This window comes from Plecotus auritus, assembly GCF_963455305.1.
Source record: "Plecotus auritus genome assembly, chromosome: 5".
NCBI lineage: Eukaryota > Metazoa > Chordata > Mammalia > Chiroptera > Vespertilionidae > Plecotus > Plecotus auritus.
The window spans coordinates 14,295,004-14,366,807 of NC_137776.1; the positions used below are offsets into that span (position 1 = coordinate 14,295,004).

The following is a 71,804-nucleotide window of genomic DNA, read 5'->3' on the forward strand; positions in this document are numbered from 1 at the left end:
CTACCACCATGGCTTTGTCCGGAAGTCGGACGTCCAGAAGATGACCAGTTGAGCTGGTCTAATTAGCATATTACCCTTTTACTAGTATAGATAAATTATATAGGATAGGATTGCTTAAATGGGGGAGGGAGTCTTTTTCAGCAGGAGGAGATGCTCTTGGCAGACAAAAATACATAACCCCTATATCTGGACTGATAGCCAGCCATATGCACTGTACTGTCAAACTGGTTACTGAAAAATTGAACTGCTTTCTTTTTTTTTTTTTTTTTTAATATATTGATTTTTCACAGAGAGGAAGAGAGAGGGATAGAGAGCCAGAAACATCGATGAGAGAGAAACATCGATCAGCTGCCTCCTGCACACCCCCCACTGGGGATGCGCCCGCAACCAAGGCACATGCCCTTGACCGGAATCAAACCTGTGACCTCTCAGTCTGCAGGCTGACGCTCTATCCACTGAGCCAAACCGGTCAGGGCTGAACTGCTTTCTTACACCTTACACCAAACAGCTGTTGCCCTTGAAACCCCTCCCTAGCCCCCACCTTAGGTTCTGCCTTCGCAGTTCACCCAGATTAGGTTCTGATTGGTCGGTCTCTATGCCAGTGAGAGTCAAAAGCTCCGCCTCCTAGGCAGCCATTGGATCCTCTGGGAAACCCAGAATGGCCCCGCCTTCACGTCGGCACCAGCCCTTCAGTCACGCCCCAGTCCACTACCGGGTGTATCTCTGGCCACTCTGATAAGCACCACCTCAGGTCTGTGCTGGTGGCAATTTTGAATTCTCATCCCTGACCTAACCTTCTTACAGTGCGAGCTCCGTGAAGGCAATCATTTGTCTTGTTCATTCTTAGTTCACTCATAGACTTTACCTGTGTCTATGCATCTATGCTAGAACTGCGTGACCAAACAGTCATTTTGGTCATCATGGTCACTGCCTATATATATATATATATATATATATATACATATATATATATATATATATACACATACACACACACACACATATAGAGGCCTGGTGCATGAAAATTCATGCACTAGAGGGGGGGTCCCTCAGCCCGGCCTGCCCCCTCTCACAGTCCAGGAGCCCTCAGGGGTGGAAGGTGACCGGCGATCAGGGGAGGCGATGCCCCATCCCACCTCTGCTGCTGCCACTGCAGGCAGCACAAGCCTTGGCCGGCCCTGGGCAGCTGGGCAGCCGACATCTGAGGTTTGCCTGCACCTCAGGCCAGCCCTGCGCAGCTGGGGGGGCTGAGGGGACTGCGGGACTCCGGAGGCAGGTGTGTGCCTGCTGCCCCAGTGGGGCTGAGGGGACTGGGTGCCGCCACCTTGTGGCTGTGGGTGCCGCCATCTTTGAGGGTGTGACAGTCAATTAGCATATTCCCTCCTTATTGGCTGTGGGCACCGCCATCTTTGCAGTGGCATGAGGGTCAATTAGCATATTCCCTCTTTATTAGATAGGATGAAGCAGGTGTTAACTATCATCATCATCCCCATTTCAATAGGTAACACTAATAGAGATGATATAGTTCAGGGGTCCTCAAACATGCGGCCCGCTGAGGACATTTATCCGGCCCACCGGGTGCCACTGCCTGTCCTGCTTAGCAGCCGACTCGTCCCGGGCCTGCAGCGCGCATAGGAATTTGTTCATAGTTTTTTTTTTTTAAACTATAGTCCGGCCCTCCAACGGTCCGAGGGACAGTGAACTGGCGCCCTGTTTAAAAAGTTTGAGGACCCCTGATATAGCTGGTAAGTGGTAGTTAGGTTATGTCTGGAGAACTGATTCCAGAGCTTTCTCCCTTAACACACAAATCAGTGTGTACAATGTCACACAGTGTTGACACTCAGTAAATAGCTGGATATAATGATTTCCCCAAATCGTTCATAACTTGATCATTTTTCCCAACTTTGGAATATAGCTGAAAACTACAGTCTCAATGGATTGATACCGTGAACAGAACTTTTACAAACAGCCTAAATACTGCACAGATTAGTAAATAAACGTCTTTTTTAAAAAAATTCTCACCCAAGGATACGTTTTTTTTTTTTTTTTTAAATATATTTTTTTTATTTTTTACAGAGAGGAAGGGAGAGGGATAGAGAGTTAGAAACATCAATGAGAGAGAACCATCCATCAGCTGCCTCCTGCACACCCCCTACTGGGGATGTGCCCGCAACCAAGGTACATGCCCTTGACCGGAATCGAATCCGGGACCCTTCAGTCCGCAGGCCAACGCTCTATCCACTGAGCCAAACCGGTTTCGGCCAAGGATACGTTTTTAATGATTTTCTTTTTTAGAGAGAGGAAGGGAGATAATGAGAAACATCTATGTGAGAAACATCCATCGGTTGCCTTCCATATGCACCTTAACTGGAGATCAAACCTGCAACCTAGGTATGTGCCCTGACAGGGAATTTAAAAAATATATGATCCTGCAACCCTATGGTGTACAGGACAACACTCCAATCATCTGAGCCATCCAGCCAAGGTTCAAAGTCCTTTTGATTGCACATACATTAACTAGAGCCCACGACATTGCAGACTCAAGTTCACCATTGCCATTAGTGAAATCATCTCTTTAATTCTGATGGCACAACTTGGGGAATGTAGCTCTCAGCACAATTATTCAGGACAAGGTTGAACTATTCTACTAGCATCTGTTTTGCCATGGACAATTATTTTCCCAAAATTGAGGACTGCTGTCAATTACATATTTGCTGTGATTTGAAAGTTTGTGTCCTGTCAAAATTCATACATGTAAGTCCTAATGTCCATTGTAATTGTATTAGGAGGTGGTGTTTCTGGGAGGTGCTTAAGTCATAAGGGTGGAGCTGTCATGAATGGAATTAGTGTTTTTTTTTTGTTTTTGTTTTTTTATGGGATTAGTGTTTTTATGAAAGAGATCCTACAGAGATCCCTGGTCCTTCCACCAGGAGAAGACACAGCAAAAGATGACCATCTACAATCCAGAAGAGGGCCTTCACCAGGACTGGACTATGCTGGCACCACGATCTTGAAACCCCGTAACTGTGAAAAATAAATTTCTGCAGTTTATAAGCCACCTGGCATTTTGTTATAGCAGCCCAAACAGACTAAAACGGTATTATTTTTCCAGTTCTTAGAAAAATTCTGGAAGGAAACTCTTGGGTAAATAAATTCAGGCTGCCTAGTGACAAATTCTTGAAAATATATTTAGTCATAACTAATCACAAAAAATGTTTTTTATGTTTGCTTTATTTGTACATTTGAGTGCTTACATGTTTCATATAAATAAGTTGCCAAGCCGGTGTTGCTCAGTGGTACCAATGAACCAGGAGATCACGGTTTGATTCCCGGTCCAGGCACATGCTCGGATTGCGGGCTCGATCCATAGTAGGGGGCATGCAGGAGGCAGCCAATCGATGATTCTCTCTCATCTTTGAAGCTTCCATCTCTCTCTCTCCCTTCCTCTCTGAAATCAATAAAAAAAATATTTTTAAAAAAAGGAAAAGTATCGATTCCGGTCAAGGGCATGTAACTTGGTTGCAGGCACATCCCCAGTAGGAGGTGTGCAAGAGGCAGCTGATCGATGTTTCTAACTCTCTATCCCTCTTCCTTCCTCTCTGTAAAAAATCAATAACATATATTTAAAAAAAAAAGGAAAAGTAACTTTTTCTATTCCAAGACATCCAAGTCTAAGTTATTTTCATGTTTGAAGTTTATAGATATTTCTCAATGCCGTTTAAAAAATATATGAATCTAGCCGAAACCGGTTTGGCTCAGTGGATAGAGCGTCTGCCTGCGGACTGAGGGGTCCCGGATTCGATTCCGGTCAAGGGCATGTACCTTGGTTGCGGGCACATCCCCAGTGGGAGGTGTGCAGGAGGCAGCTGATCAATGTTTCTCTCTCATCGATGTTTCTAGCTCTCTGTCCCTCTCCCTTCCTCTCTATAAAATACCAATAAAATATATTTTAGAAAAAATAATATATGAATCTAGATAAGTTAGAAAGAGGAAAAATGAATTCAATTTATGTCCACATTTGTACAAGTCTGAAATATGGATACACTCAACAAGAAGGAACATTATTCAAGGTAATTGAAAGTTGGGGATAAAATAGAAATGTGATTTATATAGTCCAATAAAATACAAGTATATTCAAAATAAGTTTATATTATAATTTGAAAGTTTTGTCAGCACACAAATGACTACATGTGACTGATTTCTACTGAATTGTTAATCACTTAGAAATGATTTTCATAAATAAGGCTGTTTATCAATAACTTTAAAGAATAGGAGATAGTGCCAAAACCGGTTTGGCTTAGTAGATAGAGCATCAGCCTGCGGAAAGGTCCCAGGTTCGATTCCGGTCAAGGGCATGTAACTTGGTTGCGGGCACATCCCCAGTAGGGGGTGTGCAAGAGGCAGCTGATCGATGTTTCTCTCTCATCAATGTTTCTGACTATCACTCTTCCTTCCTCTCTGTAAAAAATCAATAAAATATATTAAAAAAAAAAAAAGAATAGGAGATAGTGTTCTGAATCACCAATAAATCATACAGGGTTTGGCAAAAGTAGGTTTACAGTTATGAATATGGAAAACAGTTAATAAAACTATTATAATAATCAAACCTGCATGACTTTTTCTAAATGAACAACTGTAAACCTACTTTTGCCAACCCCCTATAGCATTAGAAAAGGTTTTCTAGTCAATAAATAGTTTATTTTTCTACATTTCTGTATTTTCCAAATTTATAGGGAAGCAGTTACTCAACATTTGACCAACTAAATAACCTTAGATTCTTTGCTCTGGATGATTTGGTTATTAACTTGTCTGAGATCAAATTTTAAGACCTTTAAACTATGGTATAAACATAGTTCTAAGGAAGATACAGTAATAAATATCCTATATAATAAAAGGCTAATATGCAAATAGACCGAATGGCGGAACAACCAGTCGCTATGATGTGCACTGACCACCAGGGGGCGTGTGCGGAACATGGCAGGTGTTGGCCGCGGTGGGATGGTGGAGCAGGTGAGCAGGGGTGCCAGACCAAGGCAGGGTGCTGGTCGCTGTCATCAGGGTGAACCTCTGGTGGTTACTGAAAATTCTTTGCTCCCACGTGCTGTGGTCCTGCCCGGCACTCACACCTGCTGGCCCCGATCGCCCCTGAGGGCTTCTCCACCTCTCCGTGCTCCTGAGGGGTGATTGAGGTAGCAGCCGCCACTAGCACTCGCTGATAGGGCCGGTCCCGCTCACACCTGCTGCTGGCACTGACCCCAATTGCTCCGCGTTGTCAGCGGGTGGGAGCGGCAGCAGTGGGAACAGGGCTGCTGGCAGGCAGGGGACTAGGGGCTGCAGCAGGAGGTGCCAGGTGGGGGCACGGAGGATGGGCAAAGACCCACCCCTGTGCCCACTGCAGCCTTGCAGCTCACAGTTCCTTTCAAGGTGCATGAATTCATGCACTAGGCCCCTTGTATAAATACTTAGGGGCAAGACAAAATGCTAAAAATTATTTTCCTTTTTTCAGAGCGGACAATAGTCTTAGCTTTATAAAATTAATGAGTGGCCTTGAAAACTTTGTTCATTAATTTATTCATAAAATATTATAATGAGCCTACCTGCTGAAAGTGTACTAAGACTAGAGAGAGAGAGAGAGGAAGAGAAACATTGATGAGAGAAACATTGATTGGTTGCCTCCTGTACACACCCCAACTGGAAATCAAACCCACAACCTGGGCATGCGCCCTGACCAATAATTGAACCTACAACTTTTCGGTGCATGGAGTAACACTCAACCAACTGAGCCACACCAGCCAGGGCCATATATGTATTCTTAATGAAATATATGAATAATGTATATACATTCATATTTGTGCCTATAAAGCCACTGGTGGTAAATCAAGTGGATAATATTTAATGTCTGCACTTTGCAGATGAAAAAAAAAAAGCCCCAATCATTTAAATCAACCACTGGACTATCATGACCCAGGTCCCTTTTGCTTCCAGTTTACCTGTCTACTCCTAATCAAATAACAGAAATGACATGAGGAAAGGGCACTTGGATAATTATTCACCTGGTAAAGGACTAAGATGGTTTTCTAGTAGTTTTGCTAGTAAAATTTTAAATATATCAAAAGGATAGTTTGTTGCCTCTGATAAAGTGCTACCTCCTCAAAACAAATGATAAATTTGAAGAAACTTTTCTGTTCCAAGAAAAATGTGCTGCTCTCTGACCCTACAATGTCATTTCAAGGAATTTGCCCTTACAGATATACTCAGAAAAGTATGCAAATATTTATGTACAAGGATATTTATTATTGCATTATCTATAAGAGTAAAAAAAAAAAAATCTAGAGAAGGCCCTAAATATCCCACCAATAGGGAAGCAGTACAGCACATGGTTAAGAATTGCCCGGATTAAAATTCCACCTCCACAGTTCACTAGATGTGTGATTATGGACAAATTATCTCACTGTGCTTTTAGTTACCCATCTGTAAAGTGGAGCTAAAAACAGGGTCTACATCATTGGCTTGTGATCATATTTTGAACAGTGCCTAATCTATTGTATATGCGCAATACATTTTAGTAATTATTATTTTTAAGGGGGATAGGATACCTTTTGGTAGAGGCACACAATAGAATACTAGGCAACTATTTTGAAAAGAGAGCTCTGTGTACTCTACTTAACCGGATGCCACCTCAGTTTGTCTCCCTCCAATGCCCAAGAAAAAAACTTAGCTAGAGAGGAGCTAAATTTAAATTTAAATACACACACCTTTTTTTGAGCTCTGGAGCAACATGAACTGTGAGGAGAGAAAAAGAGTAGCCAATACTTTTGATGTATGTTTGGTGGTGGGTTCAGGGGAGAAAAGGGACCAGGGAAAGAATTATGGGCCCGATAGGAAATTGAGGTTTGGCATCTTTTTGGTCACTAACTGCATAGATATGCCTTACTACACCAGAAACTCTAGCAGAGACAATAATTTCTCCACCGTTTATTGTGTGTAATCATGCTGAGTCAGAGGGTGAGTCAGCCCTGCTCTCTGGGAGGGAGGCGCTCATGCGGGAAAAGGAATGACCTCTTCCTGGGCAGTCAGGCCAATTTAGGAAAATTCCTTGCCCAGTGCCCTAATCAGTAGCTTGGTGCCTGAGAAAAATTAACTGTTATTCCCAGAGGTGAGCAGTTGGCTTGTCTACTCAACCTTGAGAATCAGGCCTAATTCCAGTTAACATCAGAATGTTAAAATTTAAGAGCACGTTGGGCAAAGCATTAAGGAAAATAACAGGTCACTGTATTAGAAGCATAGACGCTCCTAATAGTCTGTTTGGTGGCTCACTTAGCATCAAGTTTTCTGCCCCCCTTTAGGGCAGTTTTTCATTTTCCTTCTGAAAATTGCTTTTCTTGCACAGGGACTTAATGAATTAAACCACAAAACATGAACAGAAGAAACAATTCCAACAAAAAAGATCACAGTGGAATAAGATGGATTCTCAAGACTCAAATATTAAAAATGATTAGGTATCTTTTCTGGCAATCAATAGATTTCTACAGGGTACCACACTTTCCTAAAATTACTCCCTTTCAAGTTATTTGTCCTAATATTCTAGATTTGGATGAAAATCACTCCAGTTTTATCAAAGGGCAATATATTTTATAAACTGAGTCACAATGAAGGAAAGGTGCAGAATACATGAGATGACAATGACAAACTTGAACCTGTTGAAAATATACCTTATGTATACACTGTGGCCCGGTGCATGAAATTCGTGCACATTAAAAGGGAATTAGAGGAAATATTTTAATATTGCTATTTGCCCTTTCTCTATAATAGAAGTGTCAGAGATGAAAGAAAATTAGTAAAATGTATATGAAAATCTCCCTCCTGTCAAAGTCTGGGGCATGCCTCAGGACCCAGAGTCAAGTCCCCACCCACTCATGTATGCCTTGAAATCGCACAAAACCCAGATCTGGCCAGCCCCACCCCCATCAAGCCCTGTATGGTGGGGGGCGCAGCCTCAGGTCCCCTGGAGCCGGGGTGGGGGGCGTGGCCTCAGGTCCCCAAGTCCCGGCACGAGGGCATGACGACCATTTGCATATTAGCTCTTTATTATATAGGATGGGAATGATGTGAAAGGAAAATGACAGAACATTAGAGGCAAACCATAGAAATATAGAGCGAAAGGAGTAAGGAACACATCCCATCAAAAGGAACAAAAGGTTTGAAGACAGATAGACACACACAGGTAGCTAGTAAAGTGTAGGATAAACAAGGAGAGGTCAGAGGTCAGAGTATGGGTACACACAGGAGTTTTGCGAATATTCTAATTTCCCAAGGGAATGCTGTGCCCCAGGGATATACCTCCTCACTCTCTCCAGGTTTGCAGGTACAAAACAAGCCCCATCCCATGAAAGGGTGTAGCTGTTTGGTTCCTTCTACTAAGCAAACAGTAAACATCCACTTCATGCTTTATGGGAATTAAAGTTTGGGTTTTGGGAACTATGGGGAAGCATATATTCTATTATTAACTTTATACCTGCAATGCTACACCTCAGATAAAAACCTGGTTGCGCCCTAGCCAGTTTGGCTCAGTAGACAGAGCATGGGCCTGCAGACCAAAGGGTCCCGGGTTCGATTCTGGTCAAGGGCATGTACCTCGGTTGCAGGATCCTGGTCAGGGCAAATGCAGGAGGCAACCAATCGATGTGTTTCTCTCACACTGATATTTCTGTCTGTCTTTCCCTCTCTCTTCCACTCTCTGAAAATCAATGAAAAAATAGGTGAGGATTAAAAAAATAACAATAATAAAAATAAAAAAACCTGGTTGCTTCCAGTCTTAGAAGAAAAAAAACAGGCAAAAAAATTTTGGCCTTTATTCCTCTTGGCAGGGAAAGTTGAGGTTAATGGAATTTAGTCATGCTTAACTGCTCCTTTTAGACTTCCAAAGTTATCCCAGGATTTCCCAGCAGCAAAGTAAATGCTTCTGTTCTAGAACAATATGCCAAGGTCACCTTACCCCTAGGAACATGAGGAAAATCCAAGAATCGTGGAAGAATGTAAAGACCTCAATAGGTTCAGTTTCCTGTCCTACTTTGATCTTGTGACTTATCACATTTTTTTTTAATTTAGAAAATAATTTATATTAATAATGTATAGTATACTATCTGGCAGGGAGGTTACTTGTCCTGCTGAAGAAGATGGTAAATCCTGTAAAGTGAAAGTGGAATAGAAGACATTGGGCTTCACTACTGTAATCAAACTGTGATACTAAATATGTTACATGAAGACGACTACTTCATTTGGACCTAGTACTTACCCACCTATAGCAACCCAAGATGGATAATCTATAAGCAACCTAACAAAGACTAATTTAATTTCCTCCTATAAATAGCCTTACTCCCACGAAGAGCATTTCAGTTCCAATGTGCCAAGTCCTTGAGCTATATTTAGAAGCTTAAAGAATTTGAGACAAAGGGAAGGGCCTCAAAGCTTTTTTTTTTTTTAGGAGAGAGAAACATCAATTTGTTGTTCCACTTATTTATGCATATTCATTGGTTGATTTTTGTATTAGCCCTGACTGGGGATTGAATCCATAACCTTGGTGTATCAGACGATGGTCTAACTGAGCTACCTAGCCAGGGCCTAGCTCTATCTATATATGATAGGGGAGTTAACCAATTCTATATTGGATATAAAAGCAAGAGAGTTGGGTTATGTGGTAAGTAATCAGAAAATAGTTATAGATTAACTATTAATTTTATAGTTATGGTCTATTTTATTTTCTCTGTATCTTCCTCTTCATTACTGCAGTACATATCACAGAGGGCCTCTAGCAGGAAGTAATTGTCCCCCAATATCTACCCTTGTGAAGGTTTAATTCTTTGACCCTCCTCCCATCAAAAGGTGGGATGTGTGTTTCCTCCCCTTGAATATGGGTGGGCTCTGAGATTGGCTTGACCAATGAAGTACAGAGGAAGTGGTGCTATTTATGTCACTTCCAAGGTTCAGTCATAAAAAGCCTTTAGCATCCTCCTAGGTCTCTAGGAATCTTTTCTTTTTTAATATATATTTTATTGATTTTTTACAGAGAGGAAGGGAGAGGGATAGAGAGTTAGAAACATCGATGAGAGAGAAACATCAATCATCTGCCTCCTGCACACCCCCTACTGGGGATGTGCCCGCAACCAAGGTACATGCCCTTGACCGGAATTGAACCTGGGACCCTTGAGTCCGCAGGCTGATGCTCTATCCACTGAGCCAAACTGGTTAGGGCTCTAGGAATCTCTTGTTCCTGAAGCCCTAAACTACCCAGTCAATACAACTGTCCTGAGACTGTTATACTGAATAGGCCACAAGTAAATGGTCTGGAAGATAATTCCATCTGAACCTGTCTTCCCAACATTCCGGCTCAGGAACCAAACATGTGAGCGAAGATGCTATCTGGAGACAGAGTCCTCCACCCATAGTTGCTCCGGTCCTCAGCTATTACTCATCCCCAAACATCTCTGCTGTGCTTTCTGTATTTTGAACCCGTGGAACCTCATGAATAAAACGGTTGTTGTTTTACACCACTAAGTTTTGGGGTTGTTTGTTACACAACAAAAGATAACTATAAAACACCTTCTTTTAGAATCTGTGTGTTTTAGGTAGATGGCTGGCTAGTTAGAGGCTATATTTCCTAGCCTCCTCTCTTGCAGGGGAATAAGTCTTGCCTGTGGGATGTGAGTGGAAATGATGCAATTTCCAAGTCAAGTCAATAAAACATTAAGTGGTACACTTCCTCTCCCTCTCCCACTTCTTTCGGCCGAGACAGTGACAACTGGAGCAGCTACCTAGGATCCACAGACATTGCATTTGGCTGTCACAGATTAGGTTCCCCAGGCAGCAGACTCAGCAGAGTTTAGAGTTCAGAATATTTAAAAGGAGTTTCCCAGGGATCAACACCTAAAGGGAGGGGAAGAAAGCAGGAGTGGCCAAGGGGAAAGCTGGCTTGTAACGCAGACCCAATGACAGCCTCAGCCAACCCCACAGAGAACTCAGGAGCTAAAACAGCCCTTTAGAACTGTTCCCCATTGGGTCTCAATGGCCTTTATCCTCCCACATGTAGCAGTCATTGGATATGGGTCATCCTGTCCTATGCTTTTGTTATAATTACAACATATTAGTTGTCTATTAGTGAATAACCCAAAACGTAGCGGCTAAAACCAACATTTATCATCTTACAGCTTCTGTGTGTGAAGAATTCAGAAATGGACAGGCTTGCAGGTAAGCTGCTGGCCGAGGCTTCAGTCATCTCAACTCACGGGATCTGTTCACTCACTTCGCTGCTGACAGGGCTCTTCCTTACCACAGGACCTTCCTCCTCAGGCTGCCTAAGTGTCCTCACAACATGGCAGTTGGTGATCTGAGAGGAGAGAATCAGAGTCCGAGACAGAAGCCACAGTCTTTTTAAAACCTAATTTCAGCAGGAACATCCCTAAATGAAATCAGTAAGACCAGCTCACACTCAAGAAGGGTTACTAAGGATGGAATCCCAGCCAGCAGGGACATGGGGGCAGGCTTAGAGGCTGCCTACCACGCATAGCATGCACACAATTTTGTATCCTGCCTTTTTCAGTTTTGTTTTGCTACATGGTCTTCATTTAAAAGTTTTTAAAAATTATGAAAGCAATATTTTTTTAATTCCCCCCCCACGTGCCCTCACCCCCCTACTGTGTCAATGAGTTATGCTTATGTGCATGCATACAAAGTCATTTGGTTCATCTCTCACCCCCCCTGAAAGCAATATTCTTATAAAAAATTTCAAGTATGTAAGTGATACATGTATAAAATTCTTTTTTTTTATGCTTTCCTATTAGTTGAAGAACCCAGAGGTATTCACTATTTTTATTTATCAGCTGAGATACTTCACATATACATAATATACATACATACAAATAGTACTATATATTTAATGTTCTTAATATATCTTAGAGCCCTTTTCATATCACCATGTAAAGATCTGGGTCATTCTTCTAAACATTGGCATATTTTATTATTATACTAAAAATACGTTAAGCAGTCTCCCATTGATAGACATTTAAATTTTTTATTTATCTAACAAAAGATGCAAATGTACATTCTTATCCATGTGTCTTTGCAAACTCATGCTGATGTAACTTTAGGATTAATTCCTGGGAAGTAGAATTCCTGGGTCTAAAAAATGCACATTTAAAATTTTGATGGATATTAGTGTATGACTATGTGTCTCTCTAAATAATGGCTAACACTGAGTATCAGTAAATTTAAAACTTTTGTCAGGTCCAGCCATGGCCAACACTGAATTATGTACATACCTGTATTAAACTGTTACGACATTAGTGTAATTGATGTTTACATACCTTTTATTAGCTTCCTGAGGCACAAACTTAACTGCATTTCTTTTTGTAGTCCTAGTACTTAATATCATACCTGACACACAGTAGACACTCTGCAAATGTTTAATAAATGTCAGAGTTGAATTTAAGGCTTTGAGAAATCAGAGGAGCTGGTTCAAACCACAAAACCTACCTCCAATTTGACCCTTATTCTCTCTGGCCTCCATTTTCTCAATTATAAAATACATGTGTAAGACTAGATTTTTTCTACAGTCCTTTTCAGATCCAAAATTACATGCTTTTAAGAATTAATGTTATCTTCTGATCTCTCTACATACCAATTTCAAATTAAACATTATAAACTAATCACTAATCCTAGACCATACATTTGCCATATTTTTCAATACCAAGGTATTACTTTTCAGTTTAAGTTATTTAAAAAATACTATGTCGAAAATTTTGAAAATCAGTCATAGGTAAGTCTCTATTTTAATCTTCAAAATTTTTTAGTGGTATAAAACCACAAGAAAACACATTAAGCCATGAGTATTTGTTTCTGAGATCCTTGTTTTCTTAAAATATGGACCCTAAGTCTAGTCAGTTTTCTCATTAACATTTTTATCTCTTGGGTTAAATTAAATAAGCAAACTAATTAGAGTACTATGCAATTGTTAAGATACTTTGAAATACTGGTTATTAAAAATTATTAGGGAATTATCAGCTATCTTCATATTTTTATAAAATGTCACTATATATGTATGTATATACACTATTTTTTGTTCCAACAGATCCTTATATTTTTTTCACACCTACTTGTTTCCAAAAGTTGAGTCAATCACAAACATAAAGTCTAGCCATACTGAGAGAGGATCAGCCTTATAAAGTGTCCTAAAAAATAGTTTGTCATATTTATGTATAGCATTAATTTCCGCATGAATCGTAATTTTTAGCCACACCATTGGTAATGGGTCTGTAATGACTTTGCTAATGACATTTTAACAGTAGTCAAGAATGACAATTTTAACATTTAAATGTTAACTTTAGTTCCTCTCTCCTTGGGAGCTTGAATAGTGGTGGGGTAATTTGTTTGGGCAGCAGAAGGCTAACAGTTTATATTAGCCAAAGCTTTATGTTGGCAAAAGAATCCACTCGTCATGCACATCAATAGCTCTAACTCCTTCACTACCTTTTCTATCACTAGCATATAGTTTTTCCTCTTCGGATAGCACCATTTTATGTTTTGTTCTCTTTTAAGGGTTAGAATCCAACAAACAATAATCTTACAATGATTGGTAAAAATTCCATCAGAATAAGCAGAATTCTGTATAATTAATTTTCACAACTCTGGTGAGATACTGCAGTAGCAGTATTTCATAGAATGGGTTGACCTTGAACAAGTTACTTAATTACTCTGAGCTTTAGTAAAGAAATGCTTTTCCTGAAAAAAGATACAACCTGGAGCTTACATTAGACATGACTTTCCCTTAACAATCAATGGAATTGAGTTTATATCAGGAAAGCAGAAAGGAATAATGATTACAAAACAAAAGGATTCTGAACATGAGTTTTGAAATTTAATATAGCTTTAGATTACCTCCAAGATTAGCTGTAAAATTTTTACTTTTTGTTTTGACAATTAAAATAAGCTATTAGTTTGTTTTCTATTACTGGAAGTTTATTTGACTTAATACTATACATGGTGCTAATATAATGAATATGAAACATCAATGAGGACCCACATTATAGATCTCAAGACCTCCCTCATTCCCAGTGGGTGTATGTACGTGTAATCTATTATCCAAAGAAAAATGTCACATAACCACCATGACATTACATAAACAAGTTAAAGAGAATACAGAAAAATGTGTTACCCATTAAACTCCTCAATACCAATTCTTAGAATATGCATCAATGGCAGGGAATTATGTGTAGCAGTTAAGAACAATACATTTTGGAGTCAGAGACTTAGTCTGACTTTTTTGCTGTGGCTTTGAGCAAGCTACCTAATATACCTAGGCTTCAGTTTCTTCACCTGTAAAATGAGATAATACTACCTCATAGGGTCAGAGCAAGGACAAGAAAATACACGTAAGCTTAGTGGTTACTTAGCACACAGAAAATGTTGAATAATCACTAGCTATCATTATTATAATTTTCCAGGATATATACAGTATATGATTATTTTTCCTATGTACCCACCCTGACAGAATGCTTCAATCTTTATTTTAACAATAAAAAAGGGAGTCCTGCCCTGGCCAGTGTTGCTCAGTGGTTAGAGTGTCAGCCTACGCACTGAAGGGTTACGGGTTTGATTCTCGGTCAAGGGCACAAACCTGGGTTGCAAGTTCGATTCTGGCCCCAGTTGGGGCTCGTGCAGAGGCAACCAATTGATGTGTCTCTCTTACATCTTTATTCCTCCTTCCCTCCCCCCCCCTCCCTCCCTCCCTCTCTCTAAAAATAAATGGAAAAAATATCCTCAGGTGAGGATTAACAACAACAACAAAAAACACACAAAAAACAAAACAAATTAAAAAAGGGGTCCTAATGAAAGCTTTGCTTCTTTTACCCATTTACAAACATAAATGACCTATAAAGATAAACAAAAATTCATATTTTAAGGATTTTCTTTGTATTCGTCACAAAGACTATCAATATCAATGCTTTTACATGAAAAAGAATCTGTGTACATGTTTTTAAACTATTTAATGTTTACACACAATACATAAACATTCTTGGAAGCTCAAAGTTCTTTGATGATTGCAATAGTTTTCAAATAAGAATGATAGAATCTTAAATATTACATCATTCAGATTATTTTTTAAAGAGATAAACCTCTAAGAGATCACTCCAACATAATTGTCCATTAAGTATCTGTAGCAAAACTGGTAGATGTTTCAGCATATGGATGGTTCCTCTACTGCCTGGGCACCCTCTGTGACAGCTTTAACACATTTGGCCATTGTCTGTGAGGCTCTGCTAATTGAATCTGAAAGATATTAAGAGAAGTTGAATTTTGATAATACAACTTTAAGAAAGCACATAGTAAAACTCTGTTTCACATTTTCAGGAACAAAAAAAAAAAAAGGCTACATAAAGTTATGCAACTATGTGTAAATTTTATGAGATCAACCAACAAATTCAGAGGATAAGCCCTTTATTAGCTAAATGCTTTTAATAAGTATTCCTAGGTATGATTAAACAATGTGCCAGTATGCAACCATTAAATATGTTATAGAAAAGCATTAAAGACTCTGGAAAAATATGTAAAGTAAATATATACTGTAATTAAGAAAAAGAGCCACACAACAATGTGTATTAAAATGCATTCAATTGTACACTTTATCGGTAAATTTCATGGCATATGAATTACATTTCAACAGCTATAAAAAGCAAACAAACAAAAAACCCATAGTAACTGAATAATCTGTTTTTGTTAAAATAAATAATATATGTATATATCCTTGAGTGATTGGCCAAAATGTTAAAAATAAATATAGTTATTTCTGAGTAGTGGGGTCATAGTGAGTTTTTCTTGCTATTTTTAGCTTAGACATATATTCTACAATGAATACAACTTTTATAACATAACTAAACATCCTATTAAAAATAATCTTAGATATAAATTGTACCAAAAAATTAAAATACACTCCTACCTGCTTTTAGATATAAAAAAATGTTTAAGTCATCTATGAAGTACCTCATAACCTAGATGTTATATCAAGTGTTGTAAGATGTGCAGTAAACAAGTTTCAATTATTCTGCATTCCTTAAAAACATTCCTAACCTCTTCCATCAGAAGCAACATTTAACACGTTTCACCACTGAAGTATTTTGATTATTCTACTGTAATTCCCAGGAAAACTTTCACAGAAAAATTCTCCCTAAATTGCTACACAGTGATTTTAAATACAACAGTAAAATTTTATATTTAAAATCTGTTAACTTTTCCTGCATTTTCAAACTCTCTTTACATTTCAGAAAAGGGAATTACAGTAAAATTAGAAAATATGTATTATACTAGTTCTGATATTTTAAAATCTTCAAAAATGAAAAATATTAAATACTAACAGGTTATAATCACAATGTTGAATTATTCCTTACCACCTTTCATACTTGCCAGTCATGTTGACAATTGCATACCTGTCATATAGAAGTCTTTTATTGTTAGCTGAGGTGGAACAAGAGGATCAGCAAGTAGTTGCTGGTTCACTAGCTGCAAAAGAGGAGTAAGAGATCAATAATAATATTAAAAAATACTACTGTTACCTAAAGGATACACTGTTATGAAAACTGCATACAGGTAAGTTTTTACCTTGGAGAGCTCATTTGCTTGCTGGAAATAATTAGCTCCTTCAACATCATCATATCGAACAAGATTAGGAGAGACTTCTTCCAATCTGTTCCTTACTTGATCCAGAGTATCATATGGAAGAGTTATGCCTGCAATCTATAACATATCAGGACCCAAAATTTGACATAAAGCTTTAATACTTAAAATTTTCAAATAATACATGGATGGGCAAAAGTAGGGTCACAACTGTTTATATGGAAAATAACACAATAACCTATATTATTAAAGGCCAGTGGCCGTAACACTGAACGCCCAAATGACCAGTCACCAGGAGGTGCATAGAGCACCTCTTGGTCCCTCCCCCTGGCCCGCAAGCCACTCGCGGCGGTGGAGCGGGGCTTGCGGCTCTTGGCTCTCATGGCACGGAGGGGCTCGTGTGGCGAGGCGGGGCTTGCGGTGAGCTACTCACGCATGGCGGGTCTGGGGTCCCGCCTGTGCGGCAGGTCTGGATCTTGTGCGATTTTGGGTGCTGGGCCTCTAGTGAATAAATAAATCTCTCTATATAAAAGACTAATATGCAAAGTGTCCCCTTGGGAGTTCGAACACTTATCATGATGTGACCACCAGGGGGCAGCACGGAATGAAGGAAGGCCCTGGCTGGCCCTGATCTCCTGCCAGGTCTAGGGACCCTATCTGTGCACGAATTTCATGCACCCGGCCTCTAGTATAAGAATAAACACTGTGTTGTACATACTCACAACTGTAAACCTACTTTTGCTCATCCCTGTATGTAATTGCGACTATGGTGAAATAACATAGTACTACTGAAAAATCTACTGGTGTCCATTAGTGTGTATATTAAGCAAGGGGGCAAGAGGGGAACACAATTGTAAAAAATTCTGGTAATTGATAAATAGCTGTCAGTACATTAGTAATTTGTCTTTAGAAAATAGACTGATTATGAAATAAATGATTAAAGAGATAATGCTATGCTAAATGTGACTGCTTCTGTTATTGATCATATATAGCTTATAAACAAGTGTACAATATTTTAAATCTCATGGTGATTCTTTTTACCGTAAAAAGAGTTAAATTTAAGACAAGTCAAAAAATTAAAATACCTATCTCAAATTTCCATTTTTTAAACACATTTTCCCTACAGAGATAATTCAAATCATCTTTGCATTACAGACTTGTGGATTCCTTGACTTTGAAAACCATTCTGACAAGCTAACATGTCAAGCAACCGAGAATAAATACCTCTGAGAGGGCTCTTAAAATTTTCCAGTCTTCTCTCGCCAAGCCAGGAGGTGTCACTGCTACTTTAGTCTGCTGAGCTCGGCCCTCGGTATTGACATAAGTAGCAGACTTCTCTGTGTAAGCTGCGCCTGGGAGAATAACATCAGCTATAGGAGCTCCAACATCACCATGATGTCCTATGAAAAGACAGAAAATGGCAAACAACATTTTAGTAAAAAAACTGATTAGATACTATTACGTGAACATAGTAAACATTTTAAAAATTATAAAAGTGTTTTAAAAATTAAAACAATACAATACTGAAATACTGGAATAAAGATTAAAACCAACCTTGCCCACAATTCAACTCCCTTCTCAAAGAAAATTACTGTTAAAGAATCCCTTCCCAGATTATTGTTTGCAAATACAGAAATATGTACCTCATACACATATATAGTGGCAACTAGGTATATTATTTTTCTTGATGATTATAAAGTGAAAATGCTCAGACAAGAATAAGTGCTCTAGACAGCTTGGCTCAGTGGATAGAGCGTTGGCCTGCAAACTGAAGGGTCACACGTTTGATTCCGGTCAAGGACACATGCCTGGGTTACAGGCTTGATCCCCACCCAGTAGGGGGCATGCAGGAGGCAGCCAATCAATGATTCTCACTCATCATTGATGTTTCTATCTCTCTCTCTCTCTCCCTTCCTCTCTGAAATCAATAAAAATACATTAAACACACACACACATACACAACACCCTTTAAAACAAAAAAGAATAAGACAGTAATAATACTAAAAAGGGTGTATACAGAAAATGACAGAAAGTAGTATGCTGAATCACTAATAGTTTAACAAAACTTTTTTGGGGAAAAAAGAAATTCAATGAAGAGGTATAGCACAACATATAAACTTTGATCTCATTTGTGTACATGCTTGTATATGCACAGGAAAATGTATGAAGCATGCATATCAAAACCATCATCACCCTGGTTGGGTAGCTCAGCTGGTTAGAGCGTCATTCCCTTATGCCAAGGTTGTGGGTTTCATCCTGAATGTATAAATAAGTAGAACGGCAAATCTCTTTCTCTCAAAATAATAAAAATTAAAAATAAATTACTTAATAAACAACAACAAACCACCATCAATAATTATCTCTGGATAGGACTAGAATTTGAGTTTATGCATTTTAGTTTAACTTTATCAAACTAAAGAAACAAACTACTTCCATAAAAAGCCTATTGTAAATTTATGGTGTTTATGTGGAAAATCATGTAATACTTTTCTCTGTAAAATATCCAGAAAACTCTAGACTTCCATTTATTCCAGGGAAACCTGATTTCATTTACAAAGAGTGAGAGTTCAAGAAAATGAGTCAAATATAAAAAGCCCAAGGAGCACTGTTAAATATGATGCATTAAACTCCTGTAACCGAGGACTCATGATTTTTAATGTTTTTACACGGTTTCTTTGAAAAGCTGATTTTTAATGTTATATAGTATCTCATTGTATAAATAAATCATAATTTAACCATTCCTGTTACTAGGAGCATTTAGGTTTAATTCTGTTATTAAATCACATCAAGTAATAATTCTTAATAGCAATATCAACTATATAACAAATAAAACCTATAACTTGGCTTTAAAAATATTGGGAGGGTGTGTGTGGGCAACTCCTGAATGGAAAATATTCAATCCACTGACTATATTGCCATACAGTTTCTAATATACACAGTGTACTATTCTCGTCTGTTTCTGGTGTCACAGATGCTACTTACCTTGATAGATAATGAAACAATCCTTTGGCAAATCCTGTCGAGTGATACAACCTCCATCTGCTCCCAGGAGAAATAACACTTTGGGAGGGTTCTTTCGAATTGCTTCCACCCCAGGTTTATAGCCAAGGTCTAAAGCGGCTACTTGGCTTGCAATCCTGTAGAATTAGGGATTTTTAACATAAGTACCATGTTTCACTATAAAAAATTAAATGACCATTGGCCGGTGTGGCTCAGTTGGTAGGAGCATCGTTCCATACACCAAAAAGTCAAAGGTCAAGGGTTCCATTCCTAGGTTGCCCTTTCTATCCTTAGCCGGTCAGGGCATTAACGGAAAGCAACTGATCGATATTTCTTTCTCACACTGATGCTTTGCACTCTTCCCCCTTCCTCTCTCTGAAAATCAATGAAAATATCCTCAGGATTAAAATTTTTTTTTTTAATGTGATACCTAATCTCTTTTCTATTCATGCTGTCAAAAACCATCCCTCATGCCGAAACCGGTTTGGCTCAGTGGATAGAGTGTCGGCCTGCGGACTGAGAGGTCCCGGGTTCGATTCCGGTCAAGGGCATGTACCTTGGTTGCGGGCACATCCCCAGTGGGAGGTGTGCAGGAGGCAGCTGATTGATGTTTCTCTCTCATCGATGTTTCTAACTCTCTATCCCTCTCCTTTCCTCTCTGTAAAAAATCAATAAAATATAAAAAAAAAACAAAAACCATCCCTCACCTTTTTTATCCATTTAAAACAGATGTCAAAAACAGAAATAATAGTCTTTTACTTTTAAGAATGGCAAAAAACAAACAAACAAGATGTCTAGGGACACTGTTTCTTCATTAGCTAATATTTAATGAAATAATTTTGGAAGCTTTCTGCCAATTGTAATTATTTTAAGTTGATTCTTATTCCATACAGTTAAATCATAAAACACATGATAAGCCAAACACAGTAAATTAAAGAAAAATCGGTGATTTTCAAAGCCAAAAGGGATAAATTTAAACACACTCATAAAACTGTAATTCAGAGAAAACTATAATGAACACAATGGTGTGTCTTTATGGAATTTTTTTCTGTGAACATATATTACTCTTACTAGTATAAGCAGAAAATAATCTTTTAAATAAGATAGATGTTTCTCTCACACTGATGTTTCTCTTTCTTTTACTTTTTTTTAACAAACATTATTTTATTGATTTTTCACAGAGAGGAAGGGAGAGGGATAGAGAGTTAGAAACATCGATGAGAGAGAAACATCGATCAGCTGCCTCCTGGACGCCCCCTACTGGGGATGTGCCGGCAACCAAGGTACATGCCCTTGACCGAATCGAACCTGGGACCCTTCAGTCTGCAGGCCGACGCTCTATCCACTGAGCCACACCGGTCAGGGCCTGATGTTTCTCTTTCTCCCTCTCCATTCTTCTCTCTCTCCAATCTATGGAAACACATCCTCTGGTGAAGATTAAAAAAAAAAATTCATAGTTGAATCCTTTGCAGAAACTGACAAGCTGATCCTAAAATTCATATGGAATGCAAAAGATCCAGAATAGCTAAACCTATCTTAAAAATGAAAGTGGTGCCCAGCCGGCATGGCTCAGTGGTTGAACGTTGACTTATGAACCAGGAGGTTACGGTTCAATTCCTGATCAGGACACATGCCCAGGTGTGGGCTCCAACCCCAGTGTGGAATGTGCAGGAGGCAGCCAGCCAATCAATGATTCTATCTCTCTCTCCCTCTCCCTTCCTCTCTGAAATCAATAAAGAAATATATATTTAAAAAAATTATTTCTAATACCAGGAAGAAATTTTTATTTGGTAATAAAAATCGATCAAAATCAGGACACAAAATTGTATGCACAGTATGATTTTGACTATACTATTTTACATGGGAAATAAAAGACCAGACAAGAGTACACCAAAATAGCAATAGTAATTATCTACAGATAGTGGAATAAAGATAATTTTTATTTCATACACTTTCTTCTCTTTCAAACTTTCTTAAACTTGCATTATTTTTTTTAAAATATATTTTATTGATTTTTTACAGAGAGGAAGGGAGAAGGATAGAGAGTTAGAAACATTGATGAGAGAGAAACATCCATCAGCTGCCTCCTGCACACCTCCTACTGGGGATGTGCCCGCAACCAAGGTACATGCCCTTGACTGTAATCGAACCTGGGACCTTTCAGTCTGCAGGCCGACGCTCTATCCACTGAGCCAAACCAGTTAGGGCTAAACTTGCATTATTAATATAGTCACCAAAAAACTTCATATAGCCCTGACTGGTTTGGTTCAGTGGAAAGAGCATCGGCCTGTGGACAGAAGGGTCCCAGGTTCGATTCTGGTCAAGGGCATGTACCTTGGTTGCAGGCACATCCCCAGTAAGGGGTGTGCAGGAGGCAGCTGATTGATGTTTCTCTCTCATCGATGTTTCTAACTCTTTCCCTCTCCCATCCTCTCTGTAAAAAATCAATAAAATGTATTTTTTTAAAAAAATTTCAGATATATTCTCATCAGCTTACATTTTCATCATTTAATCAAAGACGTTGCAATTTTTGAAACAAGTTATACTGATTCAGATTTTCAAGATTTTCTCAGCACTTACTGCAATTTTGGATATTTTAAAATATTTTTTATTATCTTGGGTTTTTCTCACAAAGAAAGTAAAGGTTTCTATTTCATACCAGCTGAGATAATGTTGTTAAATATTAATTTGTTTGTAAATCTAAATGTGACAATGTAATACTTATACACAAAATTACTTGAATTTTATATTATGTAAAACATACCTATGAAGGATATTCATAACTTTCCAATCACCAGCAACACCACTGCTCATCCGAATCTTTTGAGCAATGCTGGAAACAGCTGCAAGAATTGCTGCCCCATCATTTCTTTGGAGCGCAGAACTACCTAAAACCACCATAGGTTTTTTAGCTTCCTTTAGGACCTATTAAAAAAATTTTTTTTAACTTTTATTAGAAACACATGAAAACTAAACTTAACCAAATTTGAATCTACAATATGTTGTCCCAAAGTTTAGTTAGTTGACATATAGACATATATACAGCCATAATTAATCACATTACCAATGCTATGTGAAATGATTAAACAAGTACCACGAGATAAAACAGATTTTCTAAAAGCATTGGGAATCAAAATCCAAGCCAAACCATCTTTGGTCAGGAAGACTATGAGTCAGAAAAACTGGGGAATGTTCTCTATTGAGATTCAGATGGTACTGTGTAACAGGAGAAACCATGCTAAGGTACCATGTCTACTGTCTTCTATCTACTCACTAGGTCCCAGACAGGGAGGAGGTGGTAGGGAAAGCAATGATCGCTAGATCCCAATGCAATTTGCTTTCAAACATAGCAACTTCCTGAATGCCAAAGACTAAGGGGGCAGTACATCCCAAGAGGAAAGGAAACTACAGATTTGGTAGAAGATGAAATAATTAGAAGTAAAGCTGTGGACTACATAGCTCACTCTCCTGCCCATCCTCTGTATCATTCTTCAACAGACAGCTAGCCCTAATCAAAGAATCAGCATGAGAATTATGCCTAGATACTACAAAGAGGAGGATATTCATTGCAAGAGGATTTTCCCAAGGAAATGTGAAGAGTTCAGATAAAGTTTCAATAGCCTCAAACAAAACGAAAAACACACTTTTACCGCATTTAAAAAAAAAGATTTCAGTGTGGCTCAAGTGGTTGAGCATTGATCGACCCATGCACCAAGAGGTCACTGATTCCATTCTCAGTCAGGGTACATGCCCTGGTTTCTGGATCAATTCTCAGCAGAGAGCATGCAGAAAGCAGCCAATCAATGTTGATGTTTCTCTCTCATCAATGTTTCTATCTTTTCCTCCCCCCTTCTCTCCCCCTCCCCCCCAAAATCAGTAAAGACATTAAAAACAAAAAAGAGTTCAAATAAGTGACATAATAGAGGGTATAATACAATAGGAGATTTTCATATCAGAACTAAGGAGATAACTGGAAGAGAAATTAGATATGAACACCATTCCAGAAACAATAAAAAAGCAAAACAAAACATGACTGTAAATACAGGAACAAGAAAGGCTATAAAAATTATATAAAACAAACTGAAAAAGAACAAAGGAAAAAATGGCAGAAAAGATAGAAAAGAAGATCCAATATCTGCATGGTTAAGAGTTCTTGAAGAAAATAGAATTGCCTGGCCGGTGTGGCAGGCTCGATCTCCAGTAAGGAGCATGCAGAGGCAGCTCATCAATGATTCTTTCATCACTGATGTTTCTTAAAAAAAAAAAAAAAAAAAAAAATTATATATATATACACACACACACACACATACATTTATTTCAAAGAGGAAGGGAGAGGGAGAAAGAGATAGAAACATCAATGACAAGAGAGAATCAGTGATTGGCTGCCTCCTGCACAACCCCTACTGGGGATCAAGCCCACAACCCTGGTATGTGCCCTTGACCGGAATAAAACCTGAGACCCTCCAGTCTGCAGGCCAGTGCTCTATCCACTGAGCCAAATCAGCTAGGGCTCATCATTGATGTTCCTAGCTCGCCCTTTCCCTTCTTCTCTGAAATCAATAAAAAATTTACTTTTAAAAGGCACATGTTAAAAAAAAAAAGAGAATAGAACTAATTATAAAATAAAAAACATACATTTAAATCTATTACAGAAGCAAATTTTCCTGAAGAACACTGAATCATCTTCTGGGGCATGAGGATGAGAACTAGTATTTTGATCGTTGTAATCATGGTAATGTTTTTACTCTTTAGACAAGTAGGGCTTCGCTGCTTGTCCCTTTGCACCTGACTTTCTTTTTATCTACATCTGAGGCTATAAATGAAGCAATCATCTTGGAACCAAGAGGAGAGGCTCACACAAACACATGAGAGCAAATGCAGTGAGGATAGCAAAGCAAGAAGGCAGGCCCCTTCCTTGATGATATCCTGGGAAACCTGCATCATCTGTCAAACTACCTACCTCCAGAACCATTATGAGAAACAAAACCCCTTCCATTTTAAAAATAATCACACACACACAAATTCTAAAATAAAGAGAACCTTGAATCTTCAGACTGAAAGGCACACCATCTCTGATAAAAAGTGATAGAGAGCCACCACCATTAAGACACTATCTGGTGAAGTTTTTAACTTTCAAGGATAACAATCAAGTATAAAGTATCAAGAAAAAAGTATCTAGACAGGAAAAAAATAGGATAGGTTGGGAGAATACAGCCGATGTCAGACTTCTCCACAGTAACAAGAGTGTTTATGAAGTTTAGATTAAAAAAAAAATAGTGTGACCCTAGAACTTTATTTTTTTTAAATGAATCTTTATTGTTCAGATTATTACAATTGTTGCTCTTTTTCCCCCCCATAGCTCCCCTCCACCCGGTTCCCACCCCACCCTCTGCCCTTACCCCTCCCCACTGCCCTCAACCATAGGTTTACGATTTCGTCCAGTCTCTTCCTGCACCCCCCACACCTCTTTCCCCCCGAGAATTGTCAGTCCACTCCCTTTCTATGCCCCTGATTCTATTATATTCACCAGTTTATTCTGTTCATCAGATTTTTTATTCACTTGATTTTTAGATTCACTTGTTGATAGATATGTATTTGTTGTCACTTTGTTGTTCATAATTTTTATCTTTACCTTTTTCTTCTTCTTCCTCTTCTTAAAGAATACCTTTCAGCATTTCAAATAATACTGGTTTGGTGGTGATGAACTCCTTTAGCTTTTTCTTACCTGTGAAGCTCTTTATCTGCCCTTCAATTCTGAATGATAGCTTTGCTGGGTAGAGTAATCTTGGTTGTAGGTTCTTGCTTTTCATCACTTTGAATATTTCTTGCCACTCCCGTCTGGCCTGCATAGTTTCTGCCGAGAAATCAGCTGACAGTTGTATATGTGCTCCCTTGTAGGTAACTGTTTTCCTCTTACTGACAGTCGTATGGGTGCTCCCTTGTAGGTAACTGTTTTTCTCTTACTGCTTTTAATATTCTTTGTCTTTTGCTCTTGGCATTTTAATTATGATGTGTCTTGGTGTGGTCCTCATCGTTTCCTGGACTTGTAAGTCTTTTTCTTTCACCAGGTGGGGGAAGTTTTCGGTCATTATTTCTTCAAATAGGTTTTCAGTATCTTGCTCTCTCTCTTCTGGCACCCCCATAATTCAGATGTTGGTACACTTGAAGTTGTCCCAGAGGCTCCTTACACTATCTTCATATTTTTGGATTCTTTTTATCTTTTCTGGTTGAGTGTTTTTGGTTCTTTGTATTTCAAATCTTTGACTTGATTCTTGCAATCCTCTAGTTTGCTGTTGGATCTCTGTATATTATTTTTTATTTCAGTCAGTGTATGCTTAATTTCTAGTTGGTCCTTTTTCATATCCTCGAGGGTCTCGCTAAATTTATCAGCTTTTTCTAGAAAATTCTTGAAAAACCTTATAACTGTGGTTTTGAACTCTATATCCAGTCGTTTGCATTCCTCCATTTCTTTCATTTGTGATCTGTTTCTTTGTCTCCGCATTTTGGCTTCTTCCCTGAATTGATAGAGTGGCTTTGTGTGCTAGTTGTCCTATAGGGCCTAGTGGCTCAGCCTCCCCAGTTACCTCTTGGTGCACCCCTTTGTGGGCTGTGTGCACAGTCTTGTTGTAGTTAAGCCTTGATTGTTGTTGGTATCACTGGGAGGAATTGACCTCCAGGCCAATTGGCTGTGAGGATCAGCTGTGTCTACACTGGGAGAACTTCTGTGCTGGAGACACCCTTATGAGACAAGACCTGCAAAAGCCTCTGTGCTCAGCTTGGATGGGGCGGAGTCTCAGGACGGAGCAGACAGCATTGGTTTCCCGTCAGCCCTGCCCTAATAGGCCCCTGTGTCTCAGTGTCCCGTGGTAATCGCTGCAAGCACCTCTGGAAGAAAGCCGCCCTCGAGTTCTGCCCGCTGCCAGACAGTCCAGTTTCTCCCCGAATGAGTCTGGGTCCCCAGAGTCTTGCCCGGAACTGGAGTTCAGTGCAGTCGGGAGCTTTTGTCTCCCTCCCGCTTGAGAAAGCCAGCCCTCCCTGTGCACGTGTCTCAGTACCTCTGTCTCCTGCAGCTCCTCTGAGTCTCAGTGTGCTTTTCTCTTTCCTTCTAGTTGTAGAATTTCCACTCAGCCAGCCTTCCTGTGGTTCTGATGTCCGTTTTGTCTTTTAGTTGTAGTTTTGAAATTGTTGTGCGAGGCAGCAGTTTAGGTGTTTACCTATGCCGCCATCTTGGTTTCTCCGTGACCTTAGAACTTTATATCTGCTAAGGCTCTCTTCAGGAATACTAGACATTCTCAAGCAAGCAAGAATTCAAGGAATAGTGCAACTATGAGCTCCTCTTTAAAAAATAAGAAATAAACAACTATAATCTATAGATAGCAATAAAATGAGTATTTATAAAGAATCCAGTAATGAAAAAGGTCATGTAAAAGAACTGGTGAACTTTCTTTTAGGCATAGTAACTTGCAATAAAGAAAGACTTCATTGCCCTAGCCCAGTGGTCAGCAAACCGTGGCTCGTGAGCCACATGCGGCTCTTTGGCCCCTTGAGTGTTGCTCTTCCACAAAATACCACGGCCTGGAGGAGTCTATTTTGAAGAAGTGGCGTTAGAAGAAGTTTAAGTTTAAAAAATTTGGCTCTCAAAAAAGAAATTTCAATCGCTGTACTGTTGATATCTGGCTCTGTTGACTAATGAGTTTGCCGACCACTGCCCTGGCCGGTTTGCTCGGTAGTTAGAGCATCAGCCTGCAAACCATGGGTTTGATTCCCAGTCAAGAGCACATACCTCCAGTCTGGGAGCATGTGTGAGGCAACCAGTTAATGTACCTCTCTTACATGGGTGTTTCTCTCTCTCCCCTCCCCTCTTTCCCTTCCATCTCCTCTCTCTAAAGATCAATGGAAAGATACCTTCAGGTAAAAATTTAAACAAAAAAAAGAATAAGAAAGAGTTCATTGAAGGTTAAGGTTTAATCATTGCAGTTTCACTTCAATGTCTTTTCTGATAATTTCAAATAAAACTAAAGTCTGGTAAATAAAAACAGCACATATGGTATCACTTCATTTTTGTCTGCCTGTTATTCATCTATCTTGCTCTATATAGGAACAGAGAGATGATTATAATATATTATCAATACTTGTTTGGGGTGATAGGATTTTGAATGTTTTACTTCCATGATCTTGTCTATACTGCTGTAACTTTTAACAGTAATCACGTAATATTACAAAAGCAAAAAATTTTAACAATACTTAAAAATCAGTAAGTGTAAATACATATAACTTGAGAATACCTGGCTGAATGGATGGGTACCCGAAGCAATGTCTTGAAGAATTTTGGGAGAATCTCCCAGATGGTCATATCTGTAAGTGAGATCCACTTGGCTGCCTATAAGGGCCACTTTTAAGTCATTATGAAGCCAGCTGAAATAAAAACAGCAAAGTTTTAGAGCTAAATTACTGAGCTATTGGTCTCATTAACGCTAGTGTTACATGTTATTTATATTACAAAATGTTAAAAGCACAAAAACATTAGCAGAACATTTACTTAACAGATATAATTTACTGTGTACCTTTCAAAATAAAGTGTTGCAAAAATACATACAAAGGTATTCAATTAATTAATTTTCTGTGTAAGAATGCTAACTGTATTAACAAGCTATAAATAAAGACTAATTTTAGAATAAATGATACGTATATTTTGCCATATTTACAGAACAGAATTATCTCCTAATTATCCACTAAAGTCATTTAAATATAGTTCATCAAAGCCCTGCTGGGTGGCATCATCTGGTACACCTAAACGGTTGCATGTTCAATTCCCGGTCAGGGAATATACCTAGGTTGCAGGTTTGATCCCATTGGGACACATATGGGAGGCAACCAATCAATGTTTCTCTCTCACACCATTATTTCTCTCTCTCTCTCTCCCCCTTTCTCTAAAAATCAATAAACATATCCTCGAGTGAGGAATATATACATTATATATATATATTTCATGAAAACAAACTACCTCGTTCATATTTACTCTCTCTGACATGAAAGTGTGGATCCAGATCCTCCAAAATAGTTATAAATGTGGTGAGCATATATTTTGATTTGTCTGAGACAGTGCTGGCTGTTACCTGTATCCTGGAGTAATTAACACTTCCCTATTTCACTCTCAACAGTGTCCCGGTTTAGATAATAAATTATATGACTGACCTATCCATAGGTCTCTCAGATACAAAAAGATGGAGAGGCATTCTACAAAATAACTTCCCTGTGTTCTTAAAAAAAAAAAAATGCCCCCAAAAAGGGACTGAGGAGTCATGACACTAATTACAATGTGTGACTCCAGACTAGATTCTGGCAGGAAAAAAATTACTCTAAAACAATTATGGGAAAATTGGTAAAATCTGGACATAAACTGTGGAATAAATAATACTGAATCAATACTAAATACCTGATTATTTAAGAGAATGTCCCTTGTTCTTAGGAAACCCACACAGAAGTATTTAGGAGTAAAAGGGCATCATGTTTAAAATTTACTTTCAAATAATTCAGAAAATTACATTCACACATATCTACATGGAATAATAATAAAACAAATATGACAAAATGTTAACATTGGTTAATCTGGGTGAACAGTATTACAAAATAGAGTGCATACAAAGATCATTTCAAGCATCTTGAATTTATCTTAAGTAATAAAGAGGTAATATGCAAATTAACCCTCACACCCTCCTCACAAGATGGCTGCCTATGATCAGGCCTGCCGGGGGGGTTAGTGAGGGACGACCAAACGACTAAATAAGCAGGCTGCATGGGGCGACCAGGCCGGCGGGAGGGGGACGGTTGGGGGCAACCAGGCAGGCAGGGGGGACAGTTGGGGGCAACCAGGCCAGCAGGGGGGACAGTTGGGGGCAACCAGGCTGGCAGGGGTGGGGGGGGGCAGTTAGGGGAGACCAGGCAGGCAGGCAGGTGAGTGATTAGGAGCCAGTGGTCCAGGATTTTGAGAGGGATGTCCGATTGCTGGTTTAGGCCCGATCCCGGCAGTCTGACATCCCCCGAGGGGTCCTGGATTGAAGAGGGTGCAGGCTGGGCTGAGGAGACCCCCTCATGCACAAATTTCATGCACCGGGCCTCTAGTTTAAAAATAAAATAAAAGATCATTAGGAGGAGAGGGGAATAGACCTGTTAGAAACTGTCCTCCAATAGTATTTTGAAGTTTCATTCTTACTAACACTTAGAAATCAACTAAAAAATAATTTTTCATATATAAAACAAATTATCACATAAACATATTTATTTAAATTTTTTAAAAATATATTTTATTGATTTTTTTACAGAGAGGAAGGGAGATGGATAGAGAGTTAGAAACATCAATGACAGAGAAACATCGATCAGCTGCATCCTACACACTCTCCACTGGGGATGTGCCTGCAACCAAGGTACATGCCCTTGACCGGAATCGAACCTGGGACCCCTCAGTCCGCAGGCCGACACTCTATCCACTGAGCCAAACTGGCTAGGGCTCACATAAACATATTTAAAACCTAAATACTATTACTAACCTCTTTCGAATTCTGGCATTAAATAGTGGTGCCTCAAAACGTGGATTTGTACCAACCAGAAGGACAACATCTGCCTCTTCCACACCAGCAATTGTAGTATTAAGAAGATAATTGGAACGCAAATCTGTGCTAGAAATACAAAATTAAAAATACAAGTTTACTTTAAAACTAATATACACTGACAATCCACAAATATCCTCATGTCAACAAACCTACGGCAATCCCAGACAAAACATTTATAAGAAGTATTCCTAAATTACATCAAAGTTTCAGAAACTTATTTATAATTGGATTCTGCAATAGCTCCTGATTTAATGCTGATCAATATGTGAAAATCAATTGGTGGGCATGTAAGAGAACCCAAGTTGTCACATTTCAGTCATAGATACCAGTACTATAGATGTGTTGGGTGGGGGTAGGCAGGAAGGAAGGAAACCTAAATCCTAGCTTCATAATTCTCACCCAGCTCCTGCAGTGGGGAAGACCTCTTCAGTGCACAGGGTGTCAGAGTCCACTCTATTAAGCAAATCTTTGAGAGCTACTAGGGCTTCAGCATCCACCAAGCCACCTGCAATTGCTGCCACATCTTTGCCTTGAAAACTCTGCAACTGCAAATGAATGCAAAAGATATCACTAAGAAGTTTTCATTCAGCAAAGACCACAATGAACAGTTCAGAAAACAAAATAATCATTTTCAATTGTAACTGAAAGATAAAATTTAAAAAAATAATCATTTTCAAGTAGGAAAAAAAGCAACAAAGTTCTAATAAAATTTCACACCAATGATTAATTAATCTAACAGTGAGATGCAGAGGTATATGTGGCGCCAATCCTAATAACACCAACTTAGAAGGAAGCTGTTTGTTTTAAATTAGGAACAACAGGGCCTTAAAATGAGGTCTGGAGGATGAAGACTAGGAGTTATGGTTAAATACAACTATTTCTCAAGTATCTGTCATTCCCTCAAGCCCTTCGTGTTGAAAGGCATCCCCTCTACTTTTGCTCTGGCAAACTAGTATTCATTATTCTTAAATTCTGCCTAAGGAGTTACCTTATCCAGGAAGGCATCCTTGATATGCTAGCCCTGGTTAAGCACCACTCATATATCATTTATATGTCATATATCATTTCCTGCACAACTACCCATAGCAGCATATGATAACTGCCTAATTAGGTATCTTTCCCTACAAGACTGTGGGAGCTGTGTTAGTGATTTCTAGATCCCTGCATCTAGCATTACATCTGGCATACCGTTCTCAATAAATGTTTGGTAAAGATAATCTTCGTAAAGGGAAAGAAGTGAAGAAATATATATCCCTTCTTCACTACAAAGATGTCACTGAAAAATCATAAGTACTATTTATTCTATATTTCAATGTTTTACCATTCCAGCTACACGAGAGAGTGCATCCTCCCAGGAGGTATAGGTTAAAAGCCCTTTTTCATTTCTGACCATCGGCTCGGTAAGTCTTTGACGTTTTAGCCCATCATAGGCAAATCTAGATAACAGAAATTACACAATTTGTGGAATCTTGATAAAGAGGCAACTATAATTTCCAAGTTTAAAATCTAAAAAATATGTTATTTAAATTCAGTATCAAGTAAGTTAATAAGCACCTGACAAGTAATTGTTCTAGGTTTTTTTAGAGGTAAACTAATACAGGTAAAAACTAAAACACCATCTATAGAGCTTGAATTCTTATAACTTATTTTTAGCTACCTGAATAATCTTAAAATTACACAAACAATATGATAGCTGAAAAAGCTAAATCATTTTTATTTATAAAACTTGAGTGCCTCTAGATATTTCATCAAAAAACTATGTTGCATAAACTCTAACTTATATTTTGCTTATTTTCTACAATGAACAAACTGACATATCTTTATCTACTTCAATTTCTCCATTTAGAAGGAAAAAAGATATATCTCAAAGTTAATATGAAAACCAGTGACATATCTAAAACTATTAATGTTAGTTTTGTCCAATTCTCTATATTAATAGTACAGAATTCAATAGTCTATAGTCATTAATTAATTTGCAACTATATAAAAGATAGTTCTTTTAAATTATTATAAAATTTCCTTTAAATCAATTGCAAAAGGAGAGCAGTGTAGCATATACCTGGTTTTATCAGAAATCCACTCTTCATTAATGTCCTCATGCATTCTTGGCAAAATTCTCATCACCTCTCCAGTTCTTGTGCTTACCACAATATTACTTCCAACTGCATCCATTACATCAATGGATTCTGTCTTTCTGAGAAAATAAATACATATATTTGCTATGTTGATTTTATGAATAAGAATGAAGTTTCTGCTATCTGGTTTACCCCAAACAAAAAACTGTGTAATTACTTTCCTTTATGAATTTCTAAAAATAACGGAACTCAGAGAAAATGCTTTTAAAAAACCCTCATATTTGAACACATCACATAAATTCCTAATGCAAAAATTAAGCCTTTAAAATTATTATCTGATATAGAAGCCAACTGGAAGGGCTCTAAATGGGCAAATCTGAAACAATCTGAGTATCAAAATAAACAAGAAGGGAGAGATTTCTGGCTTGGTTAGTTAAGGAGCTTGATAATTTCTTCCCCTCCAAAAAACAAAAATAAAACTGAACAAAAACAACCAATTCAACACTCTGGAAACCTACCAAAGGGAAACTCATGACAAACTCTTATGCCTGGAAAAACTGCTTAACTTTGAATAAGACAGTGGCAATCAGTGGTATTCTGGCTTAGGGCAATTCTTAGCCCTTCTCCCACCACTTTGAACTGGAGGTTTTGCCAGGATAGGGCAGGCTGTGAAGATGGGAGCTTCTTCCCTGCAGATAGCAATCACTCCATTTGGAGCAATGAGCAAAGTTGCCTGGGGAAGTGATTATCATGGAGATCCTTGAGCTGAGGAGAGCCAAAGGTACTAGAAACTGTAGTCACAGTTGGGACAAGCACTCCTAGCAAAGGCTGTGCATATATGTGCAGCTGAGACCAGAGAGGGCCCCAAACTATTCACACTCCTAGACAACATTGAGATTCAAAGTATCCAGTGGAAAACAAGGTTGGGCCAACTTGAAAACAGCCTGAACTTTGAATGTGCTCCTTTATCCACACACAGATCTACTGGCAGAGTATGGAAGCCTTATTGGCTGAGGAGAAGGGAACAAACTCTCTAATTAAACATCTGTTTTGTACTATTCTCCACCCCCCAATCTTTTGCATACTTAAATACAATGTTTGACACATGGAATTTTAAGAAACTCCATAAATTCTGGTGGAAGTTTAAAATTGGAGGGGAAGCCAAAACCGGTTTGGCTCAGTGGATAGAGCGTCAGCCTGCGGACTGAAGGGTCCCAGGTTCGATTCCGGTCAAGGGCACGTAACTTGGTTGCAGGCACATCCCCAGTAGGGGGTGTGTAAGAGGCAGCTGATCGATGTTTCTCTCTCATTGATGTTTCTAACTCTCTATCCCTCTTCCTTCCTCTCTGTAAAAAAATCAATAAAATATATTAAAAAAAAAAATTGGAGGGGAATTTGATTAAATGTTCCTAAAACCTTAAAAATATTCAAATTTGTTGCACTACCTACTCCATTTCTTGGTTTAATCAGAAGAATCAGCCCTGACCGGTGTGGCTAGTGGATAGAGCATCGGCCTGCGGACTGAGGGGTCCCAGGTTCGATTCTGGTCAAGGGCATGTACCTTGGTTGCGGACACATCCCCAGTAGGGGGCGTGCAGGAGGCAGCTGATCGATGTTTCTCTCTCATCGGTGTTTCTAACTCTCTATCCCTCGCCCTTCCTCTCTGTAAAAAATCAATAAAATATATTAAAAAAAAAAAAGAAGAATCAGAGATATACAAGAAAATTTATGAATGTTTATCGTAGATTTATAATTATAAAAACAGAAACAAAATGTCTAATCATAGGAATTGGTTAAAGTACAATATATTCATATTGTTAAAAACTTAATCTACCATAAAAACAGACCATAAATTTTAAATTTGCAGTTTCATTCTATCCTCCAATCTATAACTATTTATTTTCCAGCAAAAGGATTTTATATGCTCAGCTGGCATGGCTCAGTGGTTGAACGTCAACCTATGAACCAGGAGGTCATGGTTCGATTCCCAGTCAGGGCATATGCCTGGGTTGCGGGCTCGATCCCCAATGTGGGGTGTGCTGGAGGCAATCAATCAATGATTCTCTCTCATCACTGATATTTATATCTCCCTCTCCCGTCCTCTCTGAAATCAATAAGTATATATACTAGGATTTTACTTAATGCAAACAAATAATAACTTAGCAGACCAAAGCACTTAGGACTCAGAAAAAAAATTTTAATAGTAGCAAAGGGCAAAAATTATACAAAAAATACAATGGTAAGTACCTTGTTTCCCAAGGCCGGGCAGTGAAGGCATAGGGCTTAGATGTCAGGGCACCTACAGGGCAGATATCAATGATATTCCCAGACAGTTCAGACATAAACATCTTTTCAATGTATGTGCCAACTTGCATATCATTTCCTCTGCCTGTTGTTCCCAAATCATCTACTCCTGCAATCTCACTTGCAAACCTGCAAGATAAAAATATACCATAAAATGGTCAAATCCAGCAAAATTAACCTCCTTTCCTACAATGATTTTCAAGCACTAAAAAAAGATGTGAGTATATTTTCAAAGGTGAGCATACTCCATAGATAAAAAATAATTCAATAGCCCAGCTGATGGGGCTCAATGGTCGACTGTCAACCTGTAAACCAGGAGGTCACTGTTCGATTCCTGGTCAGGGCACATGCCTGGGTTGCAAGCTCGATCCCCAGTTGGGGGTCATGCAGAAGGCAACTGATCAATGATTCTGTCATCACTGAGGTTTCTATCTCTGACCTCTCCCTTCCTCTCAGAAATGAATAAAAAAATATATATTTTAAAAAATAAAAATTCAATGTTTGCATTTAATTTAATTGAGGCATAGCACACATACATAAAATTGCACAAATTACATTTATATAGCTCAGCAAATTTTCACAGAGTTAATGCTTATAGACTTTGATTTTTAAATACAACTGATATTGATATTAACCAAAAGTGACCAACTTACTCATTTTATTGGCTGATGCAAACATTAAAAACATTCCTCTTCTCCCACCAAATGAAAGTGGTGTTATTTCACCAAATTTTATGAATATTAAATAAGTATACAAATGATATTCCAGAAAGGGGGGGGGGGAATTACCTAATGCAGCGAGTACACTGTATACATCTAGTCATAATGGTCTTTACCAACGGTCCAATATTCTTGTCCTCCACAGCACGTTTCCCCTCTAAAAACCGGCTCCTATCACTTCCAAACATCATGGACTGGTCCTTAAATAGATTACAATAGAGTTAGTCTAATGCTGGTAATAAAATTAAAACTTGAGACAACCAAAAAGATTTATAAGATTAGCCTACAGCCCTGACTGGTTTGGCTCAGTGGATAGAGCATCGGCCTGTGGACTCAGGGGTCCCAGGTTCGATTCCGGTCAGGGGCATACCCAGTGGGGAGTGTGGCAGAGGCAGCTGATCGATGTTTCTCTCTCATTGATGTTTCTGACTCTCTGTCCCTCTCCCTTCCTCTCTGTAAAAAATCAATAAAATAAAAAAAATTAAAAAAAAAGATTAGCCTACATACCTGCAGATCACATTCGCCTCCCTGATCACAAATAGGGCAGTCCAATGGGTGATTTGCTAATAAGAACTCCATCACACCTTCCCTGTATGAAAAGTTGTTAATATATAAAATGGTTTTCATATGCTATTTAAATAACCCTCACAGATGTATGCTATCATATAGTATTAATTTTTACAGTTATTATCAGAAATGTCAATGTAACCATTATCCAAGTAGTATTAAACACAACCTAAAAAAATGCTTACAGAAGGCTAGAATAAAGTATCATTAGAGAATCTAAAAAATTATGACTTATAACAACACAAAATTACCGAAAGTTGCTAAATGGTCCTCAAAAAATATTCATATTAATTGAAACAAAAACACACAAATGCAAAGCAAATCAGGACCAGTACAGTAATATATCACTGCAATAATCTCAGTTCAATCATTTTCTGCTCTAAGGAGAGTTACTAAGCCAAGCAACAGTAAGTACCTGGCTTTCTTAGATTTCTCTGAGTTTGTCAAGATATTCCAACCTTTCATTACTGGCATGGCACAAGCAGCTACAACCTGAAATTTCAATAGAAACATCTGTAAGCATTTGTATTTATTTGTAATTATAAGTAACCCAACATATAAAAACATTAAATTATACTTTTGAAAACAAGCAAAAAAGAGTATTTTTGAAGATTGAATTTTTTAACTTTCATATTCATAATATGATAATCTGACACTTTATATTTCTTTTAGAAACAAGTAAGACACCCTACATCTTAATTTTATTCTACCAATGCAATTTTCTAGAAGAGGGTCTGAAACAGAACATCAAAAAACTGTTTTTTTAATAGCAGGCATTACCGAATTAAAACTGCATAAGCAAAAATGAAATCAAACTCAAAGTGAACCTCTTCACTGCTACCCTTTTCTCTACTAAAAACGACACAACAGAAGCACTTCTGACGTACTGCTTAGCAACTCCACATCCTAGTTTCCTAGTGTGTGTCATACAGCCATTTGGAAATATTGACAGCTGTAAAAAGTCACCTTTAATTTCTAAATTTGTTAGAATTTTATAGCCCTTGTGTTTACAAAGCACTTTCATCAATGTGTTTCCACTTTTGAAGAGAATTAATCACACAAAAAATAAATTTATAGATAGAAGTAAACAGGGCTAGATTCTCCACTATAATAACAGTGATTCTAAATACAGTTTGCTGAAAGATTTAAAGTTTTCTACCTTCTACAGCATGGAGTGGAATTTTAGGTATCAAGTACCTTAGGAGCTTTCTCGATTTCAACAAGGCACATCCTGCAGTTTCCAGCAATTGACAGCCTTTCATGATAACAGAATCGAGGGATCTGCATGCCAACCTTCTCACAAGCCTAGAAGACAACAAGCAAAAAAGTTTTGCATTAGAATAACCTGACCTCATTCTAGTTGTGCCTAAAATACGGGAGGGGGGGGGGGTGAGGCCATCCTTCTACCTATCTTATTAGTCCTATTTATAAATATCTATATTTTCATTTATTCTTACTTCATCCCTGAAGAGATTTCCTCCCTTTGCTCTTTGATTCCAACCCGTCTGCTCTGAAGCTGCCTCTTTAAGGATCCACAGCCACGTGTACACTTTACGTGGAAGAAACTAGATGAAGCATCCTCAGACTGAAGGCTTGATTCCCCATTTCCACTCTGAACCACTGTTCACGACTCCCGTTCAAACTCTATCCCAGTGGTTTCATACGCGGACATCTTCTTTGCCTCCCCCTTTAGATTAGAGCCTCTGTTTCACACAGCCTCGCTGGCTATGATCTGGTTCTAGCTTTGGCTCCAAATAGCCAACCCAGGACTCACACCCCACACTGTGACTGAAGCTCTTCCCAGTTCCTGTTTGCCTAGTAAGAGGGATTAGTTCTATCTACCAATTAGCACTCCTCCTTCTCTGAGCCTACAATAAGCATATTCAAATTTCCTCTAGAGTTAGTTCTTCCAGCTTTAGCCCTCATTCTAAAGCAATCTCATCATTGTCCAATGTTTTAACTAAGTCAGCAAAAATGTAGTCTTCCTACTTGCTAGAATGCAGTAAACGAGATATAATCGCAGCCTTTGTACTAGCTCACATTCTATATAATGACATCTATAGTTCATCTGCAGCCCAGAGTTCTCTCTTCTCCAAGCTTTAGACTTAAACAGGCATTTATGCAAGTGTATGCTCCAAAGAATTAAAATTCAACCTTTTTCTGTCCCCTACTAATTCACCCCAAATAAGCCAACAAATAATCCACAAAAACTCCTCTGCTCTTCATCATCCCTAAAGGCCTATCTTACCTCTCACTCTCCTTTAACTCCAACATCTTGTTTTCATTCCCATTGCTACCATCTATTTTAGACCTTTTCATTTCCTGCTCCACTAACACAAGATACTCTTACGTTATCTCTCAGTCCAGTCTTGTTTTTCTCCCAAGCCATCATCCTACTGTCACTGACATATTGCTCAATAGCCACAAAAACTCTTGATGGGTGAAACTACAAGCTCTTTAACATGGTTTATATCTTCTTTCATGACTGGACCTTCCCTACAGAATAACTTGTGTTCCTGTTATCTCATCTTCTACATATACCTTATGTTCCATCAATACCAAACCATGCGAATCTTCCTTGTCTATATCCTTTCAAATCTCCTCAGGAATCACCTGAGATGCTCCTAATATCTCTTTCTACCACCTCCTATTCCTGCCAAAATACTATGCACTGTACCTTGAACATATTTTTGTTATGTATTTATTGTTTACATGTCTATACCTGGCAGATAGTCCAGAAATGGTGGCTAAAATGAATACACAGCATTTGGCTCTGTGATAACTTGCAGATGCAACAATGCATCACTTCTGCATGAACAATTTTGTTAGTTCTGGAGAAATTTGGAGAAACTAAATATTCAAGAATGTACTGGCCTTCACTTACCTGTTTTGTAGGTTATACTCCTAGAAATATACTGAAAATAGAAAGGTTACATGAAAGTCAAAACATCAAGCAGGCTCACAACAAACAAAGGTTACTTTTCTCCCAAACTTACCTATATTAACTAATAATTTTAAGTAACTTCAAATTTTTTAATGAGCATTTATTTAGAAGGCAGAAGTGAAACAAAAGAATTGCCATTGTTCACCAAGAAAGTGAGAAACAGCCCTGGCTGGGAAGCTCAGTTAATTAGTGTCGATCTGATATGCCAAGGTTTCAGGTTTGATCCCCAGTCAGGGCACATACAAGAGACAACCAATGAATGCATAAATAAGTGGAACAACCAATCTATGTTTATATCTTTAATCAAGAAGATAAATTTTAAATAAAAGAAAGTCAGAAATATAAATGACAGATCACTTTGGAAGATTTCAAATCAAAGTTATTTTCATGTACCTATAGTTCTTTTATGAGTATTTATCAAGGAATCTTGAAAATTTTAGAGGTAAATAAACAGTATAAGGAAATAAATTGGTATTTTTCTAAAAAGCAGAACATACACAAAAGTAGAGAATTAGAACATAAGCCTACTTGGAGGACAGTAGTTCCTGGTTCCACCATGACAGATTGGCCGTCAACAAATACTTCAATTAAGTTGCTTGCTGCTGTGGCAGTTGTTCGAACTAACCATCAAAAATATTGAAGTGAAAAATAGATTAATACAGTGAATTCATTATAGCAGAGGATAATGAATTAATTAACTCTAAAGCCTAAAATTTCTCTAGATTCCAACTTTTAAAATACTGAATTACAAAAAAGCTTTTTAATCTTGAATACCAAACAGAATATAGTTGTCTACTTTTAATAGCAATTTAAGTTAAAACTTTTCATACCACTAAAAATATGATCATGGGAAGACCACTTTTCAAAATCAGAATGACTTTCTTTTCATTTGCGGCACTGATAGGCAGTTCCAGTTACTTTATATTCCATGATGATTTCTATAAACTGTTTAAGGTAAAGTTATAATTCCCAAATTATCCTACTTGACTTGGGTCATTTGTTTTTATTTTTATTTCAAACAAATTAAGAGTTTAGGGTCTTTCAATAAATATTCCATAGACCTATGAATTTATAAAAATAGAAAGCCGAGTACAAACAAATGCAAATTAAAAAAAAATACTCACCATATTCTTTAGGAGACTTAGAAAGGCCTACTAAGGCCCTTCTCACAGGTATCCTTAACATATTGCTAAGAATGAAATAAAGAAGAGTTATATTATTGTAGAAAGAACCCTAATTACAAACTTTTTGGTAATATTTTATGGTTTTAAAACATTCCACCTACATTATTTCATTGAACATTGACAAATCTTGATATTTTCCCTCAAATTCTATAGATGAGAATATTCAGTCTCAAAGAGATTACTGACATACCATGTCAAGGAGCTGAGCAGCAGCAGCTGGCGTATAAATTTGGGCCTTCTATGTAAAGGGCAGTTTCATTGTTTTTAACTATTAACAAATTATCACACTTAAAATACTATTATACAATAAAATAAACTTCAAGAATAACAGTGAGCTTATCATTAATATCTATGTAAAGTAAAGCCTATCTTTCTACCTTCATTTCCTAACAATATGCCTTCTAATATTCTTAGCAATTATATTCTAAATGCTCCTGAGATATTCTGAGCTAGCTCACAAACCCAACCCTTTGAAGTGTCTGGAGTGCCATTTTCTGTGCTGAGTAGTACATTTAAACTTACAGATTTGCAATCATCTGTTCTCCTCCTACTGTATTATGAACTTATCTTCAATGCCAGCCCCAAGGCTGACACAGTAAGGTCTAAAACTCTGGTTCTCAACCAGGAAGAATTCTGCTTCCCAGAGAACATCTGGCAATGTCTGGACACATTGTTGTCACAACTGGGGAAAAGCTACAGGCATCTAGGGGCAAGGCCAGGGTACTCCAAACACCCTACAATGCTCAACACCAGACTCCCCTAAGAGTAATCCACAGTGTCGACAGTGCTGGACGTCGAAAAACCCTGCTCTAAAAGGTTTGCTGAATTACTGAAACACACAGAAGTGGATTACGTAAACAACAATTAAAGACATATATGAGCAAACAGAAAAGTTAACTGAACTTTTAGAGGTTTTTGTCCATTCACTTGATCAGATGGGCTAAGCATCCAAATTGTAGTTTTTCACTTGGAATTTTTAAAAATGCAAATTATGTGATCAGAATATATCAACATAAAGAATTTCAAAGGCAAAGAGAGTGGAAAATAATGCACAGAGTGTCCCAAAAAATGTATACACACTTTGAATATAATTTTAAAGGCAGTTTATTAAGATATACCTTATTTTCATTTAACAGCTATTTGCTGTTAAAGTGTGTATACATTTTTTGGGACACCCTGTATATATATCTACGTTTTAAGCATCAAGTTTCACATACCTGTTACAGATGATATTCAAAAGGGAATTTCATTAAATCAGATTTCAATAATTCATAAAACTCATTAACTCTGAATCTGTGATACTGAATTTGCAGACATCAGGTCTGTCACCTACTGGTGAATGGTTTTTGGTAAATGAGTTTCTGCTGATCTAAAGAGCAGAAAATAATACTTCCTAGGCTGTGCTGTTAGTTGGAGCCGAATAAATGTCAGTTCAAGCTGAGTGAGTTCAGGCAGTATTAGCCACTTAAGACCGGTTTTAAAGTGCTCCTTCGTGCCCCTTCTCACACTCCCAGCACACACACTGTATATACATCTTTATTCCACCCAGCAAACTGCAGGTTAGTAACCAATTTCAGTACCTACTAAACTGTAAGCTCCTGGACAAGAAAGAATGCCCTTTGGTCATTTCCTTTTTCTGAAGACTTAACACCAGGTCCCTGGGGTTAAATAACCATCAAATAGGCTAATCACCAATTTCCAGAATGAGCAGCATCTGCCCTATTAAAACCTACTGATGCAGAGGTAAACCTCAATTTGCTGAATTCGAGTAATGACAGATTCAAAAACCACAAATCAACGATGCACACACAATTTGGTGGGGGTGGGGTGGGGAAGAACATTAAACAAAAAGACAAACTCTTGATGTTTAATCAGAAACAGTTCCCGTTACACTGGCCTCAGTTCGTTTTGGAGCAGAGTTGTGTCTGACCCACAGCCTTGCTCTACAGGCACTAGAGCCCAGGAACTTCTTTCAAACAGGGTGGCTTTGCTACTCGCAGCGCGACCTTGGGCTAACTTTTTACGTCTTCTCCTTCAGTTTCCCCACCAGAGAAAGGGCTGAAAAGTGCTACCCAACGCAAACAATGAACAAAACTAAAAACAAAGGAACAATCAAAGGCGTGGACGGTTGCTAAGGCAATAGTGTACGCCCTGTACCAGCTATGTACTAATTTGGGAGAAAATGCTCAGTCTTTAGGCTTAAGTCACTTGACACAAGTCATCTTCCAGGGAACAAAACGACCTCCGCTCCAGAAAGGGGCATGTCCTGCATTTCCCCTGCAGAGGGAAGGTCACCCTAAGCCTGCATTCGGGCCAGTGCTCCCCAGGGCCTCCTTCTTTCTCGCTCCAGCAGACCAGAGACTATATGGCCAGCAGACCTCACCTGCCGGCCCTCGGGGCTCCCGGGGAGGCGGGGTGGGACGCAGCGCCCAGTCAAGGACAAGGGGAAAGTGAGTCTCCTGGGCCAAAGGAAAGTTTTGTCAAGAAATAAACTCCTGAGGCCATGGCACCTCAACCTTCTCACCCAAACACGACCTCACCTTCTCTCTGGAGCCGCCGAGGGTACTCGGCAGAACTGTCTGCACCACACCGACCCCCTTAGACGCCCGGCTGCTTATTCAATATGGCGGCCTCGGCTAACTCCGACAGCCGGGCCTGGAGAACGGGAAGCCAGGAGGGACTAGAAACCTCAGATTCGCCAGTTTCCCCGCTCAGGTTCAGTTCGGCAATTTCCGTCAGTTTGACAGAAAGCCGGGGGAAGGGCGTAGCCTGCCAGGAGGAGGCGGGGTTTGGAGGCCTGGATCCGCAGTTCCGCCGGAAGTGCCCGGGAGGCTGAGGCCGACCCTTTTCGGTCATCTCCGGTGCTTCAAGGGGCGGTTCCTGTGATCTTCAGGAAGGGGGGGGGGGCCGCAAAGGTACTCATTTAAGAAATGCCCTTTTTATTAATTTATATCCCAACACAAAGAAAGACCCCCGGAAAATTTGTGGGCCATTTAACTCAGAGCCCCGGTTTTTATGTTGAGGAATGAGAAGGTTAACGTACTTTGACCTTTAACCTTGGCGGCGGAGGGAAACGCCTCCGTCTCTATATAAGGAGTTTTCCGGGTTGTGGCGGCCCTTTTTTTCCTCTTAGCACTCGCTGGCGATAGCCCGCGTTCCGCTTTCTTCTGCTGCCGCCCAGCTCCCGGGTCAACCAACGCCATGGGCTTTGGAGACCTCAAGAGCCCCTCCGGCCTCCAGGTGCTCAACAACTACCTGGCGGACAAGAGCTACATCGAGGGGTGAGCGGAGGGGCTGGGCGGGCCGGGTGCGCCCGGGACCACGTGGCGCGGCCTCCCTACGCCGGGAAAGGCAGCCGGGCCACGGCCCTCATCGGGGAGGGGCTCAGAGGGAAGAAGGGTCCCAAAGCTGCTTTTTTAAAGCACTTACTGGCTGTCAACCAGCTTTTCCCGCGTCTTTGCTCAGTAAGTGTAAGCCTGTAGGTCTACGTTCAAGACTGCAACCTCTGAGGTCTAACAAGTGTCAGGCATTCCTCAGGCTCGAACAGAACAGGTGGTTCCTTACCTTAAAGGGCTCATTGGCCTAAAAATCCGAAGCCGCTTAGGTGGCCCGGCGACAAATGGGCCAGATCCCACTAATTAACTTGACAGACCGGGCGTCTGTCATGTACGTGGCTTTTCTTTGGGAGTTGTGTGTTATCACTTCCGTGCCCTCGGCAGGTACGTGCCGTCCCAAGCAGACGTGGCAGTGTTTGAAGCAGTCTCCGGCCCACCACCTGCCGACCTGTGCCATGCCCTTCGTTGGTACAATCACATCAAGTCTTACGAGAAGGAGAAAGCCAGGTAAAACCGCCTTTGTGTGCATCTGAAGCCTCGCGTGCTCTCTGAGCTTTTCACTTGGCAGGACCGGACGCAGGCGTCTTTCATTGTGCTAACTTTGTGACTTTATTTTTTTATTATTATTATTATTTTTTAAATATATTTTATTGATTTCAGAGAGGAAGGGAGAGGGATAGAGAGATAGAAACGTCATTGATGAGAGAGAATCATTGATCGGCTGCCTCCTGCACGCCCCCTATTGGGGATCGAGCCCACAACCCGGGCATGTGCCCTTGGCCGGAATCGAACCTGGGACCCTTCAGTCCGCAGGCCAACGCTCTATCTACTGAGCCAAACCGGCTAGGGCTATTATTATTTTTTTTACATTTTATTGATTTTTTACAGAGAAGGGAGAGAGATAGAAACATCGATTAGCTGCCTCCTGCACATCCCCCAGTGGGGATGTGCCCCTGACCGGAACTGAACCTGGGACCCCCCAGTCCGCAGGCTGATGCTCTATCCACTGAGCCATACTGGTTAGGGCTAACTTTGTGGTTTTATAAGGAGACTGAAGCCCTCTGTTTTTCCGCAGCCCAGGTAGCCCATGGATAACAGCAGTTGAACTTCCCCCCACGCTGCCCTGCCCTGCCCTGGGGGCCCCCCTCTAGGGTGAGAGGGTGGCTCATGGGGTGGGTCCTGGGCCATTCTTCTGAAAATGCCAACAAGGGTGGAAGTTTGGGGAAGTGGACTCCAGTTCACTCAGAATGGAATTGAGCATACTTAATGAAATCTCAAAACAGAAATACGCTTGTGAAAGCGTAAATCCTAGTGGGTATTGAATGTACTATCTCACATGCTACCAATGTTTGTTGGGTGAGGAGTTAAAACATTAAAACATAGGAAAGCACTTAGCCGGGAGTGTTCAATGGGTTCTGGTAAATGATGAAAACAAGTCCTGGTGTGTTTTCCGAGTAAAGAAGTCGTATCCGCCTGATAGTTACATTTAATTATTGTTTTTTTAAAGCCTGCCCGGAGTGAAGAAAGCTTTGGGCAAGTATGGCCCTGCTAATGTGGAAGACACCACAGGAAGCGGAGCTGCGAACAGTAAAGATGACGACGACGACATTGACCTCTTTGGATCTGACGATGAGGAGGTATGGCATCAATTTGTGTAAATGCATCCTTGTGCTTAAGCACAGACTCTGTAGCCTGATTGCCTGGATTTGAATCCTGGCTTCATTGTATCACTGGATTTTAAAAAATTCTCACTGGTTACATGATGAATAAAATCAAATCACCATCTTTCGGCTGAACTTGAGCTCATGATGGATTTGCTTTTTTCTGATAAAGCTGGTATTGTGATGACCTCACTGTCGCTAACCAGAGGAACAACTACCTTTGTGAAATATATTAAATTTTTTCTTTACAGGAAAGCGAAGAAGCAAAGAGGCTAAGAGAAGAACGCCTTGCACAGTATGAATCAAAGAAAGCCAAAAGTAGGTCATTTTATAATTGTTTGTCTTCATTTCATAATAGTGTGAATAACCTTTTTGAAGATAATCCCCAAAGTAATTTCCTCATTTACTGAGTAGGTGAGTATCTCAAAACTTTCTGTAGAACTTCCACAGCTACTGGTCTGCAGCTGTTCTCATGGTGGCAGCTGTGGCATTCCTCTGTGGGAAAGAAATTGTTACATGATTAAACACCTCTTTCTTAGCAAAACAGAAAGTGGGCATGTGTGTGACAAACATGAGATGTATTCCATAGTTTTGTGTGGCTAAGGAGATGATTTTGAAAATCAAGATTTATTGTGGTCTAGCCGGCGTGGCTCCGTGGTTGAGCATTTGACCTATGAACCAGGAGGTCATGGTTTGATTCCCAGTTAGGGCATATGCCCGGGTTGCAGGCTCGATCCCCAGTATGGGACGTGCAGGAGGCAGCCAATCAATGATTCTCATCGTTGCTGTTTCTACCTCTCTCTCCCTCTCCCTTCTTCTCTGAAATCAAAAATATATTTAAAAAAGAGATTTGTTTCTGGACTAGGGTAAAAGAGACATAATTACTTAAATAATGCTGTTTCTTATTTTTTTAGAACCTGCACTTGTTGCCAAGTCTTCCATCTTATTAGATGTGAAACCTTGGGATGATGAGACAGATATGGCAAAATTAGAGGAATGTGTCAGGAGCATTCAAGCAGATGGCTTGGTCTGGGGCTCTTGTGAGTTTAACCTTTCTTAATTGAAATTGGCATCAGAAATTTACATAATTGCAACCTTTGCCTATGAACAGAACTTCTCTAAGATTTTTCTTATTGTTTTCAGCTAAACTGGTTCCAGTGGGGTATGGAATTAAAAAGCTTCAAATACAGTGTGTAGTGGAAGACGATAAAGTTGGAACAGACATGCTGGAGGAGCAGATCACTGCTTTTGAGGACTATGTGCAGTCCATGGACGTGGCTGCTTTCAACAAGATCTAAAATCCATCCTGAATCCGTGCCCTTAAATAAAAACTTGAAAGATAACCCTTGGCTCTTGACTCTAATAGGAGGGTGTACGGTTGTCCCTTAAGAGGTTGGTGTGCTGAGCCCCCATGCAGCCGGAAGTTTGTGTTTAACTGGTATCTATATATATATGTTTTTGTTGATTTTAGAGAGAGAGACATTGACGTGAAAGAGAGACATGGATCAGCTGCCGCCGCACTCTGATGGGATGGATCCCACGACCTAGGTATGTGCCCTGACCTGGAATCGAACCAGCAATCAGCATTGGACAGTGAACTCAAAGAGCACACCGGCCAGGGCTAACATTGTTCTTAATACTTAAGTTCCTAGGTAATCCTAGGGGATTGGTTCCAGGGCTCCCTTATAAAATGGTGTAAGACTAGATGTGCTTTTGGCCTCCTGCATCCACAAATGCAAAACCCAGATGTACAGAAGACCTTTTTAGATTCTGCACATAAGTGGACCCACACAGTTCAAGCTCATGTTTAAGGGTCATTATATTCATTCATTTTGAGAAATTCAGTGACTGTGTAATTCATAATATAAATTTGGGTCAGCATTCTTAGTCCAAAAAAAAGAGAAACTACCTATTACATACACTATATAGGTAGGTGTTGAGTAGATTTTTATAAATGTATTTAAATGAACTTAATCTCAGTATAATTTTTGTACTCATTAGTGATGGCTTTAGTTTTCATATTTGGTTTATTTTTAAAAGAAATTGGGAGCTGAAAATTTCAGTTGTGGAAATTTTGGGTTAAGAAATTAGCCCCAGCCTGGTTGGTGTGGCTCAGTGATTCAGCTATGACAAATGAACCAGGAGATCCTGGTTTCATTATGGTCAGGGCACATGCCCAGGTTGCAGGCTCATTCCCCAGATGGTCATACAGGAGGCAGCCAGTGAATGATTTTCTCTCATCATTGATCTCTCTAAATTCAATTAAATATTTTTTTAAAAAAATAAAGAAATTAGCCCTAACGGGTTTGGCTCAGTTGATAGTCAGCCTGCGGACTGAAAGGTCCCAGGTTCGATTCCGGTCAAAGGCATTTACTTTGCTTGAGGGCACATCCCCAGTAGGGGTTGTGCAGGAGGCAGCTGATCTATGTTTCTCTCTCATCGATGTTTCTAACTCTCTTTCTCTCCCTTCCTCTCTGTAAAAAATCAATAATATATATATATATATATATATATATATATGAAAGAAATTAGCCCCAGCCCTATCCATTTTTGTTCAGTAGTGAGAGCATCGGCCCTGGTCCAGAGTTTGATTCTGGTTAAAGGCACAAACAATTGCAGGATAGATCCCCTTATCCCAGTCCCTTCCTGCCCCTCCAGGGTGAGTTCGTGGAATTGATGTTTCTCTTGGTCTCTCCCCAGGCTATGGTTTGTTCAAAAGTCTGGCTTGGGGGTAGCGGTGGGTAGTGACTTAAGTAGGACAATTATTTTTTGGACTTCTGATTGAACCTATTGGGGTAGGACTTCACACTGAGGTTAGTGCTGCTGGTAATGTACTGAGATGAAGGCATGTTAGGTCCGTGGTCGGCAAACTGCGGCTCACGAGCCACATGTGGCTCTTCCACAAAATACCACGGCCTGGGCGAGTCTATTTTGAAGAAGTGGCGTTAGAAGTTTAAGTTTAAAAAATTTGGCTCTCAAAAGAAATTTCAATCGTTGTACTGTTGATATTTGGCTCTGTTGACTAATGAGTGTGCCGACCACTGTGTTAGGTGATTGTCCAATTCTGGTAACAGTTCCATCTTAGTTAATTAGGGATGTATGTAACATTTTATTTTTTTACAATTTTTTATAAAAATTAGAGCTTGGAAATTGCTGACACCTCCAAAGGTCCCTGTAGACCAAAGAGATTAAATGATTTTATTATTATTTTATTTTTATTTTAGTACAAACATCCCAGCAACAGCACGTGGTGAGCCATTGCTGAGGACATAGGTCTTTATTGGAGAGATGTGGGCAGGACACGAGGAAGGTTCCCCCATTCCAGGAGGATGAGATCAGTCCTGGCTGACCCAATAGTGGGGATGTGTGGAGTGGGGGTAGGGGTGGTGTCTCTGGCCAGGCTACAGTCCACATGGGAAGACACCAGTCAGTCACAAAGCCATGAGAACGCCACACAAGCCGGGATGTAGGCCCAGGAATCATAGGAACCTGGGGCAGGTCCCCTGCACATTCATCGTTAAACTACACAGGATGAGGCTGTACATGAGTTAATTACAAAAGTCATATTTACAAAAATCTGTACACACATTTGAAAAACTCACAAAATTGTCATCTATGTATCACAAGTTGCTAGACCAAAATATTAAAAATGGGATAAAATTATACATTTCTCAATTCTTTTCAAAAGGTTAGTATTTTTAAAGCACATATGCTACTTTCCTTAGCAAGACCCATGAAGAGGCTGAACAGCTCAGCCCTCCTTGAGTCCCCAGAAGCCTTGAGCCATGAATGGACCCAGCCAGGGGACACTGCCCAGGATTGGGGTAGGGAAACCAGCCCACGGTGCAGAACAGAATGCTGAAACACAACAAAGGAGGAAGATGTCTTTGGCTAAAACTTTGGCATCAAAAGAGGCAAAAACGATGGGAACATGCAGCCCTGCCAGCCAGGTTGGGGCATAGCGGGGCAGAGGCAACGTGGAAGGCTGGCTCCAAGAAGGATGGGAACCAGGCCTGGGCACGTACCTGGATGGGAGAAAGCTGTGTTTCAACCAGTTGGGTGTGCCTACTGGGCCTGGCAGGGATCGTGTGCAAGAAAGGAACAAGGAAGGGCAGGTGGGCCACCGTGGCAACAGCCAGCTCATCAAGTAACTAAAGTGGATGTAGTGCAAAAGTTGCAACCAAGTCCTATGGATGTGCTACCTGCTTGCCTTAAGGGTCATGTGGCAATGTTGGGCCAAATGCAGGGCCTTGTCCTCGTCCTGGGTTCCTGCGTCCTCAGCCACAGAGTCCCAAGTTTTCCAATATGTGTGGGATAGAGGAGACGGAACCCTGCCTCCATAAGTGTTAGCCAAAAGCTCCTGGGTTCAGGTATCGAGGCTCAGAGTTTGTGCTTCTCTTTGCAGTCTGTGTCCCCTGTTGGCACCAGCAGGCTGAAGACGGACAGAAGAATATCTGGGTCTCTCATCTCATGGCAGAGCACCCAGCCTGAGCCTCATCTCCGAACATCACAACAGCCCTTCAACACCGGCAAGGTGCCCAAGAAAACCCACAGGTGGCACATGAAGACCCGCTGAGGAGGATGTGACACACAGTTCCACGGGGGAGAGGGGCATGGGTGGGGATGTCCCTAGGGGAGCTCTGCTGTTTTCAGATGGGCACCAGGCCTGGGGGGGCCATACAGGGTCACCGAGGCAATGTGGTTATTCTGCATAACCTCAAAGATCATCCGCTGAAGACCAAAGCAGAATGTGGAGCCAAATGGATTGGTGTTGTTTGGGGAGGAAGACCTGTGAAGGACAACAGGCTTCTCCACAGGGTGACCCAGGAGCTCCTGGATGTTGTCCCACTTGCTATAGGTTGTGCATGTTTCTGTCTGACCATCTGCATTTTCTTTCTTTATGGCTATTGGGATCTTGAACTCACAATGGTGATAAATATTGAAATTATAATGCCCAGGGTAATTGGTGTGAAGGACAAACTTCACTTTGTGAGTGTTCGCGTCAAAAAGGATGTCCACTCTAAGAGTGAAGTAGTTAAAAAAGTAGTCATTGCACTTGGATGGAACTTGTTTATGGGGGGAAGGAGAATGAATTTTCGTCTTATCTTCTGATTTATAGAAGACTTTGTGTGGAGAACCAAGCATGCTAAGAACGTCTTGGCAAGAATCACCAAAATACACTGAATGTTCAAATACCCGCATCTTGGCATCTGCTAACCGGCCAGGTCCACAACCTGCAGCAAGTAGGCGAAGTCGTAAACCTGAGGGTCCAGTTCCATCTCAAAGAACGTCTACACTCTCAGCATACACATTGCCCAGGAAACAGCTCAGGGGCATCACAGGAGCCTTGGTATCCTGAAGGCTGTTTCCACTGTAGATGTACATTCGTTTCATAGTTGCTCCGTGGGGTATCTGGAGAGAAGCTAGCCAGGGGTGGGCAAACTTTTTGACTCGAGGGCCACAATGGGTTCTTAACCTGGACTGGAGGGCTGGAACAAAAGCATGGATGGAGTGTTTGTGTGAACTAATATAAATTCAAAGTAAAGGAGTGGAGGGGAGAGCAAGAGAACCCTCCGCTCTTTCGGCTCCGCGGGCCGGATAGAACAGCTGAATGGGCCGGATCTGGCCCGCGGGCCGTAGTTTGTCCACGGCTGATAGACCATGGGTAAAATTGGGCTCATACTTGGGAGCTTCTGTCCACGAGTCTAACTGAAAAGAGAAAGATAGTCCTCTGAAGTTGAGGTGGAAGGGCTGCTCAGCAGAGTTGTATACTCCGGGATGGGTTGCACCAAAAGACTGGTCAATCTGCTCAATGGTGGGAGCTATGGCCTGAGAGTTAAAATGTACTCCACAATATTTTAACTTTAGTCAAGTCATATACTTCAATCACCTTAAGTCTCTAATTGAAAGCATCAAACAGTAGTTTGATCCCGTCCTGAGTCAGGTTGAGGATGAGGTCATGGCTTAGAGGAGACTGTTCACTGTAGAGAACCTGGACATTTTTGATGATGTGACAGTGCTTCTGAAGAATGGCTACTGCCTGAGCCAGAGGCATTCCCAGCGTGAATTCCCATTGCTCGTACCCAGAGAGCGCTCAGGCACCACCTCCAGATCCAGCATTGGTTCGGCTGCCAGGCCGGGGCGGCCTCCCTCACTTCACCAGCAACAGGTGCGGCAGCGTCTCAGAGATTAAATGATTTGAGGTCAAAAGTTTCTTAGCAGAGGCACTAACCGGTTTGGCTCAGTGGATAGAGCATTGGCCTGCGGACTCAAGGGTCCCAGGTTCGATTCTGGTCAAGGGCATGTACCTTGGTTGCAGGCACTCCCCAGTAGGGAGTGTGCAGGAGGCAGCTGATTGATGTTTCTCTCTCACTGATGTTTCTGACTCACTATCCCTCTCCCTTCCTCTCTGTAAAAAAATCAATAAAATAAATTTTTTTTAAAAAAGTTTCCTAGATCAACCAAAGGACTTATATGCATGCATGTAAGCCTAATCAATGGACAAAGACAACAGGGGGTTGGGGGCATGAATGGGAGGTGGGGGGTAATGGGGGAATAAGGACACGTATGTAATACCTTAATCAATAAAGAAATTTTTAAAAAAGAAAAAAGTTTCCTAGCAGAACCAGACAATGCTGTTATTTTCCCCCCTCTCAATCTGATTTTATGTGTGACTAACTTGACTGTGGGAAATTGTTTAAATTCTAGAGAAAAATTATTTAATTGGGCATGTACATACTGATGATTAAAATCATCTTCACTGAGCAAGTCCAACAGACCCAGTCTGAAATCACGGGGCAGGCAAGAGAACGGGAAGAGATTAACCAAAGAACCCATGGACACAGTGAAGGCTTGGGGGTGTAGGGGGCTAATGGACGGGAAGGGGGACATCAGTAATGCTTTAAACAATAAAGACAAGAAAAGAAGCGGAATCCTAGATTGTATTTTCTTCACCCTTCCATTTTTTCTGCCCCAGTCCTTTTCCCTGACCACCTCCAGTGCTCAAGAGTGAACTGCTTGTACCATTATCTGGGGAATCTGATTATACCTGAGACGTTGGTATTTGGGCTGGAGAATCGCACTGGGGTTTAGTTTAGTTTAATCTTGTACTCTATTCTGCAGGTGTGGTGGGAGGTGCCTTTAATGCAGTGATAAGCCATCTTCAAGGAGGTCGTGTGTGTGGAAAATTCCCAAGGCTACAATTGCTCAGAGCCCCAGGCTCCTGGGATACCCGTGAAGGAGCCTGTTGGAGCTAGACAGAACTGATGGAGAAGTGGGAGGGAAATAAAGAAAAAAAAAAAGATCAAGTTAGACATCTATAGAAAACAAATCAGCCAGAATTGAAAAAAAAAAAAAAAGTGGGAAAGAGGATCAGTTGGGGTCTATTTTGCACCTTTGGTGAGGGATTAGGAGTTGATTTGGTGTAAGAAACTTAAACTTCCTTGCCCATCTCCCTTCATCTTAGTTGGCAAAACAGCACCCTGGTTAAATCCACTTTTCTCTCTCCTGCATACGTGCACTTGTGCAGCTGAATTTGGGGAAGTACAGCCACGTATGCCACCGGAATCACTCAATTCATCAAATTCCAAGTGGGCCTCAATATTGGCAGGGATCAAATCACCTCACATTCCCTGAGGCTTTGTCTTCAAACCTCCCCAACATGCACCCTGAGTTTCCCCACAAACCAGCCCTTGCCTAGTCAATATTCGCACCCCTTTACCCAAGACAACCACTGGGTGAAGACAGACACATATTTCTTGCTCTGGAGTGGAATTAACCAGCATCGACTGGAGTCGGCTTCTTTTGTTAAACATAATGAACCTAATTCATAGTCCTGTATGTATGTGTTAATAGTTTATTACTTTTTCTTTCTGAGTAGTAGTTCCTATGTGACCATCACATGTATGTAACTTGCCTGTTAATGGACATTCAGATTATTTCCAATTGGGGGATTATGTTTGTATAGATTTAAACATAATAAAATCACTTGAGACATTTTCAGGTTGTCATTATCATGAGAGCCAGCAGAGGGCAGTCTTTCCTTTCCTGGAGACACATCCTATGGATCCTGGAAATGCTGCTATGGGGAGATGTAACTAGTGAATAGCAGCCAAAAAATAATTTAGTCATTGACATATTCAAGGGATTGGCACTAAATAGCTTGACCAAAACATTAAGTTTTAACAAATATTAATGATAAACTAATGATTGAAAATTTGGTTAAAAGTAAAAGGAGTTTAAAAATTTAGAATGGTGAGTTGAAGCCACAGCTGTCTTGTAAATCTTAAAAAGATAACGGGTGAAAAGTGACCAAAATCTGACTCCACAGCCTTGAATAAGAAATATATTTAATAGTATCTTTTAATTTCATATTTTAAAAAATAGATAATACATTAACATAGTTCAAAATTCAAGAGATTATATATGAAATCTCCCATCTTCTAGGCCTCCTGTTCACTTCCATAAAAGCAACCAACATCACCAGGTTCTTAGGTCTTTCCAGAGCTAGTCTAAGCAAACTCATTTGGACTAACTGCAGCATACAACACAAACCGTTGTGTACTTTGCATTTTGTCCATAGAAATAGGTATTTTGGAGCCCATCTGTATCTTGGATATTCATGTTGGAGCTCATCTGTATCTTGGATATTCATGTCAGTACATAAAAATCATCTCCATTTTTAAGTTACATAATCCATTGTTTCATATCTTATGTAACCAGGCTATTTATTGAATTTTTAAATTGCTTTCAATTTTTTTGATATTTATGAGCAATGCTCACATTTGCATGTGAGCCAGGATACTGAGTGAATTGTTTTTCAACCCATTATTTCAGATGGCCTAGGTGTATGTAGACAAAGAGGTTTTTTTTCCTGTTTGTCTTTGGAGTGGAAGACAGTAAAAATTAGAGGTCACCTCTTTTTGCATGCCCCATAGGTGATTACAATAACAAATCTTGTTATTGTGATCATCATCCGAAGCGCAGGGCTGGGTACAGTGTGGGAGGGAATTAAACATGATTCACTCAGCATCACTGTTAGCTGCTATAAAAATACAAAGAATTGAAGAAAATTACTATGGGGAGGTGGTTCAAACACATAACAATTTTAAAAAGTATAAAAGTCACTTTGTGATTAATCCAAAAGTTCAGAAAGTCAGGGAAGGCTAGAATTAAGAAAACATTTTTAGAGAAATTGGGGCTTAAACTGGATAGACTTTGATCAGTTTGTTAAAAAAGAGAAAGAATATTCCAGAGAGAGAGAGAATGTTCCAGGAGAGTGTGAAAGGCAGAATGATAGACAGACATCTGGGAGGCAATTCAACCAGTTTGTCTGCGTTTTGCAGTGTGTGGAATTATATAGGGTGGGGCCGGGTTGTAGAGGCATTTGTATTAGATGCTGGCTCATTCATGGGGAGCCAGAGAATGACAAAGTAGTCAGAGCTCTGATCTGGACATGGTGTGGAAGGAAGCAGGTACATAAAAGGACTGTTATAATCCTAACATAAATGAAAATGACTGTATGTGGCATATATACTCAGTGAAATATTCTATAAGCTTAATAGAATTACTTTTAAAAATAATGGACGCTATAGCAACATGGAAAATGCTGGATTTTTCATGGACTATTTTTATCAAAAGATAAGCTTATAGACAAAGACCCAAATACAAAAAGAGTTGCATTTGTGTTTTGAGACATATGTATAATCCCCCCAACCCTCCAAAAAAAGACGAATAAAATTTGGCAATGGCAATTATTGTCCTTAGGATAAAAAGGTAAAAATAATAAATAAAAAACACATGCCTCATATACATTGTGTAATTTGAACTTCATAATAAGCCTAGGAGATAAACAAGGCAGACACTGTTATCACCATTTACAGATTAGACTGAGTACTGAAAGACGACTTGCCTGATTACTCATCTAGTGAGAGGTCTTCAGAGTCCACTAATGTGTTGGTAATAAAATGGGAAAAGTTCTTCATCCCTGCTTTTATACAATTTAATCCCATTTCATCAGTGTAACCCTTGCTTCATACCCTCAGGGAGAGTGAGAAGATATCACTTAAGGGTAAACTTAAATTGGAAATGGAGACTGGTAAACAGACATTCTCTCATTGCATGCCCTGTGTGATAATAGTTGCATTCAGGAAATATCCCAAATGAGTCTATCGTTCGGAATTTTATTGGCCTGAATAGTTTTCAGGAAAGTAAAAATCAAAGGAAGTGTCCATAGACTTATAAATATTCATTGCCCATATGTAAGCATAGTGAAGAACTATGGATTTTCTTCACGCCTGACATCAATTCTGAATCTCCTATCTTCACTTTGTCCCTATAAAATGGGACTATTGTCTTTTCTGAACACAGCCCGTGTTTTCCAATCTCTGCACATTTGCTCTTGCTGTGCCATCCATCTAAAATAGCTTCTTTCCTCACCGCACTTTGTCAAATGGTAGTCATTTTTCAAAATGCACTTCAACTACCTCTTGCAAGAAGTCTTTTTTTTTTTTTAAATTCTGTTCCTTCCTGCCCCTTGCAGCCTCCCAGCACATTATTCTTTTGCAGTACTTATAAACTGTCTTGTTTTAAAGTTGTCTGTGTAGTTACCTGATTCTTCCTATGAAATTTTGATGTTCATTCAAGAGGAGAGGAGGAAGGGATCTAACACTTCCTAAGCAGTTACAATGTCAGAACATGCCAGGAATCTCACTGAGTAAGTATAATACCAGCTAATTTTTATCAGGAATTTATAGGGCTCAGTACCACTTTAAGTGCTTTTAGGTGAAGCCCTGTAGATACCTGCATCAACTCATTTAATTTTCCCAATAGCCTTATGTGGCAGGTACTATTGTTATCTCCATTTCGCAGATAGGGAAAACTGAGGTCTAGAAATATGAATTACTTTAGCCAAGCTCCCAGTGCTAGAATGTGTTGGAGCCATAATCCAAATCTAGATATTCAGCCTCCGGAGGCCTTGGGACTTGCCCTCTATTCCTAAGAGCTTCCTACCACTGAGAAGGAGGCAGGTCTGTCTCAATGAGCCTGTGCTCAAGTCCCTGAGCTTCCTGGGATTCTTTACCCTCCTGCCAACTAGGTACTGAGCTCCCTCGCTTCCTCCCCAAATTGCTGCAGTGCCTGTCCAGCCTCCTGCTTCTGTCTTTTCAGTCATTCATCCTACTCTTGGTCATTAGACCCCTGGAGAGTCTCACTGACCAGATTCCAACCACCCGGGAGGAGGCATTGAGTCCCCAGTCCTCGGTCTAAGTGTGGGTCCTTCTATCTTCCTTCTTGGATTTCCCCTCAAACTGAGAATAAAAAATTATTCTGCTGGAAAGTACCTGTACCGGTTGTTGCATTCTCCTAGTGAGTCCCCATCAACATCCCCACTGGCAGCTATTTTAAAAGCTACTAAACCGGAATTCTTAGCCTGGGGTCTAAGGCCTCCCTGATATTTTATTTAAAAGCATTTTTCTGTAGAAAGAACCCATAACTTTCATTAGATTCTTAAATGAATTCCTCTAAGACCTTTGTAAACCTTCCTGAAAGCATTTTTCTTTTTGGAAGCTCCACTCCTCACATCAAATATTGAAACATACCGAAATCCATTTAAATATATTTTTAGATAATTATTAAATACTTCCTTTGACCAAGTGACATGAAGGTATATTTTATAGACATGTAATTAAGTATCTGTTTTTACATTTTCAGATTTCTTTTTGTATTCTAGATCCAATAATGTTTTTTTAAGATCTCAAATATCGTCATAGGCCCTTGCAGAGTTCACAGGCCTGCGACACTGTGCCCATTGAATCAAATTCGATAAATGGCTCTGCGTGGATTCCTAACTCACTAAGGTTAGAAAGCACCGCCCTGAAATGTAACTTCCAGAACACCACCTGCTCCATTGATTTCCTTCTGCCCTTGGCTGCTTAATCCCGTTCCTGCTCCTCAACCTTTCTTTCTCCCATATCCTTGAGTCTCCATTTGCTCAAAAAAGGTTGAGACTAGGAAATTCTTTTTCTTTCTTTCTTTCTTTTTCTTGGACCCTCCAGCTTTTCTCCTGATCCTGGGAACCCAGGACCTGTCCCTCAGGGTCAAGGGGAACCCAGAGTGGAAAATCTCAAACCCTGGTGGTGGAGGGGTCAAGGGTAAAGGCTGCATGCACAAAGAGCCTTTCTCTCCCAGCCTTTCCTTAACCTTCACTGGAGAGGGCAGAAACCAGGAGGTTTGGGAATGATCAAAGTCTAGGACAGGCTGAGCTATGCCACACATTTTGGGGGGATAATTTCCAAAGCCAGATCTAATTGTTCCACGGGGCTAACAGTAAAGAACACAGGCAATAAATGATCTGATATTAGCATTTCCAAAACTAAGAGATGAAATAAAAAAGGATATTAAATCAAGAAATAACATAGCTCCCCTAATAACTTTCAAAATAAAATTGAGAGATTATATATAATTAAGTATATATTTTAAACTGCAGTGAATAGCAGAATTTATATTCATAAAAGATGAGGATGTCAGCAGGGACAAAAGACAGGAGCGGAATCTTTAGGGAACCTCCAAGGCAAGGACATAGAATTCCAATGTTTCTTTACCAAATGCCATTTCCTTTCCTGGCTCTCTTATGGCCCTTATTGCTATCTGCCTGGTTCTGTGGTTGTTTTTATGCAACTTTAATCTCACTTTCTAAACGGTAAGTACCTTATGATTCTTGGCATTCTCACAATGTCTATACACCATGGTTCTGCGTAGCTCTTCGATACCCACCTATTTGCTAAAGGAATAAATGAATATAGGTCAAAATATGATTACAGTCTATAAGGCAACAGATTTTCATCTGACTTAAAGGTTGCTTTCCTGGTGTCTATGGAAAGATTGTTATAGAAATAAAGGGCTGTGTCTGCTTTGACCAATAGAATACAAGGGAAGTGGTCCTGTGTTTGTGCGGGGCACAGCTTTTAGGAAGACTGGAAATGTCCACCTTGGTCTCTCGGAGCTCTAAATGGCCATTGAAGAAGTCTGGCTACCCTGAGGTGCCATGCGGGAGCAGCAGTGTGAAGAAGGGAGAGAGAGAACAGAGGCGAGGAGAGTGGGGGTAGGAGGGGAGGGAGGCTGAAGGGAGGGCAGGGATGGGGAGAGAAGGGGGAAGGGAAGAGAGCTGCTCAGCCAGCCCCCAGCTGTTGGAACCCCCAGCCATTTGGGTATTCCCAGTCCAGCTGAGGCCCCAGACACTGTGAAGCACAGAGAGGACCCTCTCTTCTGTGCTTTGTTTGAATTCCTGACTCTGAATTGTGAGATGTAAAACTACTAAATTGTTGTTTTAAGCAACTAGATTTGGGGGCAGTTTATGAAGCATTAATAACCAACTGGCTGGGTGGGGAGGGAACATCTGTAATACTTTCAACAATAAAGATAATTTTTAAAAATAATAACCAACTGGAAGAATGTTTTAAACTATTATAACCAACTATTAGTTTAATTCATACAAAGATTGCATGAAATAAAGAAGTACATGCTGCATTCTAAGAATTTGTCTAAGAGGTTAAAGTGAACTTAAGCAAACTTAATTTTCCATTTTTCAAACGAGGTGATCACATATTTAATATTAAGATTTAGGGCTTAGAGAAAGTTATTAAGATTTTTAAAATAATAACTGATCTCGCCTCCACAGTGGTGATTAATCAATCCACTCTGGTATAATTAGCAAGAATGACACATAATATAAGTTGCAGGTGAAAAAACTGAGATCTTTCCTTCATTTTATATCCACACAACAATGTGATAAACTGACCAAAAACAACAAAAAGCTATGGTCAGCTCTGTATCTCGGAACCAAATAATCTGAAAGCATCTGTCAGGGGACCCACACGAAAGCCTTACACTGATTTGTGGGAGAGAAGGATTTCACTGTACTGTTGTCTCCTGGAGACCCGAGTTCTTGGTTTCAGAGCTCCTAAGCTGCTCGCCCACCGTGCCAGAGCAGCTGACTTCCCACAGCGTGTACTTCAGTATCTCAGCAACCGAGGCTCGAAAGCGCGCTTGGAACTTCTTACTAATTAGAACATAAAGGATGGGATTCAAGCAGCTATTGAGGAATGCCAAAGCGGTGGAGAGGGGGAGGCCAGCCCTCAGCACCTGGTGGAAATAGCTACCGTGGTGAATCATGAGCTCCCAAATGCTAAATATGTGATAAGGAGTCCAGCAAATCAAAAAGGCCAGGACCAAAGCTAGGATGGTCAAGGAATACCTATTAGAGACCAGGATGCTTTGCTTCTTCACCTTTAAGATGAGACACAAATAGCAAATGCTCATTGTAAGTAAAGGGGTAAGGTACCCATAAACAAACTTCACCCAGGTCAGCGCATGGTGCCTCATCAAAGCGAGGTCATAATCATGCTCGTGGAAATTGTGATAGCACAAAGTGTGGTTATCCACCTCCACAGTCTCCCGGAAGTATAGGGAAGGACCACCGATTAGAGAAGCCAAAAGCCAAATGAACACAGTAACAATCTGTGAGTTCTTTAGCGTTCGGTGCCGATGAGCTACGACAGGATGGACCAACTGGATGTAGCGGTCTAGGCTGATCACCATCAGGAAAAAAACACTGGCAAACATGTTCAACTGGGCAATGAAGGAATTGGCCTTGCACAACCAGAGGCCAAAGGGCCAGTGGAAATTCATGGCCACATAGGAGATATAGAGGGGCAGGAAGAGGAGAAAAATGAAATCCGCAACAGCCAGGTTGAGGAACCAGAAAGTGGTGACTGTCTTCTTCCACTTGAAACCCGTGAACCAAATGACAGTAGCATTTCCTGGAATGCCCAGAACAAATGCTAAACAATACAACACCAGGGAGACCCAGTGAACAACTTCCAGGGGGGCTTTCTCTTCCAAAGGAGACGCTGGGGAGGAATAGTCCAAGGAATAGGAGTAGTTCTCAAATTCTTCAAATAATGTTTCCTCTAGATCTTCCATGACCTCGAGAAGGGGAGAATGAGGAAATCAATAGCAGCAAATAAAAAAAAAAAACAAAAAGAAAAAACAAAACAATTTTTTAAAACAAGACATGTTTAGTGAATAGGAACATAAGGATAAATATATTGCATCCTATGAACTGGAGAGAATGTATTTCTTAGCAGTATTTGTGATTATACTCTAGATGTCCCAGTGTTGGTGGACCTCAGCTTCATTCTGATTGTTCTCAAAGCTGTGAGAGTTCGCTTTTTATAAAGTATTCAGTAAGGGCTAAATTAAAATGATTGACTCTACAGGTGCAAATCCTCGGTTCATAATGCTTGTGGGGCTGACGTTCAAGACATTTCTTAGGTTATTCCTAGGTATTATTTATGGGAGATGCAAAAAAAAAAAATCCCCACAAAAAACTAGATTAATACTTATGTGGTGATGACTTCAAAAATCCCATCCGGATGTCATAAACAAGCACTGGAGGTTTTTCACCACTATATTGCACCCATGGATGGTCTGATCTTACGTTTGTGAATGCAAACATGTTTATCAGTATCATATCAATATGGAAAGCTTTTCAACCAAAAGGAGTCTTTTGGAGTAAACTTGTCTCTGGACATTTAATTTCTCCATTAATTGCCTATAGTGTACAATTAAGCTTTATTAAATTTTTATTTTACTAAAATTCCTTTGTTTTGAATGAATTTCAATTAATTCCTTTCTATATTTACAACAAAGATTTGATTTATTAATTGGCTTTATTTTGTTTATTTTTGTCCATACCAAATTTTATCTATTGTAATTTTGCCCAAAGTAAAGGTGTTTTGTTTTTTTTTTCCTTGCAAGGCCTGTTTTCCTGGGTTGAGACTTAAATGTCAATATTTCAATCAAAACAAAGTTTACTGGGTACAATTTTAGCATTATCCATTTTATTTTGTGTTATTTCTATTAGTATTCAAAATCAAGTAGAAAAATAATTAATAGTTGTATTCATTTCATGGAGCTACAATCATTAATGAGGCAAATATGTAAGATTATAACAGGGTTAGAAATGAAGAGTGAAAACATCTTGTGTTGCTTGCTCACCGGCATCTCACTCTCAATTGACTAACTCTGAATTCATCATCCTACCTAAAATCATTCGAGGAACTTAGCAGGGCACAATTAAAAAACAAATGCAATTCATTAATGTCTTCCCAAACCAAGACACAGCCAACTTCTCTTTATTTTTCAATGTTCAGCTCAACTGCCACCTTTTCTTGTAAACATTTCTGATATTAGCTTCCCCCCAATAATTATAATAATAACTTTTATTACAAATAATAATCAATGTTATTGTGAATTTACTACCAGGCAAAAAAATTTGATCATCCAAAGACTCTTATACAGTAGGTAAGTACTATTATTATTTACGTTTATAAGAAAGGATACTGAAGCTTGGAGAAGCATGGTGACTTGCCCAGGATCATGCAACCTATAGTTGGAGAATCGGCATCTAAACTCAGATCTGCTGGACCCAGAGCCCGAGCTCTTAACCGTTACGACATTCCCTCCCCTGTCATACTATTCTTAACATATCTGACACATTATTATCATTTATTTACCTTTAATTTTGCCCTCCCAAACTGTGAACCCCTTTGAAACAATGTCATCTCTATACCCCTCCATGCCTAGTAAAAGTCTTCACATATCACAGGTACTTAACATGTGCTTAATACATAATTAGCTCTCTATAAATCCTGTTCAGAACCAATGGAATTTTCAGGACTCAGGTTAGAGTTTGTGAGGTCACCTCTAAGTCAATGTTGCTGCCAGAATCTCTCTGTCCATGACCCACAGCTCTATCCCCAGGATCTCGGCTTGTTCCTTAACATCAAGTTCTTTCCTTCACGTGTCCTACCGACTCCAGTGAGCAAGAATTGGCTTCTTTCTTGCTGCCCTATTCTTTCAGGCCTGAGGTCTTACTGCACTCTCCCTGCCCCTTCTGATGGCCGGCCCTCCCCAGCCTAGTCTCCAACTACCTGTCCTGTTTTCCTGCCTGTATATTAGGACACCCTTACCTTCCTGGTGCTTAGGACCTGTACTTAGGCTATTAGCAATTCTACACCAAATGGCCCAGGTGGTGGACTAAATCACCTTATCAAACCCCAAGCATTAAGTAGAAGAAAGCTCATTCCCCAAGCATGGAAAAGCCCCTGGAAGACCCCTAACTGCACACAACCACTATTCTCACCAAAAGCCAGGAGCCTCCCACTTCCAATGTCATTACTGACCCTGCTGAGCCCAAATGACCACAGGGCCTGATGGACACCACCACTCCTCTTCACAATTCTCTTGGGGTGAGGCAGTACCTTGAGGACGAATGATCTACCTGAACAGAAGCTCTTCAAATGAAAACCTGTACCAGAGAGGTTCCTAATCTTCTGGAAGGCACATAAGCTGATTAGGTGCCAAGACCAGTTTAGGCTTGGAGGAAGCTCTTCAAGAGGAGCTGAATGCTGCCCAGCTGAATTGTTCATGGGAAATAGAGGCTCGGAGTTCTCCCACGGCTTAGAGCAGATGTTTTTGTGTGGGTGTGATGGTAAAGGTAGGGGTGAGATGGAGAAAAGTGCAAAGTAAGGCAGAATTTAACACCTGTCCTACCCAGGTGAGGGAGCTAGTCATGTGGATATTTTCAGGCAAGTTTTCAAGGCAGAGGAAACAGCCAGTGCGTTTAAGGAACTCTCTTTTTAACCACGGAGACTGAATATGGGAGTTTTTGCAATTGACTAGGGTCACCTGCATTATAAGAAAAGGAGGGGCAGATCTTGAGTTGTGATGATACTGGACCTATACTGTGTTGGCAGAGTTAACGTCCTCCACCCTTTATTTCATCATCTACATGTCCCAGGAGCAGGTGGTGGCTGCAATGGGCGCAGCAGTCCAGATCCGGAGATAATGGGATTTGGGTGAACCGAAGAGCAGTGGACTTGCATTCTGTGAACAGCAGCTACTCAGTTCTAGCCAACTGTTTCCATGTGGAAAATGAGCACTTAGTGTTGCCAGAGTTTCTGAAGACTAGCTGAATATTTATGTTTTTAACGTGAAGTTTCCAAATTCTAAATTACTGTTTTAAACAAAATAGCTATGGGCCACATTCAGTCCAGCTGCAAGTTTGTGACCCTTGAGGCAGGCAAATTTGTAAAAGTTCTGAGCTTTGTAAAGGGGAAATCTATACATTAAAACAGAAGTAGCCCCACCAAGTAGCTCAGTTGGTTAGAGTGTTATCCTGATACACCAAGGTTACAGTTTGATGCCCGGTCAGGGCACATACAAGAATCAACCAATGGCCAAAACCGGTTTGGCTCAGTGGATAGAGCGTCAGCCTGCGAACTGAAAGGTCCCAGGTTCGATTCCGGTCAAGGGCATGTAACTTGGTTGCGGGCACATCCCCAGTGGGAGGTGTGCAAGAGGCAACTGATCGATGTTTCTCTCTCATCGATGTTTCTGACTATCTATCCCTCTTCCTTCCTCTCTGTAAAAAATCAATAAAAATATATTAAAAAAAAAAAAGAATCAACCAATGAATGCATAAATAAATGTGACAACAAATCAATGTTTCTCTCTCTCTCTCTCTCTCTCTCTCTCTCTCTCTCTCTCTATCTCTTAAATAAAAATATCCTCTGGTGAGGATAAGAAAAAAAAAAACAACCTGAACACATATGAGAATGCAAAGGAAGTGTGTGAAAATGCAATCTCAAAATAATATCTGCAACCTCAAAGTAAAAATATGATCTACAAAAAAACTACCTTGTGCATTTCTGCCAATTTAAACTTAAGGCCTAAACTTAAAGAGATGTGTTTTCAAACTTTTAAAAATTGATATTTTGCTGTATCATCACTCATGTGATGTTATACTTTACCTGTTCATTCTTGGTGAGATAAGAAAGGGCAAAAAGAGGTACAGAAAGAAAATATGGGGAAATCATCCTCAGCTGTGGCACATGCATGTGTGTTTTGGAGAAGTGATGGGGGGATGTGAGTGCAGACTCAGGTGAAACTGGGGGCATTTCTGGGCAATGGAAAGGAGCCTTGTTGGGTAGTAACTGGAAGCAGGATGGATAGCAGGCAAAGTAGGTTTTTAAATGCAGATTTGAAGGAAACATTGTCATTTATTTATTTATTTAAAATATGTTTTTTTAAATTGATTTTAGAAAGAAAGCGAGAGGGATAGATAGATCAATCAGCTGCCTTCTGCATGCCCCCTTCGGGGACTAAGCCTGCAACCCGGGCATATGTCCTAATCGGGAATCGAACCTGCAAACTCTTGGTTCATGGGTTGACATTCAACCACTGACCCACACCAGCTAAGTACATTGTCATTTATTAAACAGTCAAACTGTGTTGGCTGGCAGTGACTTTCCACTGAGATGTTGTATGGTTTTATCAATTTGGAAGCACTTGGAGGAACACAGTAACAATGCCAGGATGCAGTTTTTAGACTTGACTGAAACAGGAAATAGCTACTGTATTTGTCTTAAACCATATGTGCTGCTGAAAGGCAAATAAATAATTCTGACTTAAATAAAGACTAATAAAAATCTACATGATCATAAAATATTTTGAGTGGCTACTTTAGTAAGTGGCAGGGTGCACTGTGGACATGAATATATGCAGATCCACCCAAGACTGTTAGGAATGTGTAAGACATGTTTGGTGTGGAGCAAAGTTCAGGGAAGCATCCCTGAAATCTGTGGTTTTGGCTTCCAAAGAATGTGAAGAGGCATATTTACTGCAGGGATTCGGCTGCAGTGAGGACCCAAGTTTTCACTTTCTTGGGCAACATTTACCCAGATGTTCACGTGGCAAATGTCTAGTTCTGGAGCACAGACCTGCTTATTGAATTAAACAAGTTGGTTTCGGATCCATTCCGATTTACTAGATGGTAACGCTGAAACTCTTTTTCTGAGTAAATAGATTTCAGTGCAAGAGTTCTGGCAGAAAGTGTAGTGATAAATAGTCTAAGAAATCCAGATGACTTGGGGAAAGGACATCTGGTAGAAATGTGTATCATTAAACTTTTCAATGTGGTTTTAAACGAGGCTTGGCTTTAAAGGGAAGCATTTTGTTTATCTACCTTGACGAACACAAAGATGCCTTCTGGCAGAACATTTGGTGAGTGCAGAGAGGTTTAATTTAGTTCCATAATGTTGAGTCAGATAGGTTTCTAGGGACCATTGCTAAAATGTATACCTAACAGAATCTTAAGAAAATTTAGGCTTTAATCTACTTTGAACAGAGAAGGATTCAATGTGGTTGACCTTTGGGTATGTGGATTGACTGTGTAGGGTTCCCTCCAGACACCCTGGTAAAAAAAAAAAAAAAAAAAAAAGAACTCAAGAGCTGAATATGTTTCCTGTGAAAACCATAAGGGTCCTTGAGGGAACATGTATTTTGCTTCTGATTGATGACAGGAATGAGTCGAATGAATCAGTGGACATGAGAGAGAAACTCTGGTGAAAACCACAGATCCATGACCCAGAAAACATATGTGGTAAGCAAACTTAATTTCTCAAGGGCTGTCTTCTTAGGGAAGAGACATTTTTTGAAAAGCACATGCATATATATGTGAGAGGGGGATAAGGGTTATTTTTGAGGCATTGTTCAGTGTTTTCCACTAGCTATCAAATATAAACTGTATACCACACTCCAGATTGCACTCAGTATGTTTGGCACCAGTAGAATGTTTGGCGGTCCTTTGGGTGATCAATCTCAGCTTGGAAGGTGTTGAGGCATAGCAGTGTTTTATAAAGATGCCAAGGGAAGCCAAGGAGGTTTAAATGGAAACTGAAGGCTGGGTGTGATACTGACAGCTATTGCTGGTTAGTAAGAGGTAGAGAACAGTGATTACAGATTGTAACCTCTAACCCCAACCCAAGGCATCGTCTATACTTTAATAGAGAAGTACGTTGCCTATCTGTAGCGCCCATGTCCTTTATTGCTTAATGTCAGACATTAAAACAAATGACAATATTCCTTGGCATATTAGGAAGAATGGAAATTTTTTGGTTTGGCTGGAAAAGAGACAACAAGAAAGGGGAGTGTTCTGGTAATGAATCCTTTGAATATCATGCTTAAGCATTTGGATTTTACTCCATTGCCAGTTGGGAGCAAATAAAAAGGTTTGTAGGAGGGAGTGACATCATCAAATCTTTGTTTTTGTAAATATCATCTGGTAGCAGTTTGGGAGGATGTTGTCACAACTGAAGTCAAAGATGGAAGGGCCCTAGGCCGAGAGTGAGAATGGAAATGAGGGATATTTGAGAGACATTCACTTAGGAAATCAGCAGAAGATTTCAGGAAGCTTAGCTAAATGAAGTATATCCTTCACAATAACTTCTTTATTGGGTTGGCATTGAAAATCAACCTCAAATAGAAAAGCTAATTAATTTTAGACATACAATTGTTTTATTTACTTTTAAAGGCAGCGAGGTTGGGAGAATTTTTCTTTTATAAATAGAAAGTTAGAACAACTGAATCCAGTGGAAATGAAATGATACCTATTTTCGCTCTACTGGGATCAAGGTCTTTTCATAAAAAGCACTTGGAGGCTGACCTGCATGTCTAACCCCCATGCTTCACTTGGACAATTTAAGAACACACAACACATATTTGAAGAGTCAACGCCTAGTTAAGTTCCAGCTGTTTTAATGCTCCACCCAGAAGTTAGAGTCCCCGCTTGTACAATTGGGATGACTGTTGATTGCTGGGAGAAAACAGAGTGAATGACTAACCTTGGACCAGGGAGATACTTTTAGGCTTTATTCCTTTTCAAGACTGTAAGATAATAAACACAGATATAATACAAATATCAGGCAATAAAGTGGTTTATGGAATTTGCAATCAGAATGCTTGCCTTCAAATCCCAGTCTTCTGCTCTTCCTGGCTGTGGAATCTTAGACAAACCACTTACTACCTCGAAATCTCCGTTTCCTGAGAATAGTAATAGTACTCTAACTACTGTAATATGGGAATAGTAATAGCACTATTACTACTGTAATATGGGAATAGTACTAGTACTAAGTCATAGAGTTACTGTGATGATCACATAAGGAAATCCTCAAAGAGTGGTGGTCAGCTCAGTATCAGGTAAATAAAGTATGCTCAGTAATTGCAGCTATTGCCCTGGTCGGTGTGGCTCAGTTGGTTAAGCATCGTCCCAGGCTCCGAGAGGTCACGGGTTTGGTTCCCAGTCAGGGCACAGGCTGGAGTTGTGGGTTCGATCCCCAGGGGGTGTGTGCAGGAGGCAGCAATTGATGTTTCTCTCAGACTGATGTTTCTCTCCCTCTCTCTAAAATCAATTAAAACACACACACATATGCCTGCCTTCTGAAGGTGTTTGAGTTGGGGGACCCCTGTGCCTAGCCCCCAAATGCCAGTATTATTCCCATATCTGGCCAAGACTGGTGAGAAAATAGAATACTGCATTATATTTCTCTTACTCCTCTCTTTTATTTAATTCCTCCCCGCCACCCGGAAATCTACAGCATCTTCCTATTTTTAAAAAATATATTTTTTTATTTATTTCAGAGAGGAAGGGAGAGGGAGAGACATCAATAATGAGAGAGAATCATTGATTGGCTGCCTCCTGCATGCCCTCCACTGGGGATCAAGCCCATAACCCCTGGCATGTGCCCTTAGACTGGAATTGAACCTGAGACCCTTCAGTCCGCAGGCTGACCCTCTGTCCACTGAGCCAAACTGGCTAGGCTCGGGCTACCTCTCTCTTTTAAAAGGGCTATTTACTCACCTTTGACTAAAGGATATAGTTTAGTCCTGTCTAGGTAGTTCAGTTCCTTGGAGCGTCGTCCCAATACTGTACACCAAAGTTTCAGGTTCAATCCTAGGTCAGGGCACATACAAGAATCAACCAATGAATGCATAAATAAGTGATACAACAAATTGATCTCTCTCTCTCTCAAATCAATCAATAAAAAGGTAATTTCATCTTTAAACAAATAAATAAATGATATAGTCCAGGTCATTATCTCACTCCTCTCCAAATGTTATCTAGAGTCTGGGGAAGAATCACCATCGTTGACGATATGTTTCAAAGCCTTGCTTATCGCAACAAGAAACCCCCAAATCAGTATTTCCTTGAAAAAGGATTTCTATGTGACGGGTAATTTTTTAGCAGGAAGAATGTGGGCACTGAATGTGAAAACCTTGATGGCACAGGACTTCTGAACTTTATTTTTGTGGGGCATGACTTGATAGCTACTGGAGATCTCAATTTATATTTTTGATCTTTTCATTCAAACAATCAAAATTAGAGCGCTAATCCTTTTCAATGGCCTCTGGGCAGTGTTATGACTCCTGAAGAACTGATTTTGGAAGCAGCAGTCACAACAGGGTCCCTAACAGTTCACAAAACATTTCATAGATAGATACCACCATGGCTTAAACATTTTTTAAAGGTTGGCCATGACTATGTTTGTGTAAGTCTAGAATCCTTACCATGACCTGAAATCTCTGCAGTCAGAGATATGCTTCAGAAAAGTCAGGGGCACACAGTGGAAGTTTGTGCCTCTATCACAATATACCTTTGTTTTCTATTTCATCATTACTTGGCACTAAAGATGTTTTGGTTCTCAATCACACATTGTCAGTGACATTTACAGAAGTCTCGGGGCAAGGTATTTCCTTTCGTAAAGAAAGAGAAGGCTCTTGTTCTAAAGGAAAAGGAACAATAGTCAAGGAACTTACAGAACATATTGAAGTTGTAGCCACTTCACAAAACAATACTGTTCATCATTCAAAGAAGTAGTAAGTGAACTTGGTGAGGGGGCGGATGGGAAAGTTGTTTTGATAGCAACAGTAATGTTTATTCAACAGGGCAGCAAAAAAAAAAAAAAAAAGTGGAGGGAGGAGGGAACAGCAACATTTCTAGAACTTTCTCCCATTCATACAAGATTGTGCCTGAAAATATCGTTGCCTTTTTCTCCCCTAGGAGGAGATAGAAGGGAGTACAGGATGAAATGGAGACGTGGAAAATAAAGTTAAACCAAGTTGAAAGATAATAATCAAACCATTGGGCCCCAGAATTATCACTGTGATCGTTTAGAAGACAGTCATCATGAACACTTTTAGTTATTTTATGGTAATGAAAACAAAGCGAGTAACCTCAGACCTCCACTTTGTCGTGGTCAGTCTATATTGGGACTAGCTGGTTGAGGTCTGCAAAACTGATGTTGAGAAGACCACTGGAAGACGAAAGCGTGAGAGAGTCAGGAGTAAAAAGACTGCAGGAACGTGAGATGATGGCTTTGTTGGAATGGTTGAAGGAATCAGTGAAAAAGGAAGACTTAAGGAGTCTGATAGCCATTTGCAGACACTTGAAGATAAGGAAAAAGTAAGGTGTTTATTCTGTGTGTTTTCAACGTTGGAGCTAGGGCCAAAAATGTTGGCCTAATAGCCAGGATAATTTTGGCTTATTAGAAGCAAGAACTGTTCAAATTAGAGAATGTTAAAAACCTACAGCACAACAAAACAGACAGATTGCATTGCGTGGGCTCTATGGGGGTTCAGGCACAGCCTGAATGGTTGCTGAATGGGGATACTACAGAAGGCATTGATGCATGTGTGAACGGGACCTTTAACGTAATCCTTTAAGGACAAGAATCTATGACAACAGATATTATTTTTGAGTCCTTATTCTCTACTGATTAGAAAACTGAAGGTGAGGAAAATTAAAGAACTTGCAAAAGCCACTTAGTTGGCAAGTTGGCATGGTTAGAATTCTTATCCAAATTTCTAAATGCTCAGGTTCTTAACTGTTTTAAGCACCCAAAGCACAGAAATCCTCTCTGATACTGATTTAGAGAATATTTCTGCTGTGTTTTTTCCCCCTAGAGCTGTCCCTGTGGCTTAATGAAGAAAAACCTGAAACAAAAAAACTAACCCACTCTTTCCTGCAAATGAGGATGATTAGATAGGAGAAAGCTGAGAATTGTCTAAGAAAGAGACGATTCTTGGTTCTTTCTTGGTTCTTTCAAGCTACTTGGTTCTTTCTTCAACTCTTCCTCACCACTCCTTACCTCCAGGCCTAGTGGAGCCAGTGCTTGAGAACAGTTTCGGAAGTTGTGCTCCTGTCACACCTGTGTCAGAGGCCCACACTCACCCCAAATCTCTGCTATCCCTGGGGCTGGTTCTGACTCTCCTACTAAAGTCACTGCAAAACGTGGGAAAGTGAAGAACCAAATTGCCAGACCAGGAACCTAAACCAACTTCCATCTTGCCCACAGCAGCTGGATGCTGAAGATGTTCAGGCACATGCATATTCTTTACTGTTCCATAGCAGGTTAAAACCCAAGTCTCCTTTTGTTTTCTCGTGATGAACTCTACTGAATATGAACCTACAGGCCTGCATTTGCCCAAGCACCTGTCCTTTCCTCCCAGAACCCACTGTGACTTCTTCTTGGCCTTCGAAGGGCAAGGGTACTTTCAAATGGTGTGTATCCAGGTCCTGGCTTAACACTTCAGGCACAGGACACGGATGAGAGTGAAGAAAATAAAAAAAGTGAAAAGAAAAAAAACAAAAAACCCTTATAACTCAATTTCTAGTTTCGGTCAAAGCCCTCCAATCAAACCCCATTGTGAGGCCCTCAGGACTCTGGGTTTATTATGGGAAAAGTGTCCTTTAGTGGTTGGCATGACCCACTGTCACATCTTGAGATTTCCCCCATGCTCTTCAGTCTCAGTTTCTTATTAAAATAAAATAAATGAGCCCTGGCCAGGTTAGAGCATCGTCCCAATGCGCCAAGGTTGTGGGGTCAATCCCAGGTCAGGGCACATACAGTAGGCATCAATAAATGCATAAATGGGTGGAACAACAAATCGATGCTTCTCTCTCTCTCAAATCAATAAATAAAAATTTAAGAACAAAACAAAATGAGCTATTTTATCTCAGAATACTACTGTGGGTAGTTTGTGGTCCATCTCTGAAAATCTGAACACCTCACTCTATACATTCAGGAATTCCTTTACAATTTTCCCAGGCGTGGGAATATTTTCTTGTTAGTTTTCCCCTTGGTCCACCCAAAAGTTCAGATTGCATGACATAGGACCAAGATTAGGGTGAGGCAAGTGAGGTTGGGTCATGCAAATAGTCTGATCCTGACTTCATTGAAGATTTTGATCTATTGTTCAGCATGGACTTCTTTTGCATTAAGTGTGATTACTAAGCATTTGGGCACCTGTGAAAATTTTGCCTTGATTGCCTCACCCTAGTTTTCGACCTGCCATGACACTTGACCCATTTATGTCCATGGGTACTAGGTAGACTGGTATGTGGAAAGGACATTGGACCTCAGGAGAGATGGTTCTAAGTTTTAGCTCTGAATGTCACTAGCTGCATGACTTTGGATCAGTCACCTTCCTACGTGGGACCCCAGGTGCCTCATCTGGAAAAGAGAGGTTGACGTGCAGTTTTAAGCATTTATGAGAAGCTCAAGGGTGAAAGGTCAGTGTATTCTAGCTATTTTACTACTCTCTGTGCCTCTAAGTAGCACTAAATCCAGTACTTTGCACAGAGTGGGCATTTAAAAAATGTCTTCTTATTAAATGTATTATTATTATTTTTTGCACATTGGATCCAAAATATGGACCAAGGTCCAAAACAAAAGGCCTATACAGATTAAAAACATTCTGCAAATGAAAACAAAGAATATTGTCCCTCCCTCATTCCTCCCAGAGAAAGGAATGAATTTTAGGTCATTGCTCTATCTATTTAAGT

General features: G+C 40.0%; 3 protein-coding genes and 1 pseudogene across 5 annotated transcripts; 1 reads left to right on the forward strand and 3 right to left on the reverse strand.

Moving 5' to 3' along the window:
* Nucleotides 1-13,889: 13,889 nt before the first annotated feature.
* Nucleotides 13,890-42,872, reverse strand: NDUFS1 (NADH:ubiquinone oxidoreductase core subunit S1). The gene is made up of 19 exons (XM_080667580.1): nt 42,606-42,872; nt 40,006-40,070; nt 39,410-39,501; nt 37,135-37,242; nt 36,353-36,429; nt 35,878-35,959; nt 35,440-35,570; nt 34,595-34,780; nt 32,332-32,466; nt 31,594-31,708; nt 30,672-30,817; nt 30,210-30,338; nt 27,948-28,077; nt 22,427-22,587; nt 19,645-19,799; nt 17,887-18,062; nt 16,648-16,782; nt 16,476-16,548; nt 13,890-15,321 (listed from the first exon to the last, which is right to left on the reverse strand). The coding sequence occupies exons 2-19, from the start codon at nt 40,064-40,066 to the stop codon at nt 15,230-15,232; spliced, it is 2,184 nt and encodes a 727-aa protein (XP_080523706.1). The 5' UTR covers nt 40,067-40,070; nt 42,606-42,872; the 3' UTR covers nt 13,890-15,229.
* A 20-nt stretch (nt 42,873-42,892) lies between these two features.
* On the forward strand, nt 42,893-51,659 carry EEF1B2 (eukaryotic translation elongation factor 1 beta 2). Of its 2 annotated transcripts, none has more exons than XM_080667581.1 (7): nt 42,893-42,980; nt 43,199-43,346; nt 43,785-43,907; nt 44,908-45,037; nt 45,313-45,379; nt 45,976-46,101; nt 46,205-46,417. In XM_080667581.1, exons 2-7 carry the CDS (start codon nt 43,267-43,269, stop codon nt 46,357-46,359), a joined length of 681 nt encoding a protein of 226 aa, XP_080523707.1. In that variant the 5' UTR covers nt 42,893-42,980; nt 43,199-43,266; the 3' UTR covers nt 46,360-46,417. The 2 variants fall into 2 exon arrangements, 1 of the variants encoding a protein (XP_080523707.1); XR_013960573.1 differs by lacking the exon at nt 42,893-42,980 and adding an exon at nt 49,467-51,659 and having other exon boundaries at nt 43,136-43,346; nt 46,205-46,609.
* Nucleotides 49,691-51,281, reverse strand: LOC308249589 (phagosome assembly factor 1-like; annotated as a pseudogene). The gene is made up of 2 exons: nt 50,722-51,281; nt 49,691-50,484 (listed from the first exon to the last, which is right to left on the reverse strand). The product of its transcript is annotated as a phagosome assembly factor 1-like (transcript).
* A 5,450-nt stretch (nt 51,660-57,109) lies between the features above and the next one.
* Nucleotides 57,110-60,061, reverse strand: CMKLR2 (chemerin chemokine-like receptor 2). Its single transcript, XM_080668239.1, has one exon. The coding sequence runs from the start codon at nt 60,038-60,040 to the stop codon at nt 58,970-58,972; it is 1,071 nt and encodes a 356-aa protein (XP_080524365.1). The 5' UTR covers nt 60,041-60,061; the 3' UTR covers nt 57,110-58,969.
* Nucleotides 60,062-71,804: the final 11,743 nt, after the last annotated feature.

What these genes read in the sequence shown, in the direction of transcription:
- NDUFS1 (XM_080667580.1), bottom strand. Translation starts at nt 40,066, where the DNA reads ATGTTAAGGATACCTGTGAGAAGGGCCTTAGTAGGCCTTTCTAAGTCT. An exon ending in CAGGAACTACTGTCCTCCAA is followed by an intron (nt 37,243 to 39,409) that starts GTAGGCTTATGT and finishes GTTGTCTTCTAG; the next exon opens with GCTTGTGAGAAGGTTGGCAT. An exon ending in TTTTAAGAGCCCTCTCAGAG is followed by an intron (nt 16,783 to 17,886) that starts GTATTTATTCTC and finishes GATATGTTATAG; the next exon opens with ATTGCAGGCATAACTCTTCC.
- EEF1B2 (XM_080667581.1), top strand. Translation starts at nt 43,267, where the DNA reads ATGGGCTTTGGAGACCTCAAGAGCCCCTCCGGCCTCCAGGTGCTCAAC. An exon ending in GACAAGAGCTACATCGAGGG is followed by an intron (nt 43,347 to 43,784) that starts GTGAGCGGAGGG and finishes TGCCCTCGGCAG; the next exon opens with GTACGTGCCGTCCCAAGCAG. An exon ending in TGGCTTGGTCTGGGGCTCTT is followed by an intron (nt 46,102 to 46,204) that starts GTGAGTTTAACC and finishes TATTGTTTTCAG; the next exon opens with CTAAACTGGTTCCAGTGGGG.
- CMKLR2 (XM_080668239.1), bottom strand. Translation starts at nt 60,040, where the DNA reads ATGGAAGATCTAGAGGAAACATTATTTGAAGAATTTGAGAACTACTCC.